The sequence below is a fragment of the Pseudonaja textilis genome, chromosome Z, assembly GCF_049901715.1.
Source record: "Pseudonaja textilis isolate UNSWEBS1 chromosome Z, rPseTex1.2, whole genome shotgun sequence".
NCBI lineage: Eukaryota > Metazoa > Chordata > Lepidosauria > Squamata > Elapidae > Pseudonaja > Pseudonaja textilis.
In genome coordinates this window covers 79143254-79215342 of record NC_142008.1, presented here as the reverse complement: position 1 = coordinate 79215342, position 72089 = coordinate 79143254, and the positions used below count along the sequence as shown (strand labels likewise).

Below are 72089 nucleotides of genomic sequence, written 5' to 3'. Positions count from 1 at the left end.
CATATTAATAAATCTCTCCCCAAAGTCCATATATTTTTATTGCAATAGCATAAATTGCCACATCAAATCCTTTGTGTGTGTCTAAAAAGATCAACGCCGTATGTTTTCCAGGATGTGTTTCACAGTACTCGAATGTATTCAAGATCATTCTCATATTGTTTTTAATTTTACATTGTGGTACTTTCTCCTGATTATACACTTTCCCACAATACTCTTTTATTATTATTTTTATCCTCTTTTTGGTAATAAAAAGTCCCTCCTTATCTATTAATCAATGTATAATTTTTTTGTCTCTTTTTCAGTTTATATGCCAACCATCTTCCTGGTTTATTTTCAAAAAAGCTTTCCTTTGCATTTTTAATTTTTTGTGCCAGTTCTTTTTCCAACATATTCATTTTGTGTTTAATTAGATCCATTTGATTTTTTAATTTTTTTGTGGTTCTTCCTGTAATTCTATGTTTAATGTGTGTTCTTCCTCTAACATTTTCTCCTTTTGTTTCTTCTTTGTATTTTTCTTCCCCATGTAAGTTATAACTATTCCCTGAAAATATGCTTTGACAGTATCCCATACAGTTTGGAATGAGATCTCTCCTTTTCTATTCTCTTTGAAACAAAAGTCCAGTTTTCTTACCATATTTTGTATGAATTCTTTATCTTGAAATATCGTTTAATTCAAATCCATCTCAATTTTCTTTTCTGTCCTTTCCATGTAACTTTTATCAGATTGTGATCTGCCCATTAGGTTCTATTTATCTATTGTACCCATGTTTTCAATTCTGAGGACATCCATGCCATATCTATTCTGGACCAGAATTTATGCTTATTTGAATAGAATAAATACTGATTTTTCTTGGGCTACATTTGTCTCCACACATTATGAATTTCTATTTCTTTTGTTATTTAAAAAAAATATTTGGGGAGTGTTTTTCTAACTTTTTTGCCTGATTTTACTATTCTTATAGTCAAGTTCTGTATCTACAAATGCATTAAAATCTCCTACCATACAAATATTTTCATATTCCAATTCTATAATTTTCTTGTGAAGTTTCCCATACAACTCATCTTGTTTGTTGTTAGGAAAATATACCACTATTAACAATATATTTTTGATTCATTGTTACCTCCACCATCAATATTCTCCCATCTTCATCTGCAAAAATTTGTCTGGCCTTTATTGTTTCTTTAATATGTTGAATTTATTACCCACCCCTTTCCTAGAAGAAATATTTTAGGATATATTAAAAGGGCAGAATATTTACCGTAAAAGCGAAGAGGCAGAAACTTAGGGTGCCCCTCCCCACCTTTGTCCATGGGCCATTAAGGCCTGGACCAGTCTATTTTACATAACAAAGATCTACCTCCTTCAGGCAGATCCATAATAGGAATCCCAAAGCCCTTTTATTACATCATCATCCAGCAAGGCTCAACCAAGCCCAAGACTCAGGACAGCCTACAGAGTTGCCCCTGCATGGTCCCTTGGGAGTCTGACAACCAATCCGAATAAAAGCTCAAATTCAAATCCCAACAGAGGGCATAAAACCCAGGGACTCTCAACATCTCTTCCCTTTTCTTCACCCTTTTTCACCCAGCAGCTCCCTGGAATGTGATCCTGTTCCACCATTAAACCATCTTTCCAAGCAGTCACCATGTTTCCAGTATCTTTTCCCCCACTTGGAACTGAACCCAGAAAGATATTTCTTCCAACAAATATATAAAACCACACCCCTTTTCTTTTATTGCATTAACAGAAATTTAGTTTCCAAAATTTGGGATACTCTTAATAGTTTACTATATTGTTTTTAATGTATACCTCTTGGAAAAAAAATATCTCTAATTTCAGACAGATGTTCTATCACTATTTTCTTGCTCATTTTAATTTTAATTTCTAGTCTGTCTTTTACGGTTGTTTTTGATAGGTTTTTTTGTGTGAAGACTGATGTAAAGAATGAGTTAAGCAGTTCTGCTTTCTCTCTACTGCCTGTTATTCCCTTGCCCTATTCTCATTTTAGTGGACCGACTGCTTCCTTGACTTTTTTCTTGTTATTTATATGTTGAAATAAACTTTTTAAAATTGTTTTTGACTTTTGTTGCAAGTCTTTGTTCATTCTGAGCCTTTGCTTTCCTGATTTCATAATTGCAAATTCAGACTATCTGTTGATAATCTGCCTCCATTAAATGTTCTCTTTCCATTTTTTATAATTATATCCTTTGTCTTTCAGTTTATCAGAGAGATTTTTGTGCAACCACACAAGTTTCTTCTTGGAATTCTTGTTTTCCTTTTCAGTAGTATTGTGCTGAGCTTTTATGATCATATTTTTTCAGAATTTCTCATACTTCTTTATAATTTTATAACTATTTTTTCTTGTCTTTTTTATTAATTTATAAAATACAAAAATAAATAATAAGAAAAATAGAGGAGGAAAAAGGGAAGAGAAGAGTGTAGAAAAGAAAAGGCATTGCTTTCCAATTCCCTTTGATGCAATAGAATAAGATAGTAATGTCAAACTTCAACTTTTTACTTTTACATAATATAAGTCATGTCTATATCAACAAAACTATCTAATTGGTAAAACCCAATATCAAATTTCTTTTTTTCCCCATCTCAAGCACAAAGTCCCTAAACTTCCAAGTAGGAACAAAAGTAATTATGATTTTTTTCTTTCATCAAGGCAGTCAATTTAGCCTCTTTGCTAACTCCATCAACTTTTGCAGCCATTTGTCCATTGTGAAGATCGAAGTGTCCTTCCATTTTATAAAGTAATAATGTGTATAAAGTAATAGTGATGCCATCAACATATATAACATAAGTATAACATCAAAGTTCTCCCCAAAAATTCCAAGTCTTTTCCCATTAAAATGAAAAGAAAAGTTTTTGGTTTTATCTATGTTCACTTTAAGAATTTTCTGTATTAGAATATCAATCCTACTCCAATGTTTCTTTGCTTTATCACATGTCCACCACAAATAATGAAAAGTCCCTTCTTTATATTTACATTTTCAACAATCATTTGAAGTACCTTTATTCATTCTTGATAAGTTATCTGGTGTTAAATACCAATGATACATCATCTTATAAAAATTTCTTTTAAACTGTAATTTAGTGTAAATTTTAAACCTTTCATCCACATATTCTCCCATTGTTCAAGATGTACATTAAATCCAAAGTTCCTTGCCCATTGAATTATACAATGCTTTACATATTCACTTTCCAAATTCAGATTCAATCACATTTTATAGACCCTAGCTATAATATGTTAATCACTAACCACACAGTAGGATTTCCAATTCATTAAAAAAATAACTCTTTTTGCCTAAATTAAATCTTTCAGTTGTAAATATGTAAACCAAAGGCAGACATGTCCTTCTGATTCTAGCTCTTCCTTAGGCTTGAGGATAGGATCACCAAAATTAAAAGATATAACCATAAATCCATCAGTCTGGCTTCTCTACCATTGCTTTTCTGAAAAAAGCTTCCTGAAGGGATACCCAAAGGGGCATCTGTAGAAAGCCTTGTTTTATATTTATCCAAACTCTTAGAATGGTGCACCTTTTTAGTTGCTTTCCCCTTTAGAATTTTTATCCATGGAATTTTTCTTAGACTCTGAGTTTATTCAATTCAGCTCTTTTAAAATTCAGTGCAAGAAACAAAGCAACAAAAATACAGCACACCTGCACTTAAAATCGAATACCTGGGATGCAAAATCAACAAAGAAATAAAAAAGCCACAGTGCACCACCAAAATGGAAGATCAGGCTAGAAAATAAGATTAGCAAACTGAGATCAGATGCAAGTAAGCATCTTTTGTTAAGTCTATTTCTTTTGCAGTTTATATCCTTCCAGCAGTCTATTCCAGTCATGAGCTTCATCTCACCAGGTTTCAGTAACAGTAACTATATAATACCTGCCCTCATGTACTAATATTTTAAGTTCGTCCTGTTTGTTTCCTCAACATTTGATCATTATTAGCATATAGGTATCTGAGTCCTTTATGGCTGATCCTGTATTTGCTTCATTTCATATTAGAATTCCCCTTCATTTCTATTAGTTTCTTCCTCATTGTTTCATTGGTTGTCTTGGGGTTTATGCTTGGGATTAGGCCCTAAAGATCCTACAGATTGGTCACCATCCCTCTTTAAGTTAAAGCCCTTCAAATAAGCTGAGTCAATCATTTCCAAACACATTCTTCTTGGTCTTGTGAGATGCAGCCCATCACCTGCCAGAAGCCTTTCATAGAGGTCAGGTCTTTCAAACTCGGGACCCATGGGCCAGATGCATCACATGCGGTCCACGCCCATGCCTATTTTTGCAAAAGGGGGAAAAAGTCCCGATTTGATACCCCTGATATAGGTAATGTTGGACCATGGTCTAGGAATCTAAAGTTCTCTCTCTCTCTTCCTTAAGTCAGTGGTTTATATCTAAAATATTCCATTCCCTCATTGGATGTTGACCTTCCATTGGAGAATTCCGTTGTTCTTTCCAATCATTATTATATGACAAAAGCCATGTAATTCTCTGTGAATGTCTTCATGTGCTAAAATGTACACTGCTTACTATGATCTCTAATCAATGACAAATATGAGGAAAAACTTGTAATCTTTATCTAAACTGTCATTTCTGCTTTTTTTAAAAACAACAACAGAACATTCTGATAAATTTTTATGACATCTATATTTTCTTTCCAATAGTTAATGACTAATTTTGTATATCTACACCAATATTTTACAGCTTTTATTGAGAAATATTCTGCTTATCAGATCTCAACTTGCTATTCATTGCAAACTTTGTTGCTAACTATGCTGCATTGGAAAACCTAAAAACTGTTTTATCGTGGAAGAGGGGAACTATTTTATCTGTGTTCGGGACAAATTTGAACAATTTTTTTGACTCCACATTTGTTTCTAAACTGAGCAATGTTACTTTGTAATCATACAGCCTACATCTCTCCATGGAATAATAAGAAATCACAAGCATGTTAACACAAAATGAATATACATTTCCTTTCTAAATGATTATAAATTCTCTATAGCAGGGGTCTCCAACCTTGGCAACTTTAAGACCAAAGCTGGCTGAGGAATTCTAGGAATTGAAGTCCACAGGTCTTAAAGTTGCCAAGGTTGGAGAACCCTGCTCTGTAGAAGAATTCATTACATTTATATACTGTTTTTTTATTCCTGTTGCAACATAAAATTTGTGGGTGCTCTATCACTGGAGGCTTTTAAAAAAGAGACTGGAAGCAATTTGTCTGAAATGGTATAGAGTTTCCTACATGAACAGGAGATTGTGCTAGAAGACCTCCAAGGTTTTTTCAACTTCTGTTATTCTGTTAAGAGAGGCAACATTTAAACAGTCAATTTATTGAAAATATAAATACATGCAGAATTAGAATAATCATTTCAAAAGTATGTAATGAAAAATCATAACAGACATTTTTAATTCAAAATATTATTTTCCTATATTTAAAGTTTTCTTAGAATCAATTAGCTTTGCAAAACAAAAAAATAGCCTATGATCCATTCATCCCCCCTTGATCAGAAATGGTGAAATGTATCTCATAAAGTTGGAAATAACCATTTAGGTCAAGAATGAAAGGGCAACATAGAGCTAAGAAGTTATTTTTTGTGGGTTATGAGGCCAACAATAGATCATTTAGATTTTGGGATCAAGGCACAGCTCATGTTTATTGTAGTGCTAGTGCAAAATTCCTTGAGCACGTTGGGTGGGATAAACTGGAACAGGAACCAGCAATGATATTATTATTGACACCCAAATAGTCCCTAAAGATAAAATCAGTAAACCACAAATAGCCGTTAAAGAGGAAGGACAGGAGGAAGTAGGAGAACAGGCACAGGAGGAGGTAGAAGAACAGGAGCAGGTGGCACAGGAAAGTCCACCAGTAAGCCCTGTAATACCAAGACGTTCAACCTGAGTAGCACGACCACCTGATAGATATCAGGCTAGTGTTGTATGCCAAGTGAATACAGTTCCTAGTAACTATAGTGAACTAAAAATGTATCCTGCTAAGGATCAGGCTGCTTGGCAGAAAGCAATGGATAAAGAAGTGGAATTGTTAAAAAAGTTGGAGGTATACGAAAATGTTAAGTTACCACCAGGTAAACATGCCATAGGATGTAAATGGATATATAAACTAAAGACAAGTGTGGATGGGACTGTACCCATAAAGCCAGGTTAGTAGCACAAGGGTTCAATCAGACAGCAAATGACTACGATGAGGTGTTTGCACCTAGTCTGAAAGCTACTACATTAAGAGCAGCATTAGTGTGGGCAGCTAAAGAAAAATACATTATAAATCATTTGGATGTAGAAATGGCATATCTGCATGCACCATTGCAACACACTATATATTTAAAGAAACCTTTAGGTATTAAAAATGATAATACTACTGATTGCTGGAGATTGAAAAAGAGTCTTTATGGTTTGAAGCAATCAGGATATGAGTGGAACCAGTGTATAGTTAAAGAATTAACTAAAATAGGTTTTGTAGCTGGCATGGCTGATCCATGTTTGTTTAAAAGAGAAACTAATGGTGTAATTTCATTATTGCTATTATTTACTGATGACATAGCATTAATCACAAAAACTGAACAAGAAGCTACTGAGATAATTTCACTATTGGAAAAGAAATTTAAGATAAAACAGTTAGGAGAAATCAAACAATATCTTGGTTTAAAGATAGATAGAACTAGGGAAGGATACAAAATCTCACAGGCAGATAAAATTAACCAATTACTACAAAGTTTTAAAATGGAACTTTGTAAGCCGGCTAAGACACCAATGAGCCAGGAGTTTAGTGATGTTCAAAGTCCTGTTTTTGATAAGAACATTTATCAGTCCTCGATTGGTAGTTTATTTTATTTCAGTAATTGGTCAAGGCCAGATATAGCATACTGTGTTAATCAATTAGTGAGATTTAATGCTGAGCCAACTAAAAGGCACCAGCAAGCTGCTAAATGTGTGTTAAGATATCTGAAACAAACAATGCATTATGCATTGTATTTGGAGCCTAAAGATGAACTGAGTTTAACTGCATATGCTGATGCACATTTTGCTACTGCCATAAATACATGAAAATCTACATCAGGTACTGTTGCATTATTGGGAAAAGCATTGATTGGATGGAGATCTATTAGACAGAAACATCTAAGTTTGTCAACAATGGAGTCTGAATTCTCATGTTTGTCTTTACTATGTACAGATTTAGTTTTTTATAAACAATTACTAATTGACATGAGAATTGATGTAACAGATTCTATTGTTGTTTATGAAGATAACCAATCAGCAATACAGATGGCTTCAAATATTGCTGTTAAAACAAGAACAAAACACACAGATTTAAGATATTTAAATGTGAGACAATGTGTGCAAAGTAAAATGATTAAGCTAGAATACTGCATGTCAGAAAACAATATAGCAGATCATTTTACAAAGGCCCAAGGCTCTATAAAGCATAAGACTTGCTATGAAGATTATGGTCTTAGAATGTAAGGTTGTATATATTGTCCTACCCAAAAGGGGAGAATGTTACCTTACAGGTATTTGGGTTGGAAATATATAAACCAGGATAGACATTTTAATACTATATCTTTAAGAGAGTCCTGCAGGTGTAATTGGGTGTGGTTTCTCAAACAGCCATAAGATAGAGCCAGAAACCTGGGTTGTCTTAGTCTTTGTCTCAGAAGAGAGTATGTCTCAGTGAGTCTCTTTTTCCTTCTGTTGGAAAGTATTGCCGTTCCTTCTAATTGACTGATATTCCTGGATTTGTTGTAAGTCTGATACTGAACTGTTTTTGACACTGGACTTTGTTATTGGATTATCCCTGGATGAAAACTGACTGATTTAACCTGTGAATGACTTTGGACTGCTTATTTTGAACTTTGCTTAAAACCTTTATTGGAAATACAAAACCAACATTTACTGTACAGTGTATCTGTGTGCTGTGTGTGTATTATTCAAAGACTACTCTCAATATGTCTTCCTATATGCGCTCATTCTCCTAACGGGGAATTACCCCAACACTACCCAATCCCCATCTGCTATAGGAATCCAAATTAAAGCATCCCATGCAGATATTTAATTATTTTCCATTTAAACATATTCAATGAAGGGCAGTACTGGCTCACTCTGCTATCAATTAATTACTAAAAGTGGATTTTCATAAACACAAAACAGTGGTTAAGTAATATGGTACTAACTGAGAAACTAATAGAAAAAGGAAAATGGAGTATATGTAGTCCCCAATTTATCACTAATTACTTAATGACCATTCAAAGTTATAATAGCACTGAAAAAATGTGATTTACAACTGGTATTTGATTCATTACTTATAATCATTGCACCATTCCTACGGTCATGCAATCAAAATTTAGGTATTTGGCAACCAGCACATATTTATGATGGTTGCAGTATTCTGGAACATGTGATTGCCATTTCAAATTTTCCTAAAGTGGATATAATAAAGAGAAAATTGCAAAAGTCAACATAATCACCATAAAAAGATGACAGTAAAAAATGTTCTTGTACTTTCACAAAAATTAAATAATTATATGAAAATGGAAAATGTATAGGATGTGGAAAGAGTATTCATTGGTGGCTTAATTTTGTAAAGATCTACAGTTCAAAATGAATTATGGCTGGCAAACATCTTCTGGTATGTGCAAAATGAGAAGGCTTAACATTAGTGTATCTCCAGTGAAGATGGAACAGTACTAGATTGTAAAAGTGTTATTAAACTCCTATTTGTTTCATCTTTTTCATCACAGATATAATGATGATTTTATGATTTGTTTCATTGAGAATAGTATTGTTGGTAAATTGATGATTTTACGTGGATCCCATCATATTGTACAGCTGATTTCATGGAAATGAGCACAATCTGTAATTAGGCAGTAGCTTCAAATAGGCCTCATATAAAAGGATCCTTTTTTTTTTTTACTGTACCTCTATAACTATCTGGTTTGTTTCTGCAACCCAACAAGACACACACAGACTTCAGAGAGTAATTAGAACTGTAGAAAAAACAATTACTAGCAATCTGCCTTCAATCAAGAACCTGTATACTGCACAAGTCAAAAAGAGGGCTGTAAAAATATTTACAGACCCCTCACATCCAGGACATAAACTGTTTCAAAGTCTGCACTACTATTACTATGAATCTTCTCGTCACTCCTTATCACCCATTGCCTCCCATTTGTGACTGTATGACTGTAACTTTGTTCCTTGTATCCTTACGATTTATATTGACTGTTTCCTAGTATGATTTGATTGCTTGTTGTACCCTATGACTATTATTTAAGTGTTGTACCTGATGATTCTTGATTCCTGACGAATGTATCTTTTTTTTTATGTACACTGCAACAAGACAAGTGTCAATAAAGAATAAAGAATTTATTGGCCAATAAAGAATTCTTTTCTATTCTGTTTTCTTTTACTGACATCTGCATTCATCAAGAATATGAAACCGTCTACAGACTGAAGATTTTTCTTACTCACTGGGTAACCCAGTAAGAGTCTAGGACGCCACTCAACGAGAGCATGCACACATACAAAAAACGGTCTCAGTTTTCTCAGAAGTAACCGCTTCCCTCTGTGCCAATTCGCTCACATTCTTCCTTCTTGCAATACATCAGGAGAAAAGCTCCACTGCAGAACCAATAGGAAAACAACAACGTGTTGCCAGCCGCCCGCTCCGAGCTAAAACGGATCCATATTTAAAAGATCAGCAGGCAAGAAAGCACCAACAAAGCTGTACTACAGCTGTCTATCCCAGTGCCTACCGACGCCCACTCAATTTGCTGACCCGCTACCGGAAACCTATCTTCAGCTTCACCGGATACGAGCTGCGTCATAGAGCGTGATGCCGCAATTCAGTGCATGTGAACGTCATGGGAACGTGACAGATGGTGTGGTGTGTTATTTTTAACAAACAGAGACAGCGGAATGGAGACTTTCTAATAGATTCTTTTTTAAAAAAAAAACGTCGCCGTGTATCCCCGAGAAATAACTATACAGGAGGTAGGAAACCCCGTGAATGGAAGTATGTTTTCCTGTAAAGGCACTTGTTTCTTTTTAGGTCAGTGGTAGAGTCTGTTGTCATGACTACCGGTGGATTTATTTTTATTTTTGTATGGCCACATTTTCCAGCACTTTTCACAGGCTTCCTAGCATTTCGTGGGGAGGAATAAGCTTTTCTTTCTCTTACCTTTCCAAAAGTGCCCTGGTGTGTGTGTTTCTATCACGCAATACTATCACACACGGACTTTCTTTGCAAGCAAGATTAAGACAAGTTTTTCCATCCTGTTTTTGTAGTAGAGATTTCAAAAAGTTAAAATGTGGACTGGTATAGTTTGGATGTGAAACCCTCAAGTGAAAAGTGAAAAAGATTGGAAACTGAGGCCACGTAGGGAGAGGAAAACGCTGGCTTTTTCCAGAACTGTCCTGGTGATAATGGGGATGCATTTTCTTTAAGCTGCAGTTGGAAAACTATGCTTCCACCTGTTTTGACCCCCATTTTTAAAAACACAATTTGAAAGGGGGCTGCTGAGGATTGGGCAGGATATGTACAAGTGGAAAGCAGAAGCCAATGGCAGTTTAGTATCTTTTTTAGTATTTATTTCATTTGTCAATCGCTTACAAGATACAGGTCTAAGAATAAATATAGTTTTGAATACATGAGATAGATACTTATAAGAAAAAAAAAAAACAATAGGACAGGGACAGTAGGCATAATTGGTGTGCTTATGCACGCCCCTATAGGCCTCTTAGGAAGGGGGTGAGGTCAATAGTAGACAGTCTAAGGTTAAAGTTTTTGGGGTTTGGGGAAAAAATAAGTATCTCATGTATTCAAAACTATATTTATTCTTAGACCTGTATCTTGTAAGCGGTTGACAAATCAAATAAATACTAAATGATCTAATATTCAGAGTTAAATCTCAGAATCTGCTAGGTAAAATTGGACAGCAATTAATCAGAGAAGACTTTGATATTTAGATAGCACGGTACCAGGAGTGGGCAACTTCTGACCCAGACCTGTTTAATTTAATGTCTGATCCAGTATATAATGCCCCTTTGGCATTATCTCCCAAGGATAATCTACACAGCGTTCAACTGGATCCAAACTAACCCTGGCAGGTGCCAATATTGGAAGTATAAATGGGGGTTGGTTGATAATCCTGTGACTGTAGGAACATCCCACAAACTTCTGCATCACATTGTCATGGAATGCTCCTTCAGAAGTTTCCCTGGATACCTGCATGAAATAAATCATCTTGAAGGCACTGTTGTCCAACGGCTAAACTATCTCAATGTACAGCCATAGATTTATGTACAGCCATAGATGTTGAGTTACAGTAACTCAACATCCAGCTCAAGAATCCAAATAAAACTCCAGGTTCATTCAAAAATCTTATGAAAATCTTACAGAAAGTATTCCAAAAATCTTACAGAAAATATTCCGAAAATTGAATACATTGCATGGTAATGTTGAAGCAAAACTAACTCTGAAATTATCAGACATCAGTTCATAGAGTTAAACAATATTTTCCCCGGCCAGACCCCCCTCTCCTCTCTGAACACCTGCTACGATGCCCTTGACATGTGCGCGCGCACACACACGTGCCAGCACCCATAAAGCAATGCACATGGGGCATGCCCCATGCGCATGCACACACGACACCCCACATGCACTGCACGTCTGTGCATGCACATGCAACTCCCCCACATGCGCCATGCATTTCTGCTCGTGCAGGTGCGACCCAATGCATGGCGTGCATTTCTGTACATGCGCGTGTCTCCTGCATGTGCCCCTCCTGCACATTCCACGGCAGCTACCCAATGATCAGCTGGCAGGCGGGCGGCACACACACCGCGCAGTAAACCTACTCTGGGCGATGGCTCTGTGCCAGTGGAGATGGGTCTGCGTTCCACTTCCAGCATGCATGCTATAGGTTCACCATCACGGTTCTAACCCATTCTAAAGCAACACCTCCCCCTCCTTACTCTAATGGCAAGTTGAAAAGAAGAGGCATGTAGCTACCAAAGTTTCATTCTTCTCATGTAACTTCTCTTATTCATCACATGTGCTGTATGTTTTTAAAACAATTCACTGCTCTAATGTTTTATATTTTGCCATATATTTTATTTGCTGTTTCTGTGAATTTTATGCATTGTTCTGCATTTTTCTATGCATACAAAATAAACAGGATACCCAGAAAGCTATGATGGGCAGTTTTCTGCAATTTTGATGACCTCTCATCACACTTGGTTGTCAACAAACAGGCAACATTTTGTCCTCAGGAAGTTCAAGATGGCATCCATTGTAGCTCTGTGCCATTTGGTGGTTAATAGGCTTCTGTGGGGGCTGATGGAAATAACAATATCTATAGAAGGGCAATATTTAATGCTCCCTGTTTCCCCTAAGACTGGTTGCAGAAATAAGATACACTCTAACATGCACTTCACTCCTTTAAAATGTACTGGTTCAACTACAGTGAATGGAAGACCTGTGGGCCAGATGTGACCTACCAGAAACTGTAGTAGGCTGAAGGAAGGAACAGACGCCACAGTAGCTGTTGTCTCTAGTCCTCAGTGTGGACCATGTTAGGAATATAAAATCTTGTCCCTGGACTCCCTGTACGCCACTGGTAATTTCTGCTTGCTTCCTTCTTTTTAGGGCTAAACTAGTGGCTTAATCTCTCTTCTGAATAGTCTTCACATCTGCTTCATTTTGTATAAACTTTCTTATGTTCATATTTGGAGAAAAAGTAATCTGGATCAAAAACACTTGGATCACAATACACCCAACAATGCATTACGCAATTGCAAACAATTGTGAGAGAAAAAGCAGAATGTCTTCATTTTGCCACCAGAAATGCCCAAAGCAGCAGTGGAAAACATTCATAGTACTTTACTTCATCATCCCCAGTTTTAAACTCTTTCATGTGTCCCCTTCACCTGAAAGTGAAGCTCACCTTCAGGCAGAACAAGTCATCTGGAGGGCACTATAAAATGAAGTGGCAATCTCTCTCAACAGAAGAGTTCCAGACAGCCTTGTTTTGCTAACTAAAATTTAGCTTGGGGTTGGAAGAAGTGATCTTATAGAACATAGAACATGCAACATAGAATAGAGTTGGAAGGAACCTTGAAGGACTTCTAGTCAACCCCCCTGGCTCAAGCAGGAGACCCTATGCTATTTCAGAGAAATGGCTGCCAGTTTTTTTTTAAAAAAACCCTCCAGTGATGAAGAACCCAAAAGTTCTGTAGGCAAGCTATTCCATTAATTTATTGCTCTTACTGTTAAGAAATTTCTCCTTAGTTCCAGGCTGCTTCTCTTTCGTTAGTTTCCATCCACTGTTTCTTCTTGCCTTCTGGTGCTTTGGAAAATAGTCTGACCCCATCATCTTTGTAGGAGCCCCTCAAATATTGGAATACTGCTGTCATGTCTCCCATAGCCCTTCTTTTCATTAGAATACACATTTCTGTAACTGTTCTTCATGTTTTAGCCTCCAACCCCCTAATTATTCTTGTCGTTCTCTGCAGTCTTTCTAGGGTCTCAACACCAGGCTCAGACCCGAATTGGGGACATCATCTTTCTAACTGCAAAAATTAAAGAGGACACAGTGCAATTTATTTATAGCCACCTTTATTATTTTTATAAATAACTCAAAAGTGGTGAACATACCTAATACTCCTATTTTCCACAACAACTACCCTCTGAGGTATGCTGGGTTGAGAAGAGAGTGATTGTTACCCAGCTGGCTTTCATGCTTGCATACATTTGGAAAATAATGTAAATCATCGGGTAGCTACCGTGCATGTGCAGGAGGCGGGGCACATGCAGGAGACGCGCGCATGTACAAAAATGCACGCCATGCATTGGGTCACACCTGCATGAGCAGAAATGCATGGTGCATGTGGGGGGGTCGCATGTGCATGCACAGACATGCGGTGCATGCAGGGGGTCGTGTGCATGCGCATGGGCATTGCTTTATGGGTGCTGGCACATGTGTGTGCGCGCGCACATGTCTGCGCCCGCTCTTGGCATGCAAGGACAGAAAGGTTAGCCATCATTGAGTTAGATGGAGGAACAAAACCTCAACGATCCTGCTGTGAGAGCTTGAAACCTTTTCAAGGGCATCGTAGCAGGTGTTCAGTTAAAGCAGACAGTTTCAATAACAAAGTGAATTTGTTTACAGGGACTGCATGAGAGGGAGAGAGGGGTTTGGCTGGGGAAAATATTGTTTAACTCTATGAACTGATGTCTGATAATTTCAGAGTTAGTTTTGCTTCAACATTACCATGCAATGTATTCAATTTTCGGAATATTTTCTGTAAGATTTTTGGAATACTTTCTGTAAGATTTTCATAAGATTTTTGAATGAACCTGGAGTTTTATTTGGATTCTTGAGCTGGATGTTGAGTTACTGTAATGACTAAATCTATGGCTGTACATTGAGATAGTTTAGCCGTTGGACAACAGTGCCTTCAAGATGACTTATTTCATGCAGGTATCCAGGGAAACTTCTGAAGGAGCATTCCATGACAATGTGATGCAGAAGTTTGTGGGATGTTCCTACAGTCACAGGATTATCAACCAACCCCCATTTATACTTCCAATATTGGCACCTGCCAGGGTTAGTTTGGATCCAGTTGAACGCTGTGTAGATTATCTTTGGGAGATAATGCCAAAGGGGCATTATATACTGGATCAGACATTAAATTAAACAGGTCTGGGTCAGAAGTTGCCCACTCCTGGTACCGTGCTATCTAAATATCAAAGTCTTCTCTGATTAATTGCTGTCCAATTTTACCTAGCAGATTCTGAGATTTAACTCTGAATATTTTATCATGACAGTCCTCATGTAATAAACAGTTTGCTTCACATTTCTGCCATACTCTTTTTAAGGCTGAGTGTTTTCTAAGATATGAGGATGATATGTTAGGTAATACTAGTAGCCATTTGGAAGATGTTGATTTAGTAATTCCTGATATTAGCCTCATAATGTAATTGTATTGCATAACCACTGCTTTTGTGTGGGCACTGTTTAACCATAAAGGCTGCAATACTCAGCCACCAAATATATCAAGGCAAGAGTTGATGTCCTGAGAACTGTAGCACTTGCTTTCCAGCTGTTGCCAGAAAGTTTATGTGGAATATTGCTCCCAGTTTTTATTTAACCATGTTTTTTCCTAAATGTTCAGTGATTTCTGATGTAGAAAATTCTTCTGATGTATTGCTTTCAGGTGCTTTTTTCCCTCCCTTTTGATTTCGCTAGTTTTCTCTATTTGTACCAGTTTTTTCTCTAGAATCTAAACACTGGAGTTGACCAGCAACTTTAGGCTCATGACTATCCACATATTGATGATATAACTCTGCGCATTCTTGGCTCTATCTGGGGCGTATATTTGTAGCCCCTTGGGATCAACTTCTTAGCTATGAAAAGTAGTAGTCTCACAAATTGATTTAGTTTTCTACCTTTAGGGGAAATCCATCGAATGTTGTGGTCCAGTAGCAAATGCTTTCCTTTTGACTTTTTGAAAATTCATCAGGGCTTAGGGATTGAGCTTACAATTGGGATCTGCACTCAAACATTTAACAACACCGATCCTGTGCTGATTTCAAGGAAAATCCAGGAGTACTCTTCTATTACATACACTGTAATGGTCTATTGTGCGTATCCCTGAAGACAAAATCCATTTGGCCAAGTAGAAGGTACTTTTAACCTTAGTGTCATGGACCAAGAAGACATTTTCAATGTTTTCCCACTACCCTATCATTTTATGTTTTGGTGATTAAAATTGCCTATGATTAATGAGAGATGATGTATATTAAACACAATGTAATGTCAGCCCATATTATAAGGTGGTTTATACAAGCTGGAAATATTAATGTTAGAAATTTTTATTCGTATGACAAATACATTGACTTCAGTATGGCTTTTCACTTCTTGTACTTGGTCTATGTTTTTGTTTTATATATGTAGAAGTGCTGAACATATGATGGAAAACGGCTGCAACCAGAGAATATCCTGTAAGTTTACACCTATTTTTAAGCTGACTTCATCAATGCAGTAATAAAAGTAGACCAATGTACACTAAATAATCATTTGTAAGCCTAAGTAAATAGCCAGCTTTAACCCCGCTCATATCTTATACCTCATAAGATACTGCTGGGGATCTTATTGCAACTCTCTATGGAAGTACCAGTGGCTTTGGCAGTATGAAAGCTGTTTTTGAGTACCAGGTTGATACACAAAGAAACATTGGAGACAGTGTCACACTATACAAGATACACATCTGTTCATGTCAGGCACCAGCTCATTGCCATCTGTGAACAGGTGCTCGGGGAGAAAATAATTTTGCTTGCAAATAATGCTATTGATTTTCTATTCTGGCAAATACCATAATCAAAAGAAACAGGAGAGAGCATCTGTCCTTATGTAGTGTGTGGTCCCTGATGGCATGCATTTTAGTATCTAGAAGAATTCCTTGAATCTATTTCTTTTCCAAGTAATGATGCTGAGAACATTGCAATATCTATTCTCAAATGGGTCTAGGACAACTCCTCATTGGCCAACCCATCAGAGGACAACTCGCTGTGGGACAATTCAACATTGTATTAATCATTTCATTCAATTACTTTTATTATTGGTGATCATGTTTTCATCAAAATTATTGTAACTCTTGTATTTCTGGATTGACTTTATTTTATTATTTGTCACAGTTCCATTGAAATTTATTTAATTTTGTATGTGTTGAATTGTCCTGCAGTGAATTGTCCTATGGTGAATAAGCCATGACAAGCTATCCCACAGCGAACTGGTTATGGTGAGTTGGCTGTGGTGAATTATCCCATTCCTCCACAAAGCATGCCGAAAGTTCGGCTTAAATATAGACAAACCGATGAAGTAAAAATGAAATAGCTGCCTGCCTAGGGCAGGCAGGGAAGGTAGCGTGCAGGTTATAATTAATACTCCTGAGGTTAGTTTATTCATTCTGCTACAAACAGGTTAGATCTGATGATGCATTACTTGAATACCCTGAATGAGGTACAGAACACCATATGTTCCACTAAAAAAATAAAACTTTTTCCAAGAGAATCCCAGCTAAAGGGAACTTTTGTAAAAGAGTTTTTAATTTTGTTTCCTTCTTATTTTTTTCTCTTTTTACAATTCATGAATAATAAATACATGCTATTGTACAATTTTAAAATTGATAGAATTATTTTCTCTTTACAGGTTTAAGTTATCTAAATTATTACACTGATAATTATTTCTAGTTTATATTGCACATCAGAGGTGGTATTCAGCAGGTTCTGGCCAGTTTTGGAGAACCCATAGTGGAAATTTTGAGTAGTTCAGAGAACCGGCAAATCCCACCTCTGACTGGAGATTTTACAGTATCCTTCCCCTGCCACGCCCACCAAGCCACGCCCAAAGAACCAGTAAAAAGTTTTAAAAAAATTGAATCCCACCACTGTTGCACATCAATTTTACCAAATGTAATATGTATAAGACTGCTTAAATATTCATAGTTTTAGGTACAGCCATATGAAATTAAGAGGCATTTGATACAATTTTACTTAACAAAACACATGTGAAAATTATTTTTCTCCCTCTTGCCATCTTTAATTTTATTGATCTCCTTAAATCTTCTAAGTAGTTTTTGCATTCATGCTTAATTTTAGAAATATTTCTGTTTCTGTACACAATTCCAATTGTTTGTATTTATCACTTCATTTTATTTTGAAAAGTGAATTTAATTTAAAAAAAATAACATTTTCCAGAGCAGACATTTTACAAATTTAGATTAGTTCCAAAGGCATCACAGATAGCAAGATTTTTTTTCTTTAGTGCAGGAAGACAACTTGAAATGTGATATACTATTGCATATCTGTATTTATATGAGACCATATTATGTAAGTTTTTTATTGAGATATACGTATGCCTTCAAAGAACTTTCCAAAACTTGAATAGCTTTGATGTTTTTCTATATGATGTGAATGCCAGAAAAGGGCACAAAGAAACCATATTTATCATTTCCTTCTTTTAATTATATAAGTATTTTCACCTTTGTTTATTTATGATGGTTTAATCATATTTATTAACCACATTAACTATCTTTAAGGAAATAAAAGAGAGCAGGGATTTAGCAGAGGGGGTGAATTTTTTAAAGATCATGGTTATAGTGGAGAGTTTGGCTGAGAAAAAGAGAATTGATCTGCCAGCCATCACAATATTAATCCATCTGCTACATATGAGGAGTACTGAAGGCCTTACTACATTTAGTATCTGAATTCCATAATTATGGCTCTGGACATGTGATTTATGGCAGAGAACAAAGAAGTAGTCAATACCATTTCACTGTTGCACAAGGCTGTTATTGAATAGCAGTTCTCTAATGATATTGGGGATATAGATATGTTGGATCATATTCCCAACTTTATTGATACAAAGTATGGCTTGAAGATGTAGACAGTCCTATTGTGGACTGCTAACTGGGATATGGCTCCAAATGTTGGCCTTGTGGAACAAAGTAATGATATTTTCCAGTCATTCATGTGCCCCCTTTTATTGGTTGAACTGGTAATCACTACATGCAATGCAAAAAGATCATTTAGCACTTTGTGAAAAATGAACACCTGACTGTGGGCAACTGGAAAATAGGCTTTTGGAACACTTAGCATATGGTGTCTATAGTTGAAGATGGCTGAAGATAAAGAGACCTTCCTACAAGCTACGATCAGCAAGTTCAAGGAAGATTCACAATTGCTGGTTTCTTTGCTAGTAATAGTAAATATGTGATTACATGCTTCCAGATAGCACAACATGCCTCCCTCACCCATCCCCTCCACGTCTGAGGAAATGCACAAGTGCATGTGGAGGGGATGGCAGAGCATACCAGTCTCCCAAAATCACTCATTCCCAGTTTCTGGACAGCATTTATTTAGAAGCCCTGAGGTCCAGCTCCTGCAGGTAAATGCCAGGTCTGTCAATGATAAGGCTCTCCTTATTCAAGATCTTATTCAGAGGAGCAAGCCAACCTGGCATGCATCACCAAGACCTGGCTGACTCTGGAAGGGGGAAGGTTCCCCTCTCAGAGATGTGCCCACCTGGGTTTAGGGTTTGGTACCAACAAGACAGGACCTTGTTTCCAGGTTTCTGGTTGTGAAATCCTGTTTCTGAAACAGTTCACATAGTAACCTCCATGCCTGAACTCTGGATGATTTTAATGTTTCAAGGCTGATTTCAATACAAGATGGGCAGCAAATAAATGTCTCATTTATCCTGATCCCTGTGTTATAATCTCAAGTTCAGTCATAAAGCAAATCATTGATGTATTTTTGTCCTTAACCTTTTCTGTTCCTACAGGAAATTTCTTATAGGCTTGTTGTCCTACAGGCATGTCATACAGGGTGATGTGAATAGTGGGTCCTGCCACCTTGAGTTGTGGTAGCCAATGGTCTGGACTTCAAGTGTGACAACCCTTGAAGATATGTTGCTGCTGTAACTTCCTCCATAGGTTATGTGCCAAGTCCCCACTTTGTTGCTTGTTTATTTATTTATTGAATTTATATTGCCACCTATTCGCCCATGGTGACTCACCGCGGCTTACAGAATATAAAACCACATTTAAAACAATAAAAACTAACATAAAGGAGCAAATAAATTAATATAGCACAATATAACAAAATCACCCCCTCCTCCCACCCCTGGCAATAGCAGATCACATGAGCCATTTAATGGGCTCCATACCACTCTGGGTTCCCCAGGTCTGCTGGCAGAACCAGGTCTTCAGCACCTTCTGGAAGAATATTAGAGTGGGGGCTATTCTTTTGAATATATTTTTATTGTTTACATATAAATATATTGAATACAGTGTACAGTACAGTATTCTGGTCACAACCATAATTTGTTCCATAGCTTTGGTCGCAACCTGATTTAGTCATGACGCGAACCTAATTTTGGAAATTTGATGCTTACAAAAAAATGGTGTGGAAGGGGAAATTGGCCACAAAAACAAAAAAATGTGAATTTTTTTTGTCAGAGCCCAATTTGTTCGTGGTCAGAAGCGTTCATGACAAGAAGTTCTACTGTAATTGGCCATGGCATTCCAATTGCCATAAAACAGAAATAAAAACCAAATAACATATATGCAAATTTATATATACAAATTTTTGTACAAAAATTTCTGACTATCATTTTAGTACTTACATTCTTCTATCACTAATACAAACAGTGTCTCTTTCCAAGTCTCCCTCACCTGATTCTTTTGTCTTCCAACTTCTACCTTGAGTTTCTAACCATTGATAAAATCTATTCCATATTCTTTTGAATATATTTCTTATTGTTTACATATAAATATATTGAATACTCTAAAATGCTAGACACACGTGCCCCCTATGCATGCGCAAATTGATTTTACATTGTCCTCACTTTAGTTTTGTGACTGAAACTTTGTGACCTTACAACAAAGTGCCTATTGCTAAGCAGAAAAGTATGTGAGTCTAGAACTGTGATGGCAAAACTGTGAAACACGTGCCGGTAGTGGCATGAAGAGTCATCTCTGCGGCCACACGAGCCATCACCCCAGCTCAGTTCCACTGCGCATGCTCACACACCTCCCACCAACCAGCTGATTTTTGGGTATCTGCCACGCACACACGGGGGCACGGTGCATGCGGGAGATGTGTACGCATGTGCGGGGGGGTGGGGGAGCGTGGGGGTCCCATGCAATGAGCAGGGGGCAGGGGGAGTGCAGGGGGAGGTTGGGCGTGCATTGCATTATGGGTGCAGGCACGCGTGTGTGCTCTCATGCGTGCACGAGCGCACTTTCAGCACGTGACGACAAAAAGATTACCCATCACTGGTCTTGAAGAAGAAAAAGCAGCCCCACAAATGTAAAGCAGTACTGATATGGGAAGGAGCTAGGATAAGCTCATCTCACACAGCCAGGACTTACAATAACTGCAGTAGTTTTTCAGTGGCCAATGATGACTTTACCAAGTTCAGTCCCAGCTTCAGTTGACCAGGAAGGAATTTCCAAGGTCTACTGTAATCAGAGTACACAAAACAAAGGTATTAGAGATCTTCTGCTCCCTGAGATTTTATTCAGTGAAACTCATACTAGAGGAATATGTGTAGTGATGAGCTACCATTTTCTTTTAGTCCTTGAGCAGATACTTATAGAAATCATCTCTGGGGTCAGCACTATCTACATGAAGAGCTTTTGGCAAGGAATGGGCTGCACCTCACAAGAACTAGGAAGAATGTTTTTAGAAAACAACTGGCTTGATTTATTTGGAGGGCTTTAAACTAAAGAGGAGGGGGAAAGATGATCAAACTTTAGGACTTCTAAGAAAATCTTTGGGGTCTTTGGAACTTAATTCCAATGCCAACACAACCAAAGAAACAATGAGATAAAGATTGATGGGAAGGATGAAAAACTCAGAAATATAGTAGGAAATATAGGAAACATTTATAAGATCATCCATAAAGAACTCAAATAATTATATGCTAATGCTCAAAGTTTAGGGAACAAATGGGATGAATTTGAAGTAGTAGGAGATGAGGGCAGGTCTGATGTAGTTGCCATTATGAAACTTGGGGTGAAACTTATGACTAGAATGTACTGATGGAAGATACAAACTATTCAAAAGAAACAGATCTAACAAAAGAAGAGACGGAGTTGTGTTAAATGTAAGAGATCACTACATATCTACACAAAGGGACAAAACCAAGGAGGAAAATCTAGAGTTCATAGTGGTCAATATAAAATATATTTTTAAAATATAACAGGAAAAAAGAATGAGATTGCTATAGGCATATATTACAGGTCACCAAACCAAGCTGAAGAAATAAATTAATTTTTTGGTAACCAGTTAACAAATATATGTAGGAAAAACGCCACAGTAGTAATGGGGGACTTTAACTATCCTGACATCAATTGGGAGACAAATTCTCCCACACGGGAGATTGAACCAGTTCCTGACCAAACTATTTGACAACACTGTCATCCAAAAGGTAGAGCAGGTATTGGAGGGACAGCTATACTGGGCTTAATTTTTACTAAGAGGAGAAATGATAGAGGGGATTGAAGTTGCCAGAACTTTGGGGGAGAGTGAGCATGTTATATTGGAATTCAATATAATGCAAATACAAACAACAGAACATAATCCAACCAGTGTCTTAAACTTTAAAAGAGCTGATTTTAACAAACTCAAAGAAACCCTAGGAAAGATTCCATGGATGAAAATCTTAAATGGAAAAACTACTTAAGAAGTTTAGGAAACTCTGAAAAATATTATCATAAAGTCCAGTCCAGCACAATACACTGAAAAAAAAACAAAGAATCCAAGAAAAAAAACAGCATGGTTGCACAAAGATCTCTCTGATAAACTGAAAGACAAAAAGTATAAGTAGAAAAATGGAAAGAGGCACTAAGGCAGAGTACCAGTATATAGCCCGAATTTGCAAAGCTAAAATCAGGAAAGCTAAGGCTCAGAATGAACTAAGATTTGCAACAAATGTCAAAGATAATTTTTTAAAAAGTTACATTTAACATGTACAAAAATAAGAAAAAGGTCAAAGAAATAACCAGTCCAATAAAGAGAGATGATGGCAAAGGAGTAACAGGCAGTAGGAAAAAAAGAGCTGCTTAACTCATTCTTTGCACCAGTCTTCATTGAAAAAGAAATTATAGTCCAAAAACATAACTCTAGAAGACAGAATATAGAAATACAAAGTAAACAAGAAAATGGTAAGAGAACACCCGTCTGATTTGGACGAGTTCAATAATCAAGACCTGATGGATTACATTCCAAAGTTCTGGAGGAGCTGGCATATATGATCCCAGAAGCCATCAAAGATCCTAGAGCACTGGAGAACTACCTGGGGATTGGAAAAGAACTGATGTGGTTCCCATCTTTAAAAAAAAGTGTGTGTGGGGGGGGGAACAGATCCAGGAAACAACAGATCAATCAACCTGACATTAATATCTGGGAAGCTACTGGAAAAGATAATCCAAAAATATATCTGTGGACACCTAGAAGCAAGCAAAGTTATTACCAGAAGCCAACATGGGTTTATTAAAAACAGATCATGCCAAACCAATTTTATTTCATTCTCTGACAAAGTGTCTAAATTAGTGGACCAGTGAAATGCTGTGGACATAGTATATTTAGATTTCAGCAAGGCATTCAACAAAGTAGACCAAAAACTACTTGGTAAGTTAGAAAAATGGCTGTAGGTTTGAATGTAAAAGATTGTGACAATTATTTGGCTTATGCTTTTTGAAAAAAGAGAAGATCAAAGATATACCCTGTCAACAAAAGAAGTGATAGGAAATCTGACAGGATTTTTCAGTTAGTTCATGCTGATTTAATTTGCCCTCCATCTCCATCAATGGGAGAGGCCAAATTTGCTTTGGTAATTGTTCACAATTTCTCAAGATATGGGTTTTATTATTTACTAAAAAGCAAAACAGAACAGTTTCAATGATTTAAGAAGCGGGTATTGTTTGTAGAGAGTAGTTATAATGAAAGTGTATGTCAACTACAAACAAACATAGGTATAGAGAGTTCATGTCTAACATGTTTCAATAGTGGCTGAGAAAGAAAGGCATAACCCATAGAAAAACAAATCCCTACACTCAAGCAGAGAATGTTGTGTTACAAACTATGAAAGATCATTACTAACAGATACAGGAATGAGTAAGCTGCATTGGGGTGAGGCAATTTTAACTGCCAATTATTTGGCTAATAGACTATGGAGTTTAGCAATTAGTGAAACTCTGCAATACATGTTATATAAGAGACAATGATCTTTGTCATGTTTACGAATCTTTGGCCAAAACAATTAGGAGGAAAGGTCAGTTAAAACCAAGGAAATTGAAATTTATAGGTTATTGTTATGTATTAGCATACTAACCTGTGTTTGGTTGGTCTGCGGCGGCGGAAAATTCGACGAGCTGTCACTGGCCACAGCCACGAGCAGCCTGACTGTAAAAGGGCTGCTGCGGTTTCTTCCGCAGTCAGTTCTAGACAGAAATAAAAATGACTGGTCACTACGCTGGCTCCGAGAGTCTCATTCCCGCGATTTAACAGTTATTAATCAGGATCAAAGGCATATAGATTTATAGATGGACACAAAAATGTTATTATTTGATGTTCTGCAAAATTTTCTGAACGCAAGAATTGGGAAAAGGTACATGCCAACACTGAAATGTTAATGCCTGTTAGTCAAAGATCTCCAATAAATAAACATTCACACAGGCACATTAAACAGAAATCTGAGAGCAGTTCAGGGTCTGAGTATAGCTCAGAAGAATGTTTGTAGAGTGAGATTTCAGTAAAACACAAGAATTTATTCCAAGGAGATCTGAAAGAGTAAACAAAGTTGTTCCTCGAGAAAGATTCATTGTTGATGAGATAAAATTATGTAACATCTTTTATGAGTCCCCAAATTACCAGGAAGTAGTAAATTTACCTCTGGCAGAACAAAGAGATGGAAAGAGGCTATAGTTTTTTGTCTATGCAAAAACATAAAATTTTCACTCCAATGAGGTTACAGAGGAACAAAAAGCTGTTGGTACAGATGAGTGTACAAAAAGAAACTTCTGATGAATGATGAAGTAGAATATAAAACAAGGTTAGTTGCTCAAAGCTTATAAAATAACACTAGTTAAGAATTAAAAAGAATACTAGGTTATTTAAAGAGAACCATGGATTTAGGATTGCATTTACAAACATCAAATGAATTGGAATTAAAATGTTTTCTAGACAGTGATTGGCTTAATGATGTATAGGATAGAAAGTCAATGTAAGGATTTGTTTTAATATTTGCAAACACACAATTGATTGGAAATCTAGAAAATAGACTTCGGTTACCAATTCCATAGGTGAAGCAGAATTCATAGCATTGTCAGAATTGTATTTAGGGATAACATGGTATGTTCAATCATTAAAGGATTTGAATATTGAAGTAAAAGGAGCTATAGGTAACCGAACATGTATACAAATGGCAACAGATAAGAGAATAAAAATCAGAAACAAACACATAGACATAAAATATTGTAATATCAGAGGAGCAGTGAAAGAAAATTTATTATCCATCTGAAGATAATTTAGCTCAGTGGCCCCCAACCTTTTTTGTCCCATGGACCGGTACCGGCATCACAAAATGATCCACGGACCGGTACCCACGCACAACCAAGGCAAGGCAAGCCAAGCGACCGGCCAGCCAGCTGTCCCCCACTTCTCCCCGCCACCTTCAACTCCTCCTTTGTACCTTTGTCGATGGGCTTTTCGGGCTCTTTCTTAATCTCCTCCTAATGCGAGACTCCACCACCATTGGGACGGCTCTTCGTTCGAAGCCGCTGCCCCCTCAACGAAACTAAGGCGCGAGGATTCAGCACCCAAACACCGCTTTCCAACCGATGGCTGACAAGCTCACCCAGAAGCACTTTCTCAAGCGCCGTCAAAACAAGATGGCGGCGCCCACTTCTTTGCAGCCTAGTAAAAAATGCTCCACAGAACAGTACTGGTCCGGGCCCAGTGATTGGGGACCCCTGATTTAGCTGACTTAATGACAAAGCCATTAGGTACAAGAATCGTATGAAACAACTTAGTATAAATGCTGTCCACCTATAAATTGGAGGGGTGTTAAGATTTTAAATTTAGTAGCTGGAGCAGGATTGTGGAGTGAGTCAAACACACAGTTATGGTTGACTAGTTGGAGAGTGCTAGCTCCTGCTTGGGTCAATCTGCATTGTGATTGGTTGCTGTGAGTATGGAAGAGGAGTTTCTCTTTTTCCTGCTTTTTTTTCTTGTGATGAATTTTTCAAGACCAAGAACAAAGGCCAATAATTTATTAACTATTGTAAACTATTTGCAACAGGGAAAATATTTAATTTTTAGAAATTTTTAATTTTTTAATGAAAAGAAAGTCATGGAAAGAGACTGACACTACTGTGACTTGCAAAGTGTGTCAGGTGTTTCAACGTATGCCCTCAGAAAACTCAAATTATGTATGTATCAAATGTAAACTTCTTGAATTACTAGAAGAAAAGGTAAAGGGCCTAGAGGCAACTCTAGCCACTCTGAAACTCAGTGAAGAAAGTGAGAAATCCCAACCTAAACAAGAAGACTACACCAAAATAAAACACAATAGGGAACAACAGCTTCCATAAAAGATGACCCTGCATATGTACTAAAGAGCAAGACCAATGGAAACATGGTATTTTTAGAAGAAAACAACAACTAAGAGCAAAGACCTTAATATCTACCCTAGCCCACTCCAATGAAGCTCCTCTGGAACTGAACAATCACTTTCATAGCCTCCCCATGGGAGAAAATACACAGACACCCACAAAAAAGCATTTATCTCCCAGACTTCCCCAAGGGAAAAAAAGGTGAATATTGGTGATAGAAGATGGACTGCACCTCACAAGAATTGGAAAGAATACATTCAAAAAATGAGTGACTTATCTTATCAAAAGGACTTTAAATTAAATGGGGGGAGGGACTTTAAGAGCTTTAGAACCGGACTTCCAGTTTGAGCTTCTTCAGTGACAGACTGAAACCTCATCTCTGCGAGGCTTCGATACATGCTCGCCACTGGAGCATCCCGAGCCAGCTGGTTTCGGGGCTAAGCCACCCCGTAGAGGTGGTGAAGAAGGGGGAGACTGCCTGCAGGGTTGAGGAGAGCCGCATCTCTCCTCCCTAGCTGGCCATTACTCCCTTTCCCGAAGGTGGTTGTAGTGGTGGTCAGAAATGGCCACCACAAAGAAGAATTCGACTGGAAAAGAATGTGCAGGAGGAAGATAAGAAGAGAAAGTTTTGATTGACTGGGTCAAACAGCAAAAGCAACAAATAAGGTACCCTGGAATTTAAACTTAACAACATTGTTCCCAAAGAAGATTTTGAAGCTGCGAAGGAGAGAGAGAAGGGAAAGTATTAGGTTTTTTTTCTTCCCTTCCTTATACTGACAGCTAACAGTTTCTTGTTTAAGAAACTGAAAAAACAAGAAACTGAAAAAAAATCCACTTTGACATTAGTAGCCATCTAAGCTGAAAATAAAAATCAAAGGGATAATAAAGATTTCTGGGCATTTAAAAGTTTTTAAAAGCTGGAAAGGAGAAAAAAAAGAAGGACAGGATCTGGAAAAATGGAGGAGACTGTCTGGAACTAAGGAATGGAACTGTAATTAAAAAGAATTTACAATGAAATTTTAACAAGATTCCTCAAAGATACATTTTAATGGAAACTTGGTAACAAAATAATAGAACCCCAGGAAGAGAAAGTGGAAAAAAGAAGCAAGTAGAAACAGCCTTGGATTATTTGGATTACTTTGTGATTTTGGAGATAATGGGTGAAAATTTAATTGTAAAAGGGATTCTGCAAAGGTACATAAGATAGCTTTGTTATATTACAAATAGAAATAACTTTAGAAAATATGATGGATAAAATATTTATTGTAATGCAGTGGGATGTTTGTTAATAAATAAATGAATTAAAATGATTGAGAGAATTAAAAGGGAACATTTTTAATTATTAGTAATGATTTATAAAAATTTAAGTGAGAAATATGGGAAAAAAAGAATTAACTATGGAAAGTTTATAAGTGTTCCCAAGGAAGTATGATATTCAATTGAAAAGAAATGTTAAAGATGTTAAGTTTTTAATACATATTAATGATAGAATTGAATTGGAATAGGAATGTGTTTTATTTACATATATATATAATTTTTTTCTTTTTAAGAATATAGTGTCCATTTTAAGAATGTACCAAGCAGAATTTGACTGGAAGTTACGTATTATATTGAATGCTATAATCTTAAAGCTATACATTTAAGCTTAAATAAGAGCTTGAATGGATAAAATTAAAGGATATAAAGGTGTCATACTCTAATTGGTAACTACAGGGAAAAATTTGCTTAATAAGAAAAGATAATGTGAAATTGTAACAGGGCAGACAAAAAGTATAAATATGATTTGAATTGAGATAATTAAAACAAAGTTGAGAAAATTAAAAGAGGGGGAAAATTATGTTGAAAATATAAAATGGTAATAAGATATGGAATAGAATATAAAAATGAGCATGAAATTGAGTTTTGTGTCTGTATGAAGAAGTGATAACCTGGGACCATGCTATTTTCAAAAAAAGATGTTTTATTTGTATTTTGTTTTTGTGAAAATCCAAATAAAATTTTCAAAAAAAAAAGCTCTAAAACTTAATTCCAAGCAAGAACTACTAGATAACCAATCACATAAGGAGGTAGGGAATAAAGAGAAAGAAGAGATAAAAAAGAAAAACATAATGAAGTAGAGAGTGATGGAAAGGATGGAAATCCCAGTTACAAAGTAGAAAATATAAGAAACATATTTAAGAACCATAAAGGACTCAAATGCCTATACACTAATGTTCAAAGTTTATGGAACAAACAGGATGAACTTTAGTATTAGTACTCCAAGGCAATGTTTTAGGACCAACTCTCTTCATACTCTACATAAATGACCTCTGTGATCATATTAAGAGCAACTGCATTCTCTTTGCTGATGATGTAAAGCTATTCAACACCACAGACAATATTACTACCCTCCAAAAAGACCTTGACTATGTATCAGAATGGTCAATCAAATGGCAACTTCAAATCTCAACAAATAAATGCTCTGTCTTACATAAAAAATCAGAAAATAAAATACAAGCTAAATAGTCAAGACCTTGTTGAGGATCCAAACTTTGTCAAAGACCTTGGAGTACTCATCTCAAATGATCTAAGTGCAAAGAGCCCACTGTAACTACTTAGCCAAAAAGGCACTAAGTTGTTAATCTAATCCTGCATAGCTTTTTCTCCGGTAATATCACTCTATTAACTAGAGCATACAAAACATTTGCTAGACCTATACTTGAATACAGCTCATCAGTCTGGAACCCATATCATCTATCTGATATTAACAAAATTGAAAAAGTCCAGAAATATTCAAAGGAAGAGTTCACCGCTCCTCTACTCATTGTAGAATACCTTATGCCACCAGACTTGAAATTCTAGACCTAGAAAACCTAGAACTACGCTGCCTCCATCTGATCTAAATATAGTATATAAAATCATACATTGCAATGTCCTACGTGCAAATGAATACTTCAGCTTCAATAGATACAAATTCAAGGTTAACCGCACCAAACTTGATTGCAGAAAATATGACTTCAGCAACAGAGTAGTCAATGTTTGGAATACTCTACCTGACTCTGTGGTTTCTTCCCCAAACCCCCAAAAACTTTAACCTTAGACTGTCTACTATTGACCACATCCCTTTCCTAAGAGGTCTGTAGGGGGCCTGCATAAGCGCACCAATTTTGCCTACCGTCCCTGTCCTATTGTTTTTTATTTTTCTTATAAGTATCTATCTCATCTATTCAAAACTATATTTATTCTTATACCTGTATCTTGTAAGCGATTGGCAAAAAATACTAAATACATGAAAGCAGATATGATATAGTTGCCATTACTGAAACATGGTGGAATGAAACTCATGACTGGAATGTACCAATGGTAGGAGACAAACTATTCAAAAGAAACAGCCCTATCAAAAGAGGAGGTGGAGTTACGTTTTATATATAAAACATCACTATATCTGTACAAAAATATATAAAACCAAGGGTTTCCTGCTTAAGCAGGGGTTGGACTTGAAGACCTCCAAGGTCCCTTCAAACTCTGTTATTCTATTCTATTCAGTGGTGGGCTTCAAGTTTTTTTAACAACCAGTTCTCTGCCTAATGACTGGCTGGGTGGGCATGGCAGGATGGTCATGTGACTGGGTGGGGCCAACTCGACATCACTCACATCAAGGGGTTCCTCGCCCGGCCCCTCCCCTCCCAGCTACTCCTTGTCATGCCCAGTCTCAACGTATCTATAGTTCTGTTAAAAAATAAGCTTCATCCTGTCTTCCCTTATCTATAATTTTTCCGACTTGGTTTCTTCCTGCTGGAGAAATCCATGTAGAGTTTTATTCTGTTTCTCTCGTCACTCTCATAAAATCTCTTTTATGGGGGGTGCAACAAAGGGAGCAACGGGGCACCCCCTTCGTTGCACCCCCCACTTGTTTAAAATTTGTAGCGTGGGTGTCGGGCTCCGAGTTTGCTATGGAGCCCATCAGCTCCGAACATGCCTCGCAGTAAGTCAGCTAGCTGTGGAGAATGTCACCTTATCTCTGCTGCTGCCAGATCTGTATTTCTGCTTGCATGCTGGCCGATGGTGTTGAGGGTCACTTTGGAATGACTCAGCAGAGCTGTTGGCTGCATGCTGGATTCTGAAGCAACTGCAGGGCTGCATGCTGGATTCTGAAGCAACTGCAGGGCTGCAGGGTGGATTCTGAAGCAACTGCAGGGCTAGAAATATCTCTTTTCATGTATTGATGTGGTGCACATTGTTAGTGGGGTTGGGGCACATATAGGTGGTAATTAAGGTGAAGGTGGCACCAGGTGAGGGTCGGAATAGGTTAGGGATGTAGACATATTATAGGGTTAATAGCATTTAGGGATAATGGGTTAGGCGTGGCCAGAACTAGAACTGCGTATAGGCCTGGGTGTGGTGTGGTGTGTCTCATAATGATGATAAAAGGAAAGTGAGCAAACTCAAATCCAACACTAACCTTGCCTGGCTTTTAGCCTTTCTTTTCAGATAAGAGTATTTATTGTTTGCTGATCTAATGAATAAACCATCATTGCACTACAAAGGAGCTGGAGTTTGTATTCATTTCAGGACAAATATTCGATACTCAAGGACTGGCTGAGAGAAGGTTAGCATTGGGTTTGAGAGGTTTGCCCTCTGAAACCATTCACCAGTCAACTTTCTCAGTCTGCTGGGAAAAGGGTAGGAGGATTCAGGGCACCGGAGATGCATGACCCACATTTGGGAGTGGGTAGCTTAGTTACATATTCTTTCATATTCAATTTCATATATATCATTACAGGGAAATGACATTATTATAGGTGTATATAACAGGCCACTCAACCAAGCAGAAGAAATAGATGATCTCTTTGCTATTCAATTAACAAATGTATGTAAGAAACATACCATAGTAGTAATGGGAGATTTTAACCACCATTTCCAAAAGGCAGAGGAGGGAACTAGAGGAAAAGCTATACTGAACCTAATTCTTACTATTAGAGAAGAAATAATAGGAGTTGAAATTGTTGAATTATTTTAAAATTTTACTTATTTTTTAGAGTTATGTTTATGGCTGTTGAGAAAGCCCATCTGGTGTTAAGGCATCAGGCTAGAATCCTTCTCCTAACCATCACCATGCACTTTTGTACACCCCTTCCCCAACCCAAGTGGCACCTTTCACATTGTCTCTTATGCCCTCCATAACCAATGCTACATCTCTTGCATACCCCCATCACATCATTCCAATCCTTACCAACACTCTCATGTACCGTCTCCTCCCCCCGCCCCCCCACCCCGGAATTAACTACTTGCCTGTGTGTCTGAGATCTGCAACTTCCTGTTGTGTTGTGGGAAGCTGGCAGGAAGTTGCTTTGCTAAAGACTGTGGAATCTAGTTAATAATGGCAACTGGGACTGCAGGGATTACTGTGGCTAAACAATGCAATTATGCTTTATAAATGCATCACTTAGCAACCACAAATATGATTCCAACTGCAATGGTATATCAAGGACGATTGCCAAAATTAATAATCTTTTAACAAATGCTCAGTTTCTTGTTTATGTCAGAAATCCACCTTAAGTTATAGACATTTTAAAAGATAGTCTGAGCACATGAATCTGCCTGCACTGGAACTTCATTATGAAGATGCCATTAGTAAGAAACCACTAGTTAAGAAACCACTGCATTAAGTTGCTATCTCAGAATCTAGACAGAATATATTGCCTTTAATAGAGGTAAAAGCATAGGAGAAAACAGATGGGACAGAATTGTAATAAATGAAATTATTAGTAAAGCAATAATAGAATATTATTTTACCCCTAAATGAAAAAAATCTCAGTCATCATGAGTACCTTTTAGATGACAATTTAAAAAAAAATGCTCATTGCTTTTTACATTTGATTACATCTTAGAATATTTTCCAAGTGAATTTAGTCATTTGAGTAAAATTTGAATTTAGTTCAGTGGAAAAATCCTGAATTTAATCATATGGCAGCAATTCTATGCTGAACAAAATGAATTATTATGTTCTGTGAAGTTCTCCCATACATTTAACTTTCTGGCAATAAATAATCTCTAACTTATCAAAAGGAATCTTTCTTGAGAAAGGAGAAAGAAAGCAATGAAAATCCAGAAAAACTGGATTGTGTAGTTTCAGAAATGTAGAATCAGCTGGTGTTTGTTGCTTCTTCATTCCAAGCAACATTTGGGAGAATTGTGGATTCAGTCTGACAATACATAATCTATTAAGACTCATTTTGAGTTGCATAACCTATGCCTACATTCTATCTAAGATTTTAATTACAGTAATTAAATGTTTTTAAATTACACTTTCCATAATCTTCAGATGTGTTAGATTAAAACTACTAGCTAGTCTATTAGTTTTTCTAATTAAATCTACTGAAAATTTAAAAATTTGAGCTGCAGGTTTATATCCACTTTAGCCATGGAAATGCACTTAGTCGTTTTTTCTAATCGCTCTCTTTTTACCCAAAATATTTCACATTGTTGTTTTGGTGGGCTAAAATGGGAAGAGCGATAGTATGTATGCTGTCTTGAGCTGTTGGTTGAAAGGTCAGGATACAAAACTAATCAAACAATTAATTGAATTGAATCTTTAAACTTTTTGGCTACATCTAAACTGTGTTTCCTTTCAAATTAACAAGGCTTTCCGATGAATGAATTTAAATTAAACTATTAATAAAAGTGTTCTCTAATAATTTTTAAAATATTTTCGGTTTCTAAGAAGGCTGACCTAAGGAGATAATATTTTATTTTTCATTATTTTTAACTGGAAATTTCAGGTATTATACACTTCATAATAAATTATCGCACATTGATGTTCAGTTTATAGTATGCTGAAGAGCTCTTATAATTGGGGGAGTTTCGAAAGGTAGCAGGTGTCAGCTATTCAAGAAGCAATTTGATATCTCTTTTAGGAATTATGCCTATTTTGTAAGGCAAATACTCATTGAATTAGAATGGGCAATTTAGTTCACTAAGTACAATCTTATGCTCACCACATGAAGCCAAATTAAACCATCCCCAACAAACGTACTTAATGAAAGGGAGCCACACTGCCCAACAATCCACTGCTCTATTAGAAAGCTTTCTCCTACGTTCTGTGGGAATCTACCTTCCTTTAAATCAGTGTTTCTCAACCGCAGGAATTTTAAGATGTATAGTTTTCACCATCCAGAATCTAAACATTCTCACTTTCTGTCTCCTACAAATTAGGTTCCACTTTCCTTCTTACCTTCTTTGCATCAATTCCACTTTGCTTAAATCTAATATGTCATCAGAATGTGGCACATTATTCAAGACAAAATTTAACCGATGCAAAATTGAGTGGAACAGCTATTTCCAGGATTATAGGCTAAACAGGGAAGGGGTATAATGATTAAAGTGTTAGGCTAGGTGTGGAGAAAGGGCGTTGGTGCTTACCTGATACGCCCGTTCTCTTTGAGCTGCAAAGAGCATCCAGTAGTGGGAGGTGCTTCAGTCTCTGCATTCATAGGCTGAGCTTGAATTGAGGAATGCTCCTCCTCCTCCACGTGACTCCTCCACAGCGTTCCCCAGTTTTGTGAAGACGAGAGGAAAAAAGGTGCTCTCATCCCTACTACCTAGAAAGGTTCCTTGGCCGAAAAAAAACAAGGCCCCACCAGACGAAAAAAAAAGGGTGGAGCTGGATGCTCTTTGCAGCTCAAGGAGAACGGGCGTATCAGGTAAGCACCAACACCCTTTCTCTTATGAGCTGCTCAGAGCATCCAGTAGTGGGACATACCAAAGCTTGGCCTGTCCTACAGGAGGGACTATGTCTGGTCCGGAATCTCCTCAGGGTCCCTAAGAACCCATTGCAGAACCCGTCTGCCAAATGAGGCCTCTGCAGATGTAAACACGTCAATTTTATAGTGCCTGATGAAAGAGGATGGGGAGGCCCAAGTCGCCGCCCGGCAGATTTCGATTATTGGTGCCTGGGTAGCCCAAGCTGCCGAAGTTGCCGCACTCCTAGTTGAATGTGCAGTTATGCCTCTGGGCACCTGCAGGACCTGGGACTGATAAGACTTAGCTATAGCCGCCCTGATCCAACAGCCTATAGTGGATGGTGACACCCTGTGACCTTGTGTTTTGGGCTGAAAGGAAAGGAATAAGGCCTCCAATTTTCTGAAGGACTCTGTGCGCTTGATATAGATTCGCAGAGCACGCCTTACATCAAGTTTGTGCCATTGCCTTTCCCTTTCCTACGATGGTCTGGGACAAAAGTTTGGAAGGATGAGCTCTTGGGCTCTATGGAAGGCTGAATTGACCTTGGGCAAAAACATGGGATCGGGACAGAGGACCACCCGATCGGCATGAAAAACATAGAGGTCCTGTCTGATAGACAGGGCTGCTATTTCCAATATGCGCCAAGCGGATGTAATGGCTACAAGGAAAACTGATGTCAAAAATTGGAGGCTTGACTCCCTCAAAGGTTTGAAAGGTTCTTTGGTGAGAGAGAGAAGAACTTTGTTAAGGTCCCAGGTGTGTAACGGTGCATGGCTGGAGGGCGTAAGTTGGTGGCCCCTCTAAGAAAAGCCCATATACGTGTGTGATGGGAGAGGGAACTGAAACCCTGACAGGAAAGAACTGATGACAGTGCAGCTACCTGTCATTTCAGTGTATTAGGAGACAGCCCCCTGTCAAGTCCCTCCTGAAGGAATTCTAAAATCTGGGCAACAGAAGGGGAAATGGGGTTAATTTGAAACTTGCTGCACCATCTACAGAAAATGGGCCCTGTGGCGTTGTAAATTCGGATGGTTGAGGGCCGTCTGGCACCTAGGATGGTGTCAATGACCTTGTTGGAGAGTATTTCGCTCCTCAAACTGCTCCGCTCAACCTCCAGACGGTCAGTTGAAACCATTGAGGTTCCGGGTGTAACAGGGGCCCCTGAGATAGAGAGATCCTGTCTGGTGGAATCCTCCAGGGAAGGGCCACCGAGAGAGTACGGAGGTCCACAAACCACGGCCGTCTGGGCCAGTGAGGAGCAACTAGGAGCAATTCCGCCTTCTCATGGAGCAACTTCTGAATAACCCTGGTCACCAGAGCTAGAGGGGGGAATGCATACAGGAGCCCCGTGGGCCATGGGCAGAGGAGCACGTTGTAATTCTCCGCCCCTTGGGATGGGTACCTTGAGTAGAATCTCGGGAGCTGGGCATTGAGGGTGGAGGCAAATAGGTCTACCACCGGTTGTCCGAATATCCTTGCTGCTTCTTTGAACAGGGATGGGTGGAGGCACCACTCTGACTGGTCTATGGTTGCTCTGCTTAACCAATCTGCTTGAGTATTTGATAGGCCCGATGTGTGCTCTGCCTTGATGGACAGAAGATTGTTCTCTGCCCAGTGACACAGGCGTTCAGCTTCCCTCATTAATTGTATTGATTGTGTGCCCCCCGTTTATGTGGGCTTTGGCTGTCACATTGTCTGTTAAAATGAGAATGTGCTGCCCACGTGAGAGTAAAAGCCCCACCCTCGTTGCTCGGACGGTACTGGTTGGATGGCTCTTATGTTTAGGAGATGCTGGATAGCGGAATCCATTAGATTACGCTTGACCGGGTCTCTGGAGAGAGGGGATGACATAAAGAAATTTGGGGGAGTGGATTGAAACTCAAGGGCAAGCCCAAATCTAATGGTGTCCCTGACCCAAGAGTCAGAGGTAGAGGAATCCCATTGACTCGCAAATGACTTAAGACGTCCACCAATGGGGAGAGTGTCCCTTAACCTATTTCGGATGTCGGAAGGGCCTGCTTCCAGCTCCCCGAAAGGGCCTTTTATATTGACTGCCCCTCCGGCTCCTGTCTCCCAAATCGGCTCTATCCTGGGGTTGTCCTGACCTGAACGATGGGGGCCTCTGATACCTGGGGTAGAAGGGAGCCTGATAGAAGGGCCGAAAGGAACCCCTCCAAAAGGGCTGGGAAGTTCTGAAGTCTGATCTTCGTGTAAGGGAAGGAAGGAATTTTTTCTTACTGCGGGTCTCCATCAGTAGAGGGTCCAGGGAAGGGCCAAACAGTTTGTTTCCTACTATGGGGGAGGAAGCCAGCTTGGCTTTGTTCTTAAAGTGTGCTTGCCAGTGCCTCAGCCAGAGTAGATGGCAGGCTGTGATGTGAGATGTGATTGCCCTTGCAGAAAATTTAACTACGTGGTATGTGGCATCAGCAGAAAACTCGGCTGCAGCAGTGAGCTTGGCAATATCCTGGTGCGCCCTGATGTTGAATGTAGGGACGTGTTGCTTGAGCTGATGAAGCCATCGAATGGATAACCTTGTGAAAAAAGATGCGGCCGTAGCCGATCTGATGGCCCAAGCATCCGACTGATGAGCCCTGCACAGGGCCAGCTCGGCCCGCTTTTCTTCTGGCTTTAGGGCTTCCAGCGCATCAGTTGGAGTTGAGGAGGATGCCAGGCCCACTATGGACTCGTCTACCTCAGGGGTGCTTAATAATTTTGAAAATTCTGGATCCAAATTAAAGTATTTTTTGTCGTGACTAGAGTGGGCTGGGGACACCACTGCAGACGCCAGTTGCTTTTGCACCAGGTTGGCAAAGATGGGTGGAGCTGGGATAACCTCGGCCTCTACAACGGGCTGGTTAAAGATGAGATCTCTGGCCCCTCTGTTGAAGGAGCGGGAAGGTCTGTTGGTGATTGCTTACTTAGGCCTGAAATGTTCTTGGCCTTGAATAACAAGGATTTGAATAGGTGAGGCTTGAATAAGCCCGCAAAGGTGGGCTGGTCAGGGATGAGCCCCTTGTCCTTGGACATTTCGCCTTCTAAAGGGTCTGCCTCTGATAGGGGCTTGCTGTAGTGCATAGCCCCCAAATCGAACTCGTCTGGTTCCATGAACTGATCCAATTCCCCCTCCCCCTCTTCCTCCTCCTGCTCTTGAAGAGAGGGGGTCTCCCTTTGCAAGGGTACCTGAGCCTGATGTTGATCCAACCTGGGCAGGGACCTTACTGAGTGAGACTCCTGGTCAGAAACTGCCGGATAATGACTAGGCCTGGTTGGTTGTTGGATTCTGGCTGCGATCCCTTGACAAATGGCCAGCTCCATCCAGGATCTTATTCTTTCGGGAACCTTCTCAATGAGAGACTCCTCTTGACGGAGACCAGCTGCTGTTGGGGGTGAAGGTGGCTTCTGGAGCCCTTCTAGCCGATGTTCCAGGAACCTGAACCAGTTGTTCCTGTGAGGGCAAGCTGTGCCTGGATGAGAGGGAAACATTTAGAGGAGGGGAGGGGTTGAGCAGAGGTAGAGGGACTGGAGGATGGAAGAACCTGAGCCACCTTGAGTGCTTCCTTAGCTCGTTTATCAATTTCCTTTTGCAGGGCCTTGTGGCGCCTTAAGGCGTCCCTCTGGGCAGCTTTGGAGGTCTCTTTAGCCTGCTTGTGCAAATGATGGGTCTCGGCTTTTGCCTTCAATGAAGATCCTCTAGAGGTGTTACCATCTGCCATTTCAATTATTTATATATTGCAGTAATAGGTTAGAAATCAATATAAGGTGGTTGGCATGCCCAGGGTCCAATCTGAGGCAGGAACGGTTGCCCTGATCAAATATTTCACGTCCCCCTTTTTATTATTTTTTATTTAATATATATATGTGTATATATGTATGTATGTATGTATGTATGTATGTATGTATGTATATGTATATGTATATGTATATGTATATGTATATGTATATGTATATATGGACAAATGAGTCGTACCTCAGTGATAATATTTTTGTGAATTAAAATATTATACTGCCAAGATATATGATATTAATAATATGCTTGTAATGAAATAGGATGGCTGGTGCAATTGTATCCCTGCTCCTGGGATAGAGTAGTTTGTATGGTCAATTGCCAATGAGAAAGGAAAGACAAACAAGACAATCAGCCAAATTTCGAAACGCCTAAGGCCCAGTTAGAAGTTAAAATTGGGGCGTTCAGCAGCCTCTCTGCACAGGCGGACACAAGGCCTGGGTGCAGCTCCTGCGCCGCTGGAATTGAGCTGAGGGGTTGAGCCAACGAACCGTAAAGATTGATTACGAGTACAATCTAGTCAGATGAGGATCAATAACTCAGAAAAGCCAGGCGGGGACCTGTTACTTCGAATAAATTTCCACTCACAGCACAGAATTAAGGAGAAAACAAAATGGTGCGCAGCCACGAGGAGACTCCCAAAATGGCGTCCGTCAGCACGTCGCACCTCTCAGCGGCATTTTACCCGCCTGGTAGAAAATGAGGCCAAAGCTCTGCCTACAGAGGCGGCCAAGGAAAGAAGAGATTAGCCCTTCTCCTCTTGAAAAAATGACGGCATTCGAAGGTGGGGAGAAAAAAATGATACGACTTAGAACGGAGCACAAAAACCAAGCCGCTAGAAACGGAATGAAGGGAAACGAAGCAGCAAACGAAAGGAGGCAGAGTGAGGGATTTGGGGCTATGGGAGGTAGTGCGAAGTCGCTACTGACCCTCCCTTCGCCTCCCTTGGGGGCGCAACTGTGCTTCCCTTTGGTGGCAAGGCTGCCAAACTAAGCAATTGCGCAGAGGCTAAAGAGAAAGGGAACAATTCAAACCTGTGAAAACTCAATTGAGACTGTGAGAATCGAAAAATCCTGGTTCGGCCAGTAAAGCACTGCCTGTCTTGCATGAGGCTGAGCAAAAACTGGGGAATGCTGTGGAGGAGTCACATGGAGGAGGAGGAGCGTTCCTCAATTCAAGCTCAGCCTATGAATGCAGAGACTGAAGCACCTCCCACTACTGGATGCTCTGAGCAGCTCATAGGAGAAACACAGGTTCTAATCCACATTTGGTCATGAATTGAATGAATTGGCCTTCTTCAGTCTCAAGAGACTGTGGTATCGTGCTATGAAACCGGTAACTGCCACTTCCCGTATTGCTGTATGCAAAGCTGGAGTGTCCTCTCTAGAGCATGAGGCCTGGTTAATTTAATATGAAGGATAAACTGTTACCCAAGCACCAGATCCCCCCTCTCCACGTCACTGAAATAGTCTAATGGAATGGCAGAGCCGATAGATTAGTTTCAGCTGCATCACAGGAGTTACCAGAACGTGATTGTACACAGTCACAAACTGCTTCCAGGACTCCGGCTCCAGATTTTGCCTGAAGGTTGACTCCTGAAGCCTTTTCTAATAATAGATATAGCCACAAGGCAGTGAAGATTTAAAATCAGAGTTTCCCTTCTCCTAGAAGATGGTTCTACCATTTTATCTGTCATTGGGGCATAAAGCCCTCTTCTGTCTTCAAAACTGTTGATCAGCTTCTCCTGTAACCCTGGAAAGGGGCCTTTATGATGTGCTACCAGCCGGGCCAGATGGACCAAGACTTTTTAAGGAGGTATTACTTCTCCGGCACTCCTCCTCACTCCAGGACGCTCGGCTTGGCTCCATTTGCAGTGTCACTTGGTCATGGAAGACTACCAAGTGATTTTGAGCTAGTTGTTCTCTCTCAGCCTAAACTACTTCATAAGTTTCTTGCTGTGGTGGGGAAAAAAGGAAAAGGGACAACCACCTCTACACCATCTTGACTTTTATACAAAAGGTGGGAGATGAAACAAATAAACAGATATGACCTCAAAAACAATTACTACTTTCTTGTTGTCACTAGGAGAAATACAAGGACATGTCCTTGAAGTTATCAGGAACTGAACAACTTGAAGTAGATTTTACTTTATTAAACTCATAATATGGAAGCTATATTTCTTCAGAGAAAGTCATACACTGCTGTTATTTAACTCATTTACAAGCATTATCCACCTCTTACCAAACCATATCTGCTGGATTTTTAACTATATTTTACATTTTCTGTTGTTTTATTCTTCTGTCCAGATCATTCTGAATTATATTTCTGTCTTTAAAAAATTAGTTATTGCTCCTAACTTATATCTACTAACTTGGTAAATAATTTCTCATCTCTTTACTCACATCATTAATAAAATTAACTACTGACACTAGGGCTTCTTAACCTAGGCTATCCCATTCTATAAAGTATTCTCATTTTGAGTTGATATGCATTTACTTAGTGTAGTTTTTGAGCTATTGAAGTTTATCAGGTCTAAAGCTAGCTGGAAAACCATACTAAATAGTATGCTAATGCCAATATTGGGGTACCTTGTCAAATGCCTTGCTGAAATTAAAATACATTATGTGCAAAATATTTCCAGGGTCTACTAAGAAAATTATCCAAATTAAAAGTGGAGTAAAATTAGTTTGACAAATAATTCTTGCCAATCCCATGCTAACTTCTAATGAGATGTTTAGAAATTGATCATTTCATGGTCTGTTATAGAATATTTCTAAATACCACTGTTAGACTTGTTCTTCTGCAAGACTTAAATTTACGGTAAGTCTTTAATATGCTGCTATTGAAGAAGGAGCTGAGTTGGCAAAATTGAGGCAGAGAAGGTAATCCTTCAAACTTTACAAACAGCAATTGAAAACAGTCAACTATAAAACTTAAAGCTAGCCAAATATTTAGGCATCTGGGACAGAAAGGCTTTTTAATCAATAGTAATCAATAGTAATAGAAACTACTATCTATTCAGCATACCCCAAATCAGAAGCCTAAGGTAAGCCATCTCATTCACTCAGATGATAAGGCTGAGTCTGCAACAGTTGGCAACCAGAGCACTGAATTAGCTGACTTACCTTTCAATAAAGCTCTCACAGAGCTCCACTATCAGGTAAAAGTATAGATTCAACCTGCTCCCTGCACCTTGCCCTTCTGATTTATCTCATTGTTTCATTATATATCCTAGAGTTTTTCAGAAATGTCAGATGGTGTGAAATAATAGTTGTGGGTTTGTTTTTTTAGTACTATGGGAAAGATGTCTTGGCAACAATACCCATGATCCTTAATTACATTTTGGATGTCATAGCAGATATAAAAAGGAAATAGGAACAGGATGTTACAACTCTTCTAGGCTGGTACTGAAGCAATCCTCTAAAAAACACTGTTAAGAAAGTGGAAAGTTACCTAGAAAAAATAAATACTGATTAGCATCTTTGTCCTGGTATGACTACAAAATCTCTAAATTTCTAAATTAAATTAAATCTAAATTCTGGTCTCTAAAATCTGAAATATAGTCTCTAAATTCCTAAATTAAATTCTGAAATTAAATCTAATTCTCTAAATTAACATTCAGATTAAAAGATTATTAATCTAGATCTGTATTGCACCCACAGGAAAATGAGTGAATAGAGGAAAAGACTGGAGAAAAGAGAAGACTTTAGAAAACAAAAGATTTACTTAGATAAAAATTTACTCTGGTGAGTTCTGCTGAATAGCATAGCTGTCTGTTGGCAGTTCCCTTTGTTATGCTGGAGAAGGGAGCGCAGTAGCATATAATTGCAAAATGAATTAGGTGCACATCTGTTTGCAAGAGTATTTCTTTGTTTCTCTAATGAATTAGGTGCAGATGTTTTATAGGGTGTTTTTTCTCTCTCTGCATATTTATAAGAATATGTAAGGATTACGATCTCTATGAATTAAATGATCTTGAATGAACATAAAAGTGAATTTTTATATATATTGAATGTTTCTGAGAAAACTGTAATCATTTATTCAAGGTTAACACTGGATTGCAAATTTATGAGGATTGTAAAATTGCCTGGAATTACAATAGGACATTGCAATCTTTTACACTAATTACAAGTTGATATTTCCATTTTTTTACTGTCAAATAAAATACTATTTTTCTTTTCAACTGAGATTTTGGGTTGTTTTTTTCATCTTTTATTCATCTGTCCATTTTTAATACATCTGTAGATCACAAGCTATATCAAGAGGTCAACTTCAATATTAGCAATAGGGTGGAACAAAAGGAGAACTAAGAACTCCTAGAAATAAGGTGAAATTTCCTATCAATATAAATATTTAACCAGTGTTACGGCTTACCTTCAGAAGTTGTGGGTGCTCCAGCACTGGAAGTTTTTAAAAAGAGATTGGACAGCCATTTGTTTAGAATGGTATAGGTCCTTTCCAACTCCGTTATTCTGTTATTCTAAACGATTAACATTTTAGAATAAAAATATTCAGTTTAATTTTTTTCTAAATCTTCTAAAATATTTGGGAATTTTGAAAATATTTTATTATCCATCCCACTCAAGTTAATTAGTAAATACTGATCCCTGAGCCATTGTTTTGACCAAGAATATATTTTACTAAACAAAGTGATTATAAAATAGCAAAATGTATCTGCTGAATATGTATGCAAACAATACACATAACTTTTTTTCCCCCAAGGACTTCCCTACCCCCCCACCCCTGTTATCAGTCCTTGACCAATTGAAAAGGTTGTTTCAGGTTGTTTGGGTAAGGACCCTCTGTGGGCGGCTGCTTCGTCTCCGCATTCTTGGGTTGGATTGGCATGTCTTATTCTCTGGGCCAGTGCTGCTTGGCTCCCAACCCCCTTGTGTTCTCCTGCATTCCATTTTCCTCCCTCTTCTCCCCACCCCTCCACCCCCGGCTGTGAAAAATGTCGGGTTGACAGGATGTGAAGTGATACTAGCTAATAACTTGAAATTCTAGACCTAAACAACCTAGAACTATGCCACCTTCAGTCTGATCTAAGTATAGTACATAAAATTATCTACTGCAATATCCTACCTGTCAATGAATACTTCAGCTTCAACCACAACAATACAAGAGCACACAATAGATACAAACTCAAGGTAAACCACACCAAACTTGATTGCAGGAAATATGTCTTCACCAACAGAGTGGTCAATGTCTGGAATACTCTACCTGACTCTGTGGTTTCTTCCCCAAACCCCAAAAACTTTAACCTTAGACTGTCTACTATTGATCTCATCTCTTTCCTAAGAGGTCTGTAGGGGGCCTGCATAAGCACAGCAACATGCCTACCGTCCCTGTCCTATTGTTTCTTTTTTTTATTTGTATCCATTTCATGTATTCATAACCATGTTTATACTTATACCTGTTATCTAATACTTGCTTGACAAATAAAAATAAACAAACAAATAAATAAATGTCAGCCATGACATGCCACCTTTCCAGAGTACACTACCCAGGCTCATTTGGGTTTATGTAGTTACTTAAGGTGGAATTGGAGAATAAACATGACTAGCATTCACACACTCAGTCTCAGAGGGAAGGAAATCTTTCAACAGGATGAGGTATTGTACCTTCCCTACAAGGTACTGTAATCTAGAATCCAAAATTTCCTTAACCTCAAAATACTGCCCCCTCTTGTTTGTAATTGGAGGGGGTGGGGTTTTCGTGTCAGGATGCAGAGGTGAGGTAGAGGTAGGTTTTAACAGGCCACAGTGGAAAATAGGATTAATTCTCTTAAAGCTTTTTGGCAGTTTCAATTCTATCATCACTAGATTTATGATCCTAATGATGAGGAAGGACACCATGTATTTGGGGTCCAATTTTTTGAAGGGCCGGCATGACTGCAGAAATCTGGCGGAATGATAAATTTTATCTTCCACGCTAAATTCTTTTTGAGGTGCCCATCTGTTGTCAGCCTTATAAGTCTCCCTGGCCTTGTCCAGACTACTGGCCAGGTGTTCTGCAAAGTATTCACCCATTCTGCTAAAGATAAGCATATAGGCTTATGCTGGAGGAGTTCTGGGATAGAGACAAATTCTCTGCCTGTGTCCATTCGGAAGCCAAGAGAAGCCAGTGCTGCAGTGCACTGAGTTATTGTAAGCCACTTCAACAAAGGGTATCAGTTCAGTCCAATTGTCTTGTTGGTAATTAAAATAGCAGCAAATGCACTACTAATACACCATTAGTCCATTCAAAGGCACTATTAGTATGAGGATTATGTGAGAAGCTTAATCCCTGGGAGGTGCCTAATAACTTGAGGAAATCTTCCCCAAAGCAGGAAATAAATTGGACACCCCAATCTGAGATATTGCACTCTGGTACTCCATGTAGGAGATAGTTGTGTTGAACAAACATCTTGGTCAAGGAAGAAGCAGACAGGATTTGGAGGCAGATCGTGAAGTGTGCTTGCTTGGGAGAAAAGGTCTGTGACAACTCAGATCATGGTATTTCCTGCGCTTTGTGGTAGTTCTACTACAAAGTCCATTGATATTTCCTTCCAAGGGGCTTTCAGGCTGGCTACAGGTTGCAGTACCCTCAGGATTTTCCCTGGGCATCTTTTGGCTGACCTGCACATAATGTTCAGTGTCCTTTCTCATGCACGACCACCCAAATTGCCTTTTCACAAAGTAGTTATTTCAAAGCCAAAATGATCCGCAGTTTTCAAATCGTGACTACATTGAAGCGCTAAAGTTCATTAGTTTCAGGCACGTACAGACAGCGGCCCATTGAAGCTAGTCCATCTTTTGATGACAACTCAGCTTGGTGTTGCAGGAACCACTCATCTTGCTCTAGGACTGTTTTTAGTGCTTGGGCCACTTTTCTCTCAATTTTTGTGGCCTGGTCAGGGTGGGACAATTTGTTTAGACAGGATGACAGAAGCGACCACTTTCTCTTTTGCAGTTGTACTGGGGAATCCTTAATCAGGCATCTGCTAGGAAGTTCCTTCCCCCAGGCAGGTAGCGGAGCATGAAATTGAATTGGTTTAAGTATTGTGCCCATTAGATTTATTTGGGAGAGAGTCTCTGGGGTTTTTTCAAGGCTTTCAGGTACTTGTTATCAATCCAAAGGGGACTTTGCTTTGAGGAATTGCTTCCAAGTCAGGAGTGCCCAGCAAACAGCAAATGATTCTTTTTCTCAGATAGCATCTGTCAGCCTCAGAGTGTTTTTGAGAGGTGTAGGCATATGGTTGTAAGTCACCTTTTTTATTTTTCTGAGGAAGGACTGCCCCCACTGCCACATCACTGGTATCAGCTTGAATTAAAAATGGTCTATCTGGGGTCTGGATGTTTTAATACGGGTTCTGCTACAAAAAGGTGCTTCAGTTTCTCAAAAGCAGCTTGGCACTCCATGGCCCACCTTAAAGACTGGTTTGGCTTGGGGGTTTTGACACCTTGCTAAGCCACTGATGGTACTTGAATATTGGGGCAATGGGATCGGAACACGTCAGAATCCTTCTCACTGAATATATTGGCCAGGTCTTTGTATTCCCAGAGAATCGATGGAGTTAACTCCTCCCCCGCTTGTGGTTCCCCTGTGCCTTCCACTTTTTCTTAATTGTGTATTTGTAGTGGCTTCCACCACTTTCACTACAGTCTCTCAGCCCAAAGTGCTTCTTTTGCACTTTTAATTGGTTTCATTCCCAATCCATAGAGGGGTTCCACTTTTTTAGCCAAGCTAGTAATCATGGCAAACTCGGGTTTACAACATTTTATCTCTTTTTTATTTGCGGGAGTCCCCCAACTGTAATACTAAATTTCAGTAGTGCTATAGTTTTGATTTACAAAATACATAACTGTACTACAAGATCTAAAATACACATAGTCTTCGACTTATAATTGGTAAGAAGTTATAACAAATCCCCTGAAAGCTACATATGACTCGGTTTTGAATTTATAGTCACTGAAGCGCCCCTATGCCTTTATGACCAACTGCAGGACACTGCAGTCATCCCCCCGCCGCCACTTATCTTTCTGCCACCCCATTCCACAGGGTCTCCACAAGCCTCTCTAGAGCTCTGGACCTCTATCCTTGTCCACACATCACAGTTCTTCTCTTTCAATTCAAACAATCCATAGTCATCAAATTGTTGGCCTCTCTAAATTAAAATAAGAACTAGAAAAATCGAATAAGCGTTAGAGAATTTAACCATGATCTACCACAGCTTACGGAATTTTATCAGTCATCTCAATGATTCAGAAAAGTTCCTTTCTATATTAGCTTTGAATAATGTGAGAAAGGTACCTAACTGTCCCTTGAATATCTTACAATATATAAAAAGAAAAGCTCCAGCTTCTGAGAGGTTCCCATAGTTTTTCAGTTCACAGTGCCTTTGATGTCTTAAAGATATGTTGTAAATCAATAATGAAAAACCCAGTTTCACAAACGAACACTGCAAAAATTTAAAATATTCTGTGACACCTCTGTGAGTTAGCTAAGCATAATTTGGGAACCATGAATCTAGCCTAATCTTTTCTTCCATTAATAACTCAACATGCTCACCACTTGAATGTAAATTTGCAATTTCATCAAATGATATAAATGCCCTATTTAATACCTCTGAATAAATGAACACAGCAGTTTTTGATACCTATGTGGAAAGATTTGTCATTGCCCTGACAGTCTCCCATCAAAAGACTAACCAGGTCCAACCCAATTTTAATTGTCCTTACTGGTGAAGAGTATTACACAGGTATTAATATCTTTTTTCAGCTGTTTCTGTTTTCATTGACTAAACATTAACTATCACGTAAGGAAATATTCCTGAATCACTCACTAGAAAGCAGTTAAATTTTGATAGCATAGTCTATTGTCAAAATTCTCTCTAGTTTATATAAGCATTTTGTACAGCTGAACAAAAACAGACAAATGTTCAGCTGATATTAGGGCTTTTTTCATAGATTCAGAGGTATTCTGAAAAATTACTAAATCTGTGTTCAAAGTACTGTAGTTGAACAATATGGTAGTATAGTTTCTTTCAATCACAGGCTTTAGCAAGATTTGAGTGCTTATACCAAAGCCACTGAATAATGTGTCACTGAGCCAATTCAATTTCTTACAGTTCATCATGCAGGGCCCCTCCCCTGCCACCTTCATTGTTGTTTGAGATGGAGTGGACGTTTGAGATGGTTCTCAGTTCCTGAACAGTAACTTCTGAATTTATAGGATATCTGTATCCCAACGTCGACAATTTAAAACCACAGTTTTCAGTTTACAAACAATTCCAGGTTTCACTTGAATATATTCCAAGGATTACTAAGGCTTTATTGTATGCTGCCCAGAGTAGCTTCTGGTGCGATGGGAAGAATTTTTGTATTAAAAAAATAGATAAATTAAAAAATAAAATTACTGTAGAACTTTAGGAAAAAGTTTGACTAAGTATTCAACCAAAGTCCCGTTGTGACTTTTTTTTATATAAATGAACTTTTGTAAGCACTGGCATACATTTCACGTACAATAATTCTAGCGTGGACGAAAAATCAGTAGAAGTCGTTTCCTACGGTTTGTAGTTGCTTTCCGATGCGGGACTAACCTGCTACAAATATAGATTAGTTGCCCCCTTCGGGTAAGGAACAATAACAAGACAAGACTTCTGCTGCGACCTGAAGTCCCCGCCTCGCTGGGGATATCCCGTCTACCCGCCCTCGGCTTTTCTCCACTACGTCAGGCTCCGGCAGGGGCAATCCCTGCTGTCTCCACTTTACCCCCTTCCATCTGTCACACGGGGAATCCCGCCCAGATGTCTCTTTACACAACGAGTACTAGTTGTAAAGATCAAGGTTTGGCTTTTCCTTTCATTCAGGCAGCTAGAAAAGTTTGGCACCAATGGGCATATACTGCTATAAATATCTTCCGCTCACGCTATATTTGGTTTGTCCGGGCGTGTTGCTTTTCAGAAATAGCTTCCATCCGGCGCGAAATACCAAGCTTTAGAGTACCACGCTCCCACAGCTCCCGCCCAGCCTAATCTAAACCAACCATTCAATTCCTTTCAGAGGCCGCGCCTTGCGCGCGTCCATCACCTGTTTAAAAAAAAGTCCACGGGGACTAAATTTAGTAACACCGTGTGCGTCAATCACGCGCGTTCCTTGCGTCAAGCTTTTTTTAAATCTCCGCCCCACTTGTAATAATATCCAGGACGTCCCGTGTTTGGATTGGTTAGAGTGTCACGAGGGCCGACGTTCCACAGTGACGTCCTTGTTCCGATTGGTTCTGAAAGGGGGCTCCTTAATGTAGAAGAAAATAAAAGCGACGGAGGGGGGCGGGGAGACTCCGATCTAGCGGCTTGGTGTATGTTGCAAAGCATGAAAAGGCTTCTGCATGCTTATTTTAAAAGCTTTCATCAATCATTTGTACAGTAGTACAGTATAAATACCCGAGCGAACATGCCTCTTGGCCTAACTTAAGATAACTTTGGTAATAAGTCTCACTCATAAATTCAATGAAGCATACCCAGATGTAATTGTAGGTGACTGAAAGTTTTCCCACATATAAATACATACCTCGTTCAGATATATCAGTTCAGATATTATCTTATAATGTTCAAGACTAGTTTACTGACGAGGGCAAACTACATTGCCCTTCTGCCCTGTGAAAAGGCACGCGTAAATTCAGTATGGTTTTCTTCGTGGGACAACCCTATAGTTCATTTCTGGAATAACAAGTTTCTTTGCTCCACGGCAATGATTTGGCAATTTGAAATCCATACATCTACGCAAATTCGAAAATGCTCTTCTGCCTATAAGAATATGCAAGAAAAACAACTTCATGCTGTCCACTCTTTCAATCACATTATCATAATCCCAGTTGTAAAGTCGGCTATCCTCCGGCCAAGATGCGTTCTCTATAAATTTACTTCTATCTGAATGAAGGACAAGAATTCCACGTTTCCTTTGTAGAAAGCTAAGTAAGGCAAGATCAAATAAAATATACTGCTGGGTAGACACGGTACTTCTATGATTCTTAATCTAATATATGTGCAAGAAAGGTCACAATAGGTGAGAGTGTTGTCCAAACAGTAAATTAGGTCCGTAGAATTCCTGATGGCGGATTCCTTCCCGGACGCCCATCTATTAATCCTTTTTTGCAATTGTATTTGTACTTCAGCTAGAAGCTGCGTTACATTATGAAATTGAAGTGAGGACTGCAAACTCCAAGCTGCACTTCAGAACAACAGCGTTCCTCCAAAGTTGAAAGGTCATCTTTTTCTTTTGGCTTTCCATCCTACAACGGCACGGAGTGGTTGTTTTCCAAGCATGAGGTTTTGTTGTGGTATTCCTAGATTTAGTTCGCAATCCAAAATGCAAGGGTTGCGCGCGTCTGCTTGCTCTCGCTCGCGCCTCGCTCGCGCTCTCTCAGACAGACAGACAGACACACACACACACACATACAAGTGAGGCAGGCAGAAGGCGGAGGTCAGCAGTGTCAGGCTCCCATGGCGTCATTACTGACGCTCGCATTCCAGCCGCTGTATGAGAGGCCGCTAGGGTTCCTCTGGCATAAATGACGTGCGGCGAAGAGAGAAAGGGGGAGCGGGCGCGCGCTCCGAAGCTTCCTTCCTCCCTCGCTACTTTCCTCGCTCCCTCCCTCCAGCTCTCTCTTAGAAACTACGGGGACGGCTTTGAGCCCTCCGGAGCTAGCTGGTGTATATAAACAAAGACACATTGCGCCGGCTTGGGCTTTCCTTAAAGTCCCAAGCTCTTACCGCAGCAACGAGCAAGGGACGCGGCTATTCTCTACTACTTCTAACCCCCTTCCCTCTTTTTTTTTTTTCATTTCTCTTTCCTTCCCTTCAATGCCTCAGGAAAACTCATTCTCCAGGGCTGCAGCTTCCTCGAAGCCTTGCGCTTTTTTTCTCAGCAACGTCTCGAGACAGCGCTCGCTTGCTGTCATTTTGAGGGAATAAAGCGTTCGGCAAACTACATGTAAAGACGGAACCACCACAGAAACCGAGTAGGTATACTATGAATGGGATGCTGGAGGGGAGGGGCGGTACTTGAATAAAGTTTGGATACTTTCGATCAAGGCAAATCTGGGAGTGGAACCAGAGCCTCTGCTTTTGCGCAGCAGTGCTTGGTAAAAGAGTAGAAGAGTCAGAACCGAGCCCAGAAGTTGGAGAGACAGTCTTGAGGTATGAGATTTCGGTAAGCTTCGGCAGAGTGGGGGAGGAGTGCTCTTTCGCTCGCTCTCGGCCGGCGTCGCTTTTCTTCTCAGCGGCTTGCAGTTGTCATGGGAATGATGCTAGCGGGGTTGCCCCAGCCGCCGTGATGAATGGCAGCAATTTGTCCTCGTCCGGAGCTACCGGAGATCAGCGTCCTTTCAGAGAAATATGTGCTTTTGGCCCTTTGCTGAGAATTTTTGTGGCGATGGGATGGCTTCGGCCAAAGGGTGAGACAGGTTTAGGGAGAGAGACTGACAAAAAACAATAGGGCTGTCTGGAGAAGAAAGCAATCCTTGTTGAAGGAGTTGGCCGTGGAAGTTGCTGGATGTTTTATTTTGTTATGTTTTGCTCGTGGAAGGGGACGAACGAAGTCAACGGATTTATTCCTGCTCCATCCTTGTCCCTTCTCAGCTGCTAGCGCACCAGGAGCTCGCGCGTGTAAAAAAAAAAAAAAAAAAAAAGGTTGAGTAGCCATGAGGGCGCCGCCGACATTATTCCAAACTTTTCTGATAACATCAAGCTGTGAAAGTGGATGCATTCCAACCCCTTTTTTGATAGCTGGGCTGGAAAATGACATTTGACTAAACGAAGCATGTGGCACAGTTTCCCTATGTTGATCCTCAATGCCTCTTTCTAGCTGGCTGAGTCCTAGAAGCCGAGCGAAATATCTGGAGATGCAGAAAATATCTGCTTCGTTCTTAAATACAGTTTAAAAAACGAAGTAACCCTTACTATTTGGAAGATTGTTTGAACACTAGTATTGCTTCTTCTGCAGGCATATAGCTAGAGAGATGTGCTGTTCTAAAGGGAAATCATTTGAGAGGAAAGAGGAAACAATCTCAGAACACCTGTTTTGATATTACTTCTGAACCTTGAAAGTTATTTTGAAATAAGTATCCATGACCATTACCAAAAATGAGTCTCTGCCCAGTCATGATTTAAAGTGTTGTACCTCTCCTTAAAATTTAACTATGAAAGTGCAGGAGAATTGTAACTATTGTTTTTAGCCGTATGTTGACATGATATAGTAAATTGCAGGGCTTCTAATTATATTATCCATGGTCTTAATACCACTTTTAAAAAAGAGAGAACAGTAATTTGGTGGTTTTTCTTTTGTATGATGTCTCCTACATTCCATACTTTTAAAAATCTTAACCAGATCCTCTCTTTTTCTGTTAGCATGATAAACTGACAGAAAACACATTGGATTAATTAGTTCCTAAGGATTATACATTTTTCTAAGGGAATTAACAAAAATAGAAAAAAACTAGTTTGGCAGTGCAAAGAAATCACAAAGATTGTGATGAGTAGTGTTTTGCTATCTGTGCCAAATACAAACATTCTGGAATTGTAAGCTAATGGAACAGATGGTACAATAGAACTATTTTAGGGAAAGCACTTATTGAGATGCAAACTCATGGATTAGGAGTCTTTCTTCTTTGATGATGAATATAATTAAAATTATTAAGAGATACAATCCCCATCTGATTCACAATTATGGGAAGGATGGGTGGATGGGATTCAGGGCATATCTCAAGGCACCTTCAATAGGATAGAACTTGAGAAGGGAGTCATTCAACATTTCAGGTTTAATTCCTATGCAACAGAGGTTGCAGGAGTGAAATGATTTGCCAACAGCATTTGTGATTTATATATGGAAGAAGAATATCAAATATAGTCACCTGTCCTTACTCTTCACTATTGAAGCATGAGATCATCAATGATTAATGGAGGGAAGTATTGAGAAATTCTCAGAATGATCCATTTTTCTCTCTGTTTCCTTTTTGGTGTAGCGAAAATTGTGCATGAAAATGTGAAGATCCAGTTTTCAGAAGCAAAAAGCTGCTGCCCACTATGAACCTACTGAAGCAATTCTTTTCTTGTTACTATTGTGAGAAAAACTATGGGCAAGTTAACCAGTCTGTCCTGTCTACTGTTGACTTTGAGCTGATCTTATTAGTTGCTCAACTCAATAGGATTTAGAGCCAAACTATATCAAGACAGATTGAGGTACAAGCTTCAGTATTAGTCTGAGAAGCTCACAATGTATTTGGAACTGAGTGCCTTTACCAGGTTTTTGGTTCTGAAAGTCAGCTGAATTATACAGTTAAACACTTTTATTTATGGGGGAGGAAAATGGAAAGAGATGTGTGAATTCATCAAGCAGTGACTAGAGAATATTTCCCTTGTGATCTAAGGATACTTGTTTTGGCTGCTTCAGATTAAAATCCCAGGATTTCATGTAGGTAAAGTTGTCAAATTTCTAGGGACACGCATTTGAAGACCCTATTTCTAAATGTATATTTGATTTTGGGCTTTCATTCGATTCAGAGATTAAGGGAAAGTTAATTTTTTTTCAGCGGTTGTTTGTGATGTCTATTTGTTTTGGACTTGGGAATCCAAACTGTTCAGGAGCTTTGGAGATTATGGGTAAATGACTTCTAAGGAGTAGGAACCAACTCTCTATCTGTCTGTCTGTCTGTGTCTGTCTGTGTCTCTCTGTCTTTCTCTCTGAGTGTATCTTTCTCTCTCTCTCTCTCCCTCCCTCCCCCCTCCCTCTCCCTCTGTTTCTCTCTTTCTCTCTGTTTCTCTATCCCTCTGTTTCTCCCTCTTCCTCCCTCTCCCTCTCTCTTTCTCTCTGTCTCTGTCTCTGTCTCTCTCTCTCTCTCTCAGAACCCAGGTCGGAAAAACCCTCTCTCGTGAGCCCTGGCTCCAGACACAACACTGTTGAGGAGGGATTACCACCACCGCTGCCACCACCTACGCTTGCTCCAACAGCAGGAACAGCCTCAGCCACCACCATCCTATCAGTTACACCCACCATTCAGCAAGCAAGCCACTCTCCAGGTAAAAAGCATTGTTTGCATTTGCCCCTAGTCGGGCAGTTGCTTTCTTCCTTCCCACTAATGGGAAGGTCTTACAAAGCTGAATTCATAAATGAACTGATTGCTTAGGAAAGGCAATTTTTAAAAGTGTTATTTTTCTGTGAAACATTTTCTATAATATTCAATACAATTTTGGAGAAGATATTATCTTCCTTTAGATCAAAAATAATTTTTTCCTTGGAAACAATTTCTCAACCAGTGTCAGATTATAATATTAATTTTTTGTTAAACCATACTGTTATATAATTAACATTAGAAATGCTATAAAAATACAATTTTAAATATCAAACATTATTTTTGAATAGACAAATTTGAAATAATTTAATGCTTTTTTGCAGTTTTAGTTAAAATGTGGTAATATTAAGCAGTTTCTATATGAATGTTTTTATTTCATATTTTAATTATTTTATTAAAAATAGAAGTTAATATGTAAGCATATTTGTTTTTCAAAATAAATGGACTAGTCTAAGATACTTCGGCTAAAATGTCCTGTTATATTTCATAAATATGCAATATATCTATTTTCCCTTTTCTTTGCAAGTTCTATATAACCCCATAACAGTTAAAATTGAACAACTACCCTTGCATTTTTAGAGTAGATGTTTAATTCTCCTTTATCGCAAAATTCTTAATTCCATTTCTTTAAGAAATAAGGAAAAAGTAAATAAAAAAACCATATTTTATTTTGAGGGATATAATTCCTGCTGGGATGTTGTTCTGATTAAAGTTTTATTTATTATAATAGAAAATCCCTGTCAATAAAATATTTTTAAAATAACACATAGATCCAAGTAACAACTTTGGGAAATGCAGAAATTTCTGATCTTTATTTGAGGTATATTTTTTCCCCTTTCCTTTCTTTTTAATATCACCCTCCCTTCATAATATATAAAGTAAATGAAACTATTCAAGAAGCTACAATTTATTTCAGTTTCAGTGAGTTTTCTTTTAATATTGAAAAAAAAATCCAGATAGTTCCATTGTTGAACTGAAATTTGTTGGGTCTATCCTTCTGAAACCAGATATATTTGATATCCTTTTCTTTGTACTTCAGTGTTAACACAAAGGTTGCTATGAATGTGACAATCTTCCTACATAGAACACTTTTAAGCATGCATACATGTTAACTATGGATCTCTTTCACTACACACATTTCACTGTTAGATTATAATGCAGCATTATTGTGCTATTGCTACTACAACTTTATTTTCTTAATATCCCTGCTTTGCCTTTTCATAAAGTAACAATACATAGAGAGCACATAGGAATCTCCCTTGATTTTTATCTCCAAAATAACAGTGTAAATAAACTGAATTGAGATTAACTGAACCAAAGTTTCCATGGGCTGAGAATGGAGTGGAACCTCATTCTCTCAGTCCTAATTCAATGTCTTTACTATTGCATAGTATGTCAAATTTGCATGGCTAATTGTTGGTAACTTCCCTGGAGAATTAAAGTGATACTGTGTGCTTTCCTGACCAAGAAATATTTTTCCAGGTACAAAACTTGTCATAATTCCTGTGAGAGGAGTGTATATATTTTTAATGGAACACTATTTTTACTTTTGCAGATATGCCCTGTATGCAAGCCCAATACAGCCCTTCAGCCCCTTGCTCAAGTTATGCCGCTCAAACTTCCTATGGTTCAGAGTACAGTCCTGAGATCATGAACCCTGACTATGGAAAGCTGACAATGGAATTAAGTAGTGCTGAGATCAGTGCCACTGCTACCACCTCTCTGCCCAGTTTCAGTACCTTTATGGAAGGTTATTCTGGGGGCTATGAACTGAAGCCCTCCTGCCTATACCAAATGCAATCTGTCTCCTCTTCTTCATCACCTTCCTCTGCAAGCCAGAGACCCCTCATCAAGATGGAAGACAATCGGATGCACAGTTATCACCCTTCACTTTCTCTAACAGTGGATGAAGGCATGGCCAGCACCTCCATGTACTTCAAGCAGTCCCCACCCTCTACACCTTCTACCCCTGGGTTCACACCCCAACAGACCTGGGATGAATCACCCTCACATTCTCTTTCACCAGCACAGACTTGCATGGCCCCCTGCCACCTGGTAGACACTGCCCCTATGAAAACCGTGCCTGGCCGCTTTCCACTTTTCCACTTCAAGCATTCACCACCCCCTACACCTATTGCAGGTGGCCACATGTGCTATGATGCCCCTGCCTTGAGCCTACCTATTGGATCAGATAGGCCTAGTGCTAGTCAAGCAGCTATGGAAAATCATCCCTATGGGCACCCGATGTCCAAGAGAGCAGCCACTTTAGCTTTTGCACCATTGGGCCTCAATACAGCCACTTCCAACCTTCTAGGTGAGAGCAGCAGTAGCAGCAGTGGCCTTCCCTCTCCATCTAGCAGAAGTTCTTCATCAGGAGAAGGAACTTGTGCTGTGTGTGGGGACAATGCTGCTTGCCAGCATTATGGTGTTCGGACTTGTGAGGGATGCAAAGGCTTCTTCAAGGTAAGAATTGCTGGAGGCTTTCAAGACTGGACAGCCATCTGTTGGAAATGGTATAGTGTTTCCTGCTTGCTCAGGGATTTGAACTAGATGACTTACAAGGTCCCTTCCAATTCTTCTATTCTATTCTATTCTATTCTATTCTATTCTATTCTATTCTATTCTATTCTATTCCACTCCACTCCACTCCATTCTATTCTATTCTATTCTACATATGCCAATATCCGATCTTATAGATTAGTAGAGAGAGGGACAGCATATACGTTTAATAAATACATAAGCTTGTATGCAGAAATAAATAAGATTAATTTTTGAATGAATGTGTGGTTTCTCTGCACATTTCAGTCAACCTATCAAATATACCACCAGTTCTCGAGAGATAACAGTTTGTTTAAGATATATCAGTCCATATTGTGTCTATAGCTCTGCAGACCCCATGGACACTATTGGATATATATGACCTTGTAATTCATCAGTTTTCTTTCATTGCTTGTAGCTATTCATATTCATGCATTTAGTACTGTCCGTATTCATTATATTTTAAACAGGAATAGCCCTCCCCTATCTAATTACTGGTAGTAAAGGGACACAAGAAAGAAGAAAGAAAATTTGCAGGGAAGATTATGTTATTTAAAATTCTGTCATTTTGTTTCCTTTTTTTTAATTTACATCAGTCAACATGTATACTATTATTATCATCATCCATATTCATTTTTTATAACCTGATTTACTGACCTTCTCCAAGAAATGTGGAGCGACATAGATTGTTTTGGTATTAAAATGTAATAGTTTAACTATCTTTACAAGATTATGATTAAAAGAGATATTTAGTAAGTTGCTTAGGATCCCAGAGCAGCCACATCATGTGATAACTCAAACCTGATTATATCATTTAGAAATAAGTATAATTGAATGAAGTTTATTCACAAGAAAGCATATGAAGAATTGTATCCAAAGAAACTTACAAATGTAAAACAAGAAGCAAATGCTGCTTCCTAATAAATAACTTGGTGCTGCTTTTTTCTGACCTTCAAAATAGGAAACGAAAGCTAAAAAAAAATCTACAATAAGTCTTGAATTTTAAAAAATACTGAAGTAATTTTGTGATTAATCTATAACCATAAAATGAAATTTATTGTTGCTGTGTTACTTACAAGATATATGAAAATCAAGACAAATCTTCAGATAATATTTGATACTAAATAAAATAAGTATGATTTCTCCAGGGAAGGTTATTAAGAACTTGTTGATTCCTAATCTTTTATAATAAATGTCAAATAATATAGACACCTATTGTCTCCTTAATAATCATGCTATTAGAATTACCTTGTGGCAAAATTTTTTTGCAATTTTTGAGGATACAAAACAAGATTCTATATTAATTTATCCTGATTGATGCACTATTTTATAAAGAGAGTTATTTCTGAAAAAATGTATGTTGGGCTCAAGCTTTGAAGTTCCATGAATGTATGTTTTAGAGTTGTAAAACAATACTGTTGTGAATTGTGGTATTTCTGAATATTTTTAAGGATAATTTTGATAATGTTATTAGTTTTATGATAGAAACGCATTAAAAGAATATAGCATGCATGCACAGAATTTCTAAATTTTACTTTTAAAAACAAAATAGCCTTAAGTCACTCACATACATTCAAGCTCAATATGAGGGTAACTATAGATCAACTTTAACAGGGTTAAAGGATAACCCTGTTAACTAATAACTACTGTTATTATGGGTTCTTAAGATCTGCTTTCAGTGTGTGTATGTGTGTGTGTGTGTGTGTGTGTGTGTATACACACACATACACAAGTACACATTCACATACTGAAAAAATCATTAAATAGTTTTCAAATATCTAATTTTAATAAATGTTAATAAGGTTTGTTTTGCAAATTATATGCTTAGTGTTTGAGAAACATGCAAGTTTTCAGATTTGAAAAATTCATTTTCTGCAGTTTTTTTTAATCACAAACCATTGTAGAAATAATACAGCTTCAAATTAAGGATGATGATACAATAGTAGCTTTTCTATCATATAAAAACTATTTTTTCAGTAGATTTAGTAATAAATGCTTGTCAAATATTACATTTATCTTAAAATATAGAGCTGCCTAGACATTATCTATTTATAGTTAATTTATAATTTAGATTCATAGATTAATAGGCACCTGAGAAAAGTTAAGTTGAATACGCTTATAAATTTAAACAGTAAATGAATAAACAAATACATATAAAACCCCATTAATAACATTTAAAAAATTGAATTTAGCTACATCATTAAAATAACTGTTCATATTCCTTCCTTTTGGGTAAGAAAGATATTTTTATATAATTTATAATTTAATTTCTATATTTAGGTTTGTTTGATATCTTGTTTTTTATTGAATTAACTAATTTTGTATACCAATATAGATATAAAGAAATCAGTATTCAAATGTTTTATTACTTCAGTAAAATTCACCAATATTCACCAATATGAGCCAAATAGAAAATTATTCTCAATAGAATATTTAAAATTAATTTAATTCCCAAAGGTATACATAATCACCTGATAACCTCATACATGATTTTATCATCTACAGGTTGTCTATCTAGCTTTTGAGCCATGCTCCTAAATTTTACTGCCAGTAACTAACACTAATGTATTGGGTGTTTTTTCCTCAAGGAAGCTGTTTTAGGAAAAAAATTTTCTAGTGTACAGTTGCATTTTAATTCTGGTATATAAAAAATAGTTGTTAAGGTCTCAATTCATTCAGATGATCTTCCTCCCATTGCATTTTTAGAGAACAGTTCAGAAAAATGCAAAATATGTTTGCCTGGCCAATAAAAACTGCCTAGTAGATAAGCGTCGTCGGAACAGATGTCAGTACTGCCGATTTCAGAAGTGTCTCAGTGTTGGCATGGTAAAAGAAGGTAAAGCATTCACCAATATTAGCTCACATATTGTTAGTACCAAATAGTTAGTACTTTTAAAAGGCATGGCTTTCTTATTTTAATGGTGAATGCCCTATTTCTATGTGATTTATACATGTGTTGAAAAGCATATTATGTTGTAACATCTTCATTCCAAATGATAAATAGATTCATCAAAGATCTAAGCAGTCAGGCATAACTTTTAAAGGAAGCATTTCCAAGATTTCACACAATGCTTGTTTTAAATCTTTAAACATAGGAAGGAAATTATTACATTTTATTTGTAAAATAACAACTTATAGTGTTCCGAACTGCATTTAATTAAAATTTTAGTAGATTTATTAGTGGTGACAGATATGTATGTATAAAATGAGATGCTAATTATTATTAATTATTAAAATACTCTTTTTGAATTTTTCTGTAGTTTCAATGTATTATTAGGAAAGTATTATTAAAGTGTATTTTATTGTATGTTTTTTAAATTATATTTTATACATATCCTGCAATAACTCAGAATGCGTATCTGTTGGTATTTTAATGCATCAACTTAATTTTTGATTACTTAGCATTATAGTTAATTAAAATCATTAATGCAAACTATGCCTGAAGAAAACCTATAACTATCTTGCTCCTACATTCATGTAGCCATAAGATGCATGTATTAAATTTCACTCTACATAAGGTCAAATATATTTTAATTGCAAATGTCTGAGGGTCTTTCTAATTTATGGGCGTATTATGAAAAACTCATACTTACACTTAAGATGAATGACATTGTTAAATTGATGGTATGGATTTTTTCCCCAATAACATCCATTTATATAAATGAAGTGAAACCTGTTAATAATAATATACATCTATAAAAGATTAACACTTTTGTTGTTTGATTTTATTATTTGAAGGTGTTATTCTATTAGGTTCCTTGTAGAAATTTGCCATGGTCCCTTTCAGGCTTGATTGTGGTTTTGTTTTTATTCCTTGACTAGTTGTCCGTACTGATAGTTTAAAAGGAAGAAGAGGACGGCTACCTTCAAAACCAAAGAGTCCTTTGCAGCAAGAACCTCTACAGCCCACCCCTCCATCTCCTCCAGTCAGCATGGTGGATGCTCTTGCACAAGCCCTATCTGATTCTGCACCCCAGGAACTTGATTACTCCAGAGTAGGTTTTATGTTTTTTCTGAATGAAAATACTTAACTAGTACTCTGGGTTTCAAGTTATATGTTTATGTGCTGAATTATAATATCAATAATTTCTTTCCAAAAACAATAGTGATTTTAATAGTTAAATTACATTGAAAGCCTGCTGAGAGTAATGAGGTAATTGTCCCAGGTTCCAGATATAAAAAGTATTCCAAATATGATCAAATATTTGAAAGTCAGGTGGATCAATATTTTTATTCAGGACAATAAAACAGTCAGTAAAACATAATTCCTAGAACTATCTCAATATTTTCAAAATATTCCTATTTACAGAAATTCATTAACTTCAGGAGACAAAAGGAGAGAAAAAAATCAATAACTTTCTATCTTTGAGCTTCCAGTAATTAGTGAAGTAAAAACTAAAAAGATATTATACTTACTTATTTGATACAGAGGCTTAAATCAAAATTAAACAAAATCAAGCTACTAGATTTGGAGAGAAGATTTGGTCTTCTCATAAGAGCTGTAACTGAATCTACTTAGTTTGCATACAAGCGGATGTCACTGGCAGGTAGATGACACCTCCTCTTAAACCAGAGAATGAGTTTTGCCACAGGTTTCCTCTGAATGTAATATTTCAGGGGCTTGAGCATTACCCCTCATGCCCATTGACTGGAAATACCTGCTGATATAGAAGTGTAACCACCATAAAACAATGTCCCAAACTCTCAACTCTTGAAAGTTATTTAGAAAGGTTCTATTGAGCAATGTCCCTGAACTGAGAGAACTTATAGAATCATGTACCTACTAGTGCATTCTGATGCAACCAAGTGACTAGAATAGTAAAAAAAAAGTTCTGTGTGTATCATCACACCATTGCCTAAAATATCTTCTCTGAGGAGAGATCATGGAAAAGCCATGATGAATACCATGGATTGCTAAATTGTCAAGGTGAGGACTGGCCTTAGTTATTAATATTTTTATTAATTCTTTATTGAATAAGGGTTATGTCCAGGGGTGGGATTCAAATTTTTAACAACCGGTTCTGTGGGTGTGGCTTAAGTGGTGGGCGTGGCTTGGTGGTCATGTGACTGGGTGGACATGGCTTGGTGGTGATGTTAGTGGCTGGGTGTGGCCAACTCAGTATCACTCACATCGAGGCACGCATCTCCTTGTCTGGCCTCTCATGACTGTGGGGATTCTGCAACAGTCGTAAGTGTGAAAAATGGTCATAAGTCACTTTTTTCAGTGCCATTTTAACTTTGAATGGTCACTCCACACAAGCAAAGTACCAGCAAAGGAGGGGGAAAATACTCCAGAGACGTTCCTGAGACAGGAAGTCTAGTCCTGCCACGAATGTAATAAGGGTTAACAGAAAGGCAGTTTCTGTAAGCAACACTAGAATGTTTCCTTCCTGCCTTCATTACAGGATTAGGCCAGTAATTTCTTCTAACAACCAGTTGTCTGAACTGCTTAGAGTGTTAACAACTGGTTCTAGCGAATAGGTGCGAACTGGTAGAATCCCACCCCTGGTTATGTCTCTTTCTGCTTAAAGGAGACTATGCATTCACAAGATTTTTTTTAAAAAAAACCTTCCTGTTTATCTGGAAGTCCTGGAAAAATGTGTTAGTAAACCACACGAAATGCTTAAAAAGGGAGAGGCCTCATATCTCCAGATACAATTGGAATTTGCTGATCCATATTCATTTCTGTTGGGCTTTCAGAAAAGACTGGGACTACTTTAATCATCTTAGTGAGTGATATATACTAGGAAATGGATTGGGTATTTCTAGTAGTTCATTAGACTCTCAATAACTTTTAAATGATCAGAGATAGTATCCTTTGGTTCACTTTGCTGGGCTGGGGCTTGTTCAAGATTATGACTACTAATAAGATGGTGTTGGTAATCCTATGTATACAATGTCTAATGTGGCTATATAATATTAATTTTTAAACAGGACTGATTGCAAGTGCACAATAGTACAGTGGAAAGCTATTTCTGACATAAATTGCATAGACTTGTAAAAAAATGGAGGTGGCTGGTGGTAATATTACCCAAGTAAGCAGTAAAAGTTTCTTTTATCTGAAAAACTGAAATGGCATATTTTATGCAATACAATATTGCTGTTGAAAAAAGCATCTTGGTGTCCATATTTTCTTTCTGTTTCAATGTCTTGTATCACTTTGTGATTATAATAGCAAGCTTTGTACTTTCCCATTTCAGCTTCTTGTTATTAGTTGCTGCATTTGAGATTCATGAAGACATATAGGCCATCTGAAATAAATGTATTTTGTCATAAGAAAGAAAGAAATTGGATACAAGGTTATTGACACAGCCATATAAAAATAACTACACAGATGCATAAAAACCCCTCTAAATTATTTTGCAAGACAGATTGATATCTACAAATGAACTTTAAATAGAAATTTAAACTGGAGAGCCCCTCATCAGTATTTTATCCAGAAAAACATGTTATCCACAAGAATAGATTCATTCCAGGAAGAAATAGTGGTTGCCTGGTTGAGTTACCAAAAGAAGAGTTAGCCAGTTTTTAACGATGATACAAGAATTACTAAGGTCTTCCTCTGTATCTTTGTGTTAAGTAAACTCATAAGATCCAGGTATAGACTAAAATATATTTGACTGCTTATAATAATTTCTTATCATTCAGTGCTGATCTATCTTTATCTAGAGAAAAAAAAGTTTTTTTTTTCATTTCTATTTTTAATTGCTTGTCTTCTAGTACTGTTCTACAGAACAAACTTCTGCAGGTACAGATGCAGAGCATGTACAACAATTCTACGATCTTCTCACTGCCTCCATTGAAATATCTAGAGACTGGGCAGAAAAAATCCCAGGATTTACTGATCTCCTTAAAGAAGATCAAACTTTACTCATAGAGTCAGCTTTTTTGGAACTTCTTATATTACGACTATCCATAAGGTACATCCGAGATTCAATAGTGAAAACTGAATAGTTTGAATGCTTGAATAGAACATTAAAACAAAATATTTGTTTTATGGATTGATAACTTGCAGACCAGCTTATTTATATAAATAAGCTGCTGTTTTCCCTCTTGTTAGGATATTTAAGCAAGTAGGAGTTAATGAAGCAGAATTCTGGAACAATAATCAAACATCTTATTGGGCTAACTTACACACAAAGTAGATTATATAGTAAAACTAATAATCAAATTTCCATTAATCTTTCATTGAAATGAGAACATTTGTTGAAATTTTAATTGCCTTGTATAAATAATGTTGAGACCTGGCTATAGGTAGTATGATTCTGTTAGTTATCTTAAACTTTTTGGAAGCTTTAAAAACAACTTTAAATAATAGTAAAATTTAAATAGTAGGAGTAGTGATATTAGAACTCTGGATAAAGTTCTATAAGCTTGCAATTCCTCAGATCAACAAAATAGAGTGCTTCTCTATCCTCTATCCAGTGTTTCTGGATTTCCAAATACTATCCCGGAGCCTTTGAATGATTATGTTTAGTAGGGCAGTTGCAACAGTTCCTCAAGTGGTTGGACATGCAATACTTCCTGATGCCATAGTTACACCCCAATTTGATCAATGAAATGATGCTATCCTAAAGGAATATTTCAGTGGTTAAATGAATATCAAATGCAGCACTAAAGCTGCTAAATCATAAAAGACCTGCACTGGTTCTTTATCATTTTCTGGGTACAATTTGAGATACTGGTTTTAATATTTAAAATAGCTTGGCAATCTAAGAAGCTATAATATCTATCTCAATATGAACATATTTGACTGTTTAGGAGACCTATTTGTGGCTTTTGGAGGTCCATTCACTGGGCATATGAGAAAGAGTTTTCTTTCTCTTTAGACTTTTACAATAGTCAAAGCCTTCCTCTTACCATGTCTTTGGAATTTTAATTTTAATCACTTTTATTAGGTTCTCTTCTTTTCCATTTTTATTATTAGTCACTTTGAGTACCCTTGAGCAGAAAGCAGGAATAATATTATTTAGCTCATTCACTGACTGATTCACTTAATTGACTGGTCTGTAAAAATGCCTAATCATCTGGGAGATTATTGTTATTTGATTAATATTATATTATAACAATATACTAAATATTTTGTGGTAAGGATTTGATTTCATGGAAGAACATTAAAACACGTGACTTACCTATCTGAAATGATATAATCCAGGAATATATTTGTAACTACTTGAGTGGCTGAAATTTCAGATCCATCTAAATTCATCTTCCAATTGACTCCATTTTCTTTTATCTGCCTCTGCCTCTCTTTATCCACCAGCATAGGTAGAAGAACACTCAAATATCTACAATTATATTCAGTGACTATCCTAATAAATTGGGTGTGAGATCAGCTTATTTTATATGCCCCAAATATAGCATATTTCAAAATGAGAAACATGTATGGAGTATTTAGATAATATACATTATGCAGCAGGAAATATACTAAAAGCTGTATTCACAGAGTATGTTTTCTTTTTTCTTTTTCATTGAAGATCTGACATTAGTGAAGACAAGCTTGTTTTCTGCAAAGGACTTGTACTTCATCGACTTCAGTGCCTTCGTGGATTTGGGGAGTGGCTTGATTCAATTAAAGGTTTTTCTTTAAATTTACAAAGCCTCAACCTTGACATCCCAGCCTTAGCATGTTTGTCAGCTCTAAGTATGATTACAGGTTAGTATTTTTTTTTATTCAAAATATCAGTAAATTTGTTTTCTGGATATTTATATTCCACTATGTATGAGCAAATTTTCATCTTAATTAATTCCAAAAAGAATGTATGCCTGCAATGCGATTCAATAAATTTTAATATAAAATTACATTAGAACACATTATATCTTTTCAATAATCAGGCTAAAAAAATCAAAATTACAATATGAATTATACAAATTATATCAAAGATTCAATTGAATTCATGTTGCTAAGTTTTCCAGGATATCACAGCACCATTAATATAATGTAACTGGAGAAATATTCTATTGTGTATCCACAGCTTGAGCTACTGCTGGTGCAAGGCTTTAGTTATCTTTAGAACCATGTGGTTAATCTTAACCTCTGACAGTCTTTAAGACGGTCCTAGAGACATAGTTCTTTGCTCAGGAATTTAGCCAGGAAGTCAGATATGCTTGACTAATATGACTATATAATATGACCTGTGTGGTGCAGTGTGCTTTTATCTTATTATGTGTTCTTATTTTTTTCATTTTCCATGTATTTAATGTTTTGAATACAGGGGGTGGGGGGTGGGTTTGCTATATATTTTATATATAGCAACAGAATTGTGCAATGGGTAGATATAGCAGTCTCTAATCTGATCAGAATGTTTTTCATGATCTTGCCAAACTGGACAATATTTGGCAGGATTTTTTTTTTCAAATGCTTAGAATCAAGCCACTATGAGCATATGATAGGAATAGCTTAAGTCTTAAGTCTGGATATCCTCAAAGGAAGATATTTCTAGGAATCTGCATTTAAATAAGAGCTGTAAACATTTTGATCCAGAATATATCTATACTGTAATACAAACTTATTAAACTTATCAAGGATGTTGCACGTTGGAATGCATGTAAAAAAGGGGTAGAGCTTTAATTGCAATATTCCTGATAGAAGTCTGATCATGTCTCCTTGTCCTCTCAAAGGAGATCACTGATACTGTTTAACTTCACCACAAAAGAATCCTGAGATTGCTTTTCCTGTGTGAAGGTGTAAAGTGAATTCGCCTCTTTGTGGTGCACCTTGGGTAGCATGACAGTGTTAACCAAATGAACTAGTAACTGCTGGCAGCCAGATTACTCTGTAGATTATCCTGACTCTCAGAATACATGGCAACAAAAACAAAAACTGAATCTTTTCAGGCTCAAATGATAAGAGAGATTGGTAATATTGTTTGAATTTGCCAAATCAATATTGAGAGGTTCAGCAGATCCAAGAGTCAATATTTTTCCAAACTTTTATTGGACAGTAACATAGATATGGCCATCTTCCAAGAAATGCACATAGAGAATGAAGACTAGCAACTCAAAAGAGGCAAGATTCATGACTACAATCTATTGGGAGCCACCTGCCACCATGGTTACGGCGTTGCTACATATGTCAGTAGGAATGTAGAAAATGCCTCCTTATTGTCTACCTCTGCAATTAACAGTATCCACAAAGTAGTTTCTAAACCAGGCAATCTAACAATAGTAAACATCTATAAACCACCTCTGGCAGCATGGCCACAGCATCTCTTGAACATCAAGCTCCACCCAACAATCCACCCAGGTGACTTCAATAGCCATCACATTAATACTTCTCCACTGATGACAATGGCAAACAATTGTCCAACTGGACTGCAGCAAACAAAGTCCAACTGATTTTCATTGTTAAAGACAAGGGCATGTTTAAATCAGTGGCATGGAACTCCAAAACCAATAAAAACATATGAATCATCACAGAAGGCTCAAACTCACAACCAGTCTCCATAAACGGGAAAATAATGGATATATTCCTGCATAGCCAACACCATACTATCTTGGTAGAAGTTGGAATCCACATTCCCCTAATTTGCTGTACCCCTAGACCCTGATGGAACTTTCAAAAACCCAACTGGCTGAAAATCATGATAAAACTATATTCCACCAAGTAGTCAGTACTATCAGTAGGGATTCATGAGGTAGAGATTCATGAAGGCAATAATCGCCTCAGTGAAAAAAACATATTTATTGAGGATTTAGCAGAGGATACATCCCAGAATGGAATGAAGAGCTTGAAGGACTCTACCAAACCTTCCTACAGAGTGGTGATCCAGAGATCGCTGACAATCTCTTACACAGCTTGGATGCAGCTCAACATAAAAAGTACATTGAACAATATACAGAATCACTAAAGTTCAGCAAATCCAGCAGGAGTTGCAAAACATCTGCCCAGTAACTTTAACTTCAATACCCAATGGAAAGCCAAATGGGTTGCTGAACACTCAGATATAGGAAGATATATAAATGACCCCACAAAAAGATGCTAGACTTTGAACTATCACTGGAATGGTAAAACCCTGTACAAGATTCACACCCCACATGGCATTGCCAGGACTCTCTGTAAAATTGGGGTACAGTGTCCTCCCCTCAGAGTGATTGAGAGGTCCCACATCAAACTGTAGATCATATTGTGACTGGCTCTAAGCTGAGGCATATACCAGTCCAGTATCTAATTTTTAAAAAAATAAATGATGCTGTGCTTTAGTGGTTAGATGGCCTAGACATTGGCATTTGAATATATGTCCTTTTGACATTTATATTTTATTGTGTTTTATTAATCTAAGTGAAATATTAATATATATTGCTAGTCCATGTATGATATTCAATACGCTAAATACATAAATCTAGTGATTTTCTAAATAAAATGACTGAGAATTTATTTTCTAATATCATAGAATCTTAGAGCTAGAAAGGACCTTGGAGGTCTTCTAATCTAAGCCTATGCCTAATGCTGCAGACCTTATACCATCTTGGACAAATAGTTGTCCATTCTTGAAAGCCTCCAACAATGAAACTGGAGTAGATTACAGAAATTCCTATTGCCAATGAAAATCAGACTACAATAAACAAAGAAATACCTCATTTAAAATGTATTTGGGAAATGTAGTTCTGTGAGGTTAGGAATTAAACAGTAAAAAGGCTAAATGTTCAGATGCAATGTACTTCTAAATGCCAGTTACTTGGAAAATTGAGAGTAACTACAAAGGAGAGTTGTGTACACAGCTGTTTTTGCTTTCCATCAAGGAGGTCTTTGTCATAGCAATAATGCTGGATTAGATAGAGACTTGGCTGATAGTGCTCTAAATTAATCTGTCCTTACCTTTTGTTACCCCAAAATATCAAACTTTCTCCTCTTGCTAAGACATCTAATAGAAGCACAATATTGGAAAATAGTGTACATGCTTTAGGATTATCTGACCTAGACAGCATCATATTTTTCAGTACTAATATAATAATTTATTTTATGATATAAAATAGCTAACTTTGATATTATTTTAATTAATAACCCCTTTGAAAGTAAATACACTGAAAAGCTACAAAATAATCCAAATAGCAAAGATTGGCTGAGCTGTCTGTATTTTCTTAAAAGAGTATCTGCAAATTCCTGCTGGAATTCCAGGCCTTGCACTGATGGAGCTAGCAATGGATATTGATCTCCCCTTGAATTCACTGAATAAATAATGGTTGCCATAGATATTGAGCATCTACAACTACTGTATAGGGAAGCTAGGAAATCTCTAAAACATCTTCTGTGGCAGCTCAGGCTTCAAATCCTGGGGAAAAATATTTTCTGTGAAATGTAAGGGTATTCACCATTTGGAATGCTTTGCTCATATAACTGTTTAAGTCTCTGAGTGGAAAATAAAGTACAGTGCTTGAGTGTAGTTGTAAGATTGGGATTAACTGACATTGTACTTACTTTTCACTGGATTGAGACATCACTTCTATTCATGTTCTCATACTGGGCTACAGAATAGTTACATTAGTATTTCTTTTTTATAATTAATCACTAACACAATCATTCCCATAATGTGGATATTGAATTCTTTGTCTGCTATTGTTTTGCAGACCGTCATGGATTAAAAGAACCAAAGAAAGTGCATGAGCTATGCAACAAAATCATGGGCAGCTTGAAAGATCACTTGGCCTTCAACTGTCAGAGCAAAAAACAACTCATTGAATCTGCAGAATCTAAAATTCTTGGTGTCCTGGCTGACCTGCGTGCTGTCTGCACGCTAGGACTGCAGCGGATCTTTTACCTGAAATTGGAAGATTTAGTGCCACCTCCTTCCATTATTGACAAACTATTTTTGGACACCTTACCATTCTGAAAGTCAAGTTGTGAAAGGCAACTACTTACCAGAGCAGGCAAAAATATCTGAATTGACTTATAACAATGCTGCTTTTGTTAAATGAGGAAAGAAGTAATTCCAGCCCTTAATCATATATATGGACTTTTCCCAATATATGTCTTTGCAAACTGAGGTCTAAGATATAATTTACAGTCATGGAGATGGGAATTATAGAATAGAAAGAGTAAATGCAGGTTTGTTTTTTTAATGGCACTTTTTATTGATGCTACTTCAGCCAGAATGTTACTATTAACTGTATAAAAGCTATTTCCATAGCATCTGTTCTTATGTGGTGGATAGAAAATTGTCATTGCAATGTGTTTGAAAACAAGACTAATAGCAACTGATTTCAATAGCATACATTTTATTAATTTATAGCTTTAGCATACTCATACCAGGCCTCATCCTCTTCACATAAATTATTTTTTTGCTCTCCTTTTCCCTTAATAATGTTCATCCATGATTTCATAAATAAAATACAGTAAAATGACAATGGCTGTTAGCTCTCATATTCAAGTGCAATTTTAAGGTGCTATCTTTGCTGAGTCTTGTTTATGAGCTGTAATTTAGTTTAATCCAAAAGAGAGGTAAAAGAAATAAAATGGAAGAAACTGGCTATATTACATGCACTAATTTCTAAGACAAAATTCTTCAACAGTGTAGTTAGTATATATTGACAGCAAGGCATTAAGCAAAGATCATATGCTTATTCCTTGGCTGATTAAGTCAGTAGCAGTGTAGAACATCTGAAGTAGGCAGGATTAGCATGGACATAGTAAGGCTAGAACTGAACTTAGTGAATTAGTAATAGATTAAAGACAATTTGGGTGGAAAAAAATTGTAGAAATAGACTGAATGTAAATGCTATGATGAAGGCATTTTAAACATTCCGTGTATGTACTTTCTTTTTTTTTGTATGTTTACTGTTAATGCCATATTAATATGAAATAATTTGTTGCACAGTGTCTTCATTTGTATAAATATTTGTATGCATGACATATTGTAAAAATTTGCCTCTATTTATTGCAATGACTGCCAGCTCACGGGAACCTGTTACAAGGAAAATGAAATAGTATACTCACAACAACTCAGTTATATAATGGGTTTGAGTAGTCTCATACACATACACATGTATGTGACCTTTCTGTTAACCAATTAAGTATGTAGTATGTCTTGCACAAGTAAACCTGATCTTACCATGTATTTGCAGTGACTTTTAAGGCAGTGAAATTTAGCACTTTGATATTTAAATATTAGTTCACGTTTTACTAACTTTAATATTTAAACATTTTGTTCTTTTAACAAAAAAGGATTTATATGCACTGTATCAAGTCTTTAGTCGTTTTGCTACAGAAAAATACCACTTTTTGAATGTTGCTCGGATAACGCTGTATTTTTGTTAGCTTTAAAAGATCTATAATAATTTTGTCTTTTTTAACTATGCTGTTTATATGGAAAGTAAATTATACACTCAAATACCAAAATAACTGCCAAATAGCTGCAGCTAAGATAAACTAGATATCAAGCTATTGTCTAGTTCTCAAAAAATGCCTGATATTTTCTCATTAAATTTGTTTCAAAGTATTCCTTTGAGGAAATGTTATTCTTATCCAGATAATAATGTCAGTAACAAAAACAGCTTCTAATCATTATACTTAGCTATAATTTTTAATTTACCTGCAGTTAATAATATTTCTTTTTTGTATTGACATATGATTTATGTGAAAACATTGTAGCAGAATTAAATACCAGAGGACCTTGATTTTTCTTGCAGGTTGATCATACTTGCTAACCCTCAAGGCATGATTTATCTTTTATTTATTATTTGAATTTTTGTACATAGTATGTACATGACCTCACTAAATTTCAAAAGGCATGCACATTTTTTGTCAACTCTGCAGAAGGTGTAATCATTATCCTTCTAGAATTAATAGGCATTTTGACATACAATACGTTCAAGTTTCATTCTTATTCTTGTAGAATGCCATCATTTACTGCAGGTTGACGATTCATAGTTTATCACAAAGTTAGGATTCCAAACAAAAATATCTTTTTGTTCCAAAGTATTTTCTCTAGATGCTCTTTATGCAAAAGAAGTTTTTTTTAAATCCTGTTTTGTAGTTGCATAATTTTAGAATACCTTGTTGGATTTCATGTAATCATTCAGTTTCAGTCTTTCATAGATTTTTAAAATGTCATTATGGGAATCATCCCTTTTAATGATTGAATCTTCTATTTTTTAATTAATAAAAATGTTTGTGCTTTTATTGTTACTGATAAAACGTGGAAAGAAAAAGCTCTGATTAATTATTTTTTAAAGTCCACAGCTTGAAAATGCTTTGTCTCTTGGTCTAAAATTAAGCATTCTACAGCTTTACAATGAGTACTTTGTTTTGATTTCAGATTAAGAACATGATTCAAAAGTTCCTCTACTTTTCAAACAGCATTTTATGCATATGTAAAAGAGAGTATGAGCTTGTATTCATATGCAGAATTGAAAGAAGAGCACTTGTACAGTAAATTAAAATGAAAAAAAAAAACAGTGGCGTTTTCCCCAGAGGCATCATATGTGTTGAATATTTTTAATCATATTAACGCTTCATATAAACTGCTAAAAGCATACAACACTAAAAATAATATATTCCCCTTTTAAAAGTAAGGACATATTTGGAATCCTGAAAAATTGGTAGCAAGACCATTAAAAATGAATGTTGTAAAGTGCAATGTTTGTTTAGAAAAGTGAAAAGTGGAATCAATAGCCTTTCTCTGGCTATCATGACTACTAAACCTACAGAGAAAAAAAAACCATATTGTAGTCATGCAACAATTAAAAAAAAACCATTTTAAATTGATATCATTACCCTAGCTCTTCACCTTTCACAGTAATTGAAAGTATCCAATATAGAAGCAACGTGTGCCTTTTGTGTGTGTGTGTGTGTGTGTGTGTGTGTGTGTAAACATCACTGGTTTCTTTTAAAAAGCTAAATTATAATGTGGTTGGTTGTTTTATTTTAGCCCTTAATCCAAATAGGCTGAAGGAATAATTTATGGCTTATTTTTGCGTGGTGGTGGTGTCCTGATAAGCTCCATAACTGCAGAGTATGAGTAGTTTCAACACAAAAACAAACAAAAATTGCACCAAATAATTTATGCTATTTTGGCTGTCTGAGGATGGGTATGATATGTTTCTAACTTATTTTAAATTTTATTTGTTTCAAAATAAATCACAAGTACATTTGATTTGTGAATACAGATAATCTGCTGACTGCTATGAGATTTACAAGCCTGAAACACATTGTGATTGTGCAGTTTTATTCAATAAATAAACAATATTCTGTGAATTAATAAAAGTAACAGTGTAAGCAGGAAAACTGACCATTTAAAGATTAAACTAATATTTTAGATAATCAAGAAGCAATTTGAGGTTTTTTTTAAGTTCTTAGTTTTTGTCAGGGTAATGATGATTTAATAGCTGACCAGCTGCTGTAAGGTTGTAATGCTGTAATATTGTAATGTAATGATGATGCAATGGTAGCAATGAGTCAGCAGGGTTATTTGACGGGTACCACTTTAAGAGCTATAATATAAGACAGACCATGTGAGGGTATTTCTGTGGTTTGCTGATTGCTGTTTGTTCAAAGCCTGTATAAAAGTACCTATATGTATATATGCTTTTGTATGGATAAACCACTATATGTAAATACAAACCTGTGTGCTGAGTTTGCTCCTGGGTTGTCTCACCTAGTCACACTGAGTGCACTCTGGCAGGTCATGGGACCAATCCAGAGAGAAGCCCAGAGTGACTAGAGAAACCAGAGAGAAGAGAAACCCAGTGATAGCATGCACCAGAGCCAGAGGGGTTC

General features: G+C 37.4%; 1 protein-coding gene and 1 long non-coding RNA gene across 4 annotated transcripts; one reads left to right on the top strand and one right to left on the bottom strand.

The window, feature by feature from the left end:
• Positions 1-40782: 40782 nt before the first annotated feature.
• LOC148124104 (uncharacterized) lies at positions 40783-49132 on the bottom strand. Its single transcript, XR_015740225.1, has 3 exons — positions 47756-49132; positions 42101-42198; positions 40783-41179 (listed from the first exon to the last, which is right to left on the bottom strand). It is a non-coding gene; the product is annotated as an uncharacterized LOC148124104 (long non-coding RNA).
• A 148-nt stretch (positions 49133-49280) lies between these two features.
• Positions 49281-69810, top strand: NR4A3 (nuclear receptor subfamily 4 group A member 3). Of its 3 annotated transcripts, XR_015740224.1 has the most exons (9): positions 49299-49729; positions 52611-52784; positions 54393-55300; positions 58082-58211; positions 59198-59370; positions 62096-62295; positions 63853-64031; positions 65320-66196; positions 67943-68077. XR_015740224.1 is itself a non-coding variant. In XM_026702359.2 (8 exons), exons 3-8 carry the CDS (start codon positions 54395-54397, stop codon positions 68203-68205), a joined length of 1851 nt encoding a protein of 616 aa, XP_026558144.1. In that variant the 5' UTR covers positions 49300-49729; positions 52611-52784; positions 54393-54394; the 3' UTR covers positions 68206-69810. The 3 variants fall into 3 exon arrangements, 2 of the variants coding, with proteins under 2 accessions (XP_087773136.1, XP_026558144.1); XM_026702359.2 differs by lacking the exon at positions 65320-66196 and having other exon boundaries at positions 49300-49729; positions 67943-69810; XM_087917010.1 differs by lacking the exon at positions 65320-66196 and having other exon boundaries at positions 49281-52784; positions 67943-69810.
• The last annotated feature ends 2279 nt before the right edge of the window (positions 69811-72089 follow it).

Bases quoted from the DNA above. Each gene is read 5' to 3' on its own strand.
- NR4A3 (XM_087917010.1), top strand. From the start codon at position 54,395: ATGCCCTGTATGCAAGCCCAATACAGCCCTTCAGCCCCTTGCTCAAGT. The intron at 55,301-58,081 runs GTAAGAATTGCT...TTGCATTTTTAG, and splicing joins GATGCAAAGGCTTCTTCAAG to AGAACAGTTCAGAAAAATGC. The intron at 64,032-67,942 runs GTTAGTATTTTT...ATTGTTTTGCAG, and splicing joins AGCTCTAAGTATGATTACAG to ACCGTCATGGATTAAAAGAA.